At 39.5% G+C, this 72,089-nt stretch overlaps 2 protein-coding genes across 3 annotated transcripts; one reads left to right on the forward strand and one right to left on the reverse strand.

Annotated features, from left to right (window-relative positions):
- The first annotated feature begins 1,043 nt into the window (after positions 1-1,043).
- TMUB2 (transmembrane and ubiquitin like domain containing 2) lies at positions 1,044-7,897 on the forward strand. 2 transcript variants are annotated; one of them, XM_032238153.1, is made up of 4 exons: positions 1,046-1,120; positions 2,757-2,884; positions 4,041-4,598; positions 5,648-7,897. In XM_032238153.1, exons 3-4 carry the CDS (start codon positions 4,054-4,056, stop codon positions 5,997-5,999), a joined length of 897 nt encoding a protein of 298 aa, XP_032094044.1. In that variant the 5' UTR covers positions 1,046-1,120; positions 2,757-2,884; positions 4,041-4,053; the 3' UTR covers positions 6,000-7,897. The 2 variants fall into 2 exon arrangements, with proteins under 2 accessions (XP_032094045.1, XP_032094044.1); XM_032238154.1 differs by lacking the exon at positions 2,757-2,884 and having other exon boundaries at positions 1,044-1,120.
- A 4,286-nt stretch (positions 7,898-12,183) lies between these two features.
- Positions 12,184-48,503, reverse strand: LOC116520704 (ataxin-7-like protein 3). The gene is made up of 13 exons (XM_032235006.1): positions 48,192-48,503; positions 40,580-40,703; positions 40,136-40,268; positions 38,799-38,970; positions 36,572-36,669; positions 34,960-34,982; positions 33,750-33,795; positions 27,107-27,138; positions 26,206-26,274; positions 22,564-22,607; positions 18,143-18,214; positions 16,761-16,894; positions 12,184-15,496 (listed from the first exon to the last, which is right to left on the reverse strand). Exons 2-13 carry the CDS (start codon positions 40,628-40,630, stop codon positions 15,345-15,347), a joined length of 1,026 nt encoding a protein of 341 aa, XP_032090897.1. The 5' UTR covers positions 40,631-40,703; positions 48,192-48,503; the 3' UTR covers positions 12,184-15,344.
- Between the last annotated feature and the right edge of the window lie 23,586 nt (positions 48,504-72,089).

A 72,089-nucleotide genomic window follows, 5' to 3' on the forward strand; every position in this document is an offset into this window, starting at 1 on the left:
ATAAAACTTTAATTGTATAAGTCTATTTCCATTTATTTTGAGGTATTACCTTATTTAACATAGTTACCTAAATTGTCAGGAAACGTGGTGTCCTATGACAAAATGGAGGTTATTTTCGGATTCAGTGCACCAAAAAACAAAGATTACGTGGAATAACCAAAACAGCTCTCAAAATTTTTTTTTGTAGACCTGTGTAATATTTCAATTGTATTGAAATACACAACACACACACACACCCTTCCTATGAGTGTCAATAGACAGAGAAAGCATTTTTTTTATTTTGAGTTGTAAGATAAACATTTCATGGAGAAAATAAAACATCAATCTTTTATCAAGTTGAGATATTTCCTTTCTTCTGAAATAAAAGTATATTTTTCTCTTTTTGAGATGAGAGAGATTATATCCCAGCATATAATCATATTGTCACAGTTGCTAATTAGCTTCCTTTCCTACAGTTGATGGATTTTGGGAGGAAATAGTTTTTCGATGCAGTTTCTAAAGAATTTGAAGAAAGATGCAAACACGTATTAAGAAAACATAGATACAATTATCAAAAAGAAAACACAATCTTGGTATCTATAAGTGAAGAACTTTAAGAAGTCAAAACAAAATGAAACCTGAATAAGAATTTCCACCGCTTTATGGACTCTTTTCAATATTCCTCTTTATGGGCTCTTTTCTAGTAGAAGAAAAATAGCACCAACGCTTTCAGAATTTATTAGCTGATCTGGTTGCAAAAGCCGCTTTGCTGCCCTCTAATGATCAAGCCTGGTCTTCGCAGCCTTAAAATGATAAAAGTCGCTCTGTTCTGCGATATTGGGGAAAAAAGGAATTAAATGGTATTAAAACACCCACCCCACCCCTATTTAGCTAGCAAGCCATTTATGTTGGCGTCTCATTCTCTTCGAAGAATAAATCTATAAATAGAAAACGTGACCAGTAAAGAATATTAAGCGATCCCGTCGCGTGCTTATCGCCTCATAGGCCTAATTCTGTAGCTGCTGCTATAGCAACCAGTTTTGCAGCCGAACAATCCTGTGCGCCTCGCAACTACGTGTCAGCGGTCGTTAGTGACGTCTCCCCTGTGGGAAGCTGGAGGAAGAGACTCTAAGGAAGGAAGGTGAGTGACAGGTTCCTGCGCCCCCCCAAAGCCTCAGCCTTTCCTGCACCGCTTAAAAAAAATAAAATACAATCTTGTTTCCGCTAATGGAAAAGCCGCATAGTTTGGTCCTATTTCAGAGCCCCCCCTCAAAATCACTGAGCTCCCTCAGTGACCTTTTTATGGGTCTCCCCTTCTCCTCCTCCAAATAAAAATGGAGCTTTTCCTCCCTTTTGTTGTGTTTTCTGCCGTGCTACTTTTAAATTATGATACAGATCCTCCCTTCTCTTGTGTTATCAGGAGGCCTTTTCTTGCTTCCTGCCATACTGCCCCTCAGCCCAGGGCTTCATTGCCTCCCTTCACACGTATTGCGGAGCATTGAAAAGGCGTGGGGTGGGGGGAGGCTGACACATGGGGAACTGTGTTTTTAATAGGAGGAGAGACTTCTGCCCTTAGAATTTGGCAGTCAAATGAATGGAAAGGCAGATCTTCAATGGGAGAAATAATGGATAAATTTAGAAAAATGCTTAAAAGGGCAGGGTAAGCCATATCAAACAATAACCTTTTATTCTTTCTAGTTTTCTTTTTAGTTTGTATTTTTTTCTTATTATACACAACTGTTAATAATAATATTTAAAAACAACCGCCCAATGAAGAAAAGCATATAGGCACAAAAAATCCACTTAAAATTAGCTTCTTAATAGTCTCTCTTTTGGATTGTTGCAGTCAATAGCTGCCTATATCACAAATGTGATTCTGGGTGGCATAAAATAAAAAGAACAATAAAACATAAATAAACTTTAAAAACAATAGAATACGTACCATGGAGAGTGTTAAAGTTGATATGTAGTAAGTCACCTTGCAAGTTCTCTAATTTCCCAAGGATTCTCAGGCCTGCTACAAAACCGTAAATTCATAAGATGAATAGGGTCAGTGCTAGCCTTATTTTAAAAGTAGAGGCATGATGTTGAAGATAGAGGTTTTAAAAAGCATGAATATTGATTATCAGTCCAGATATTTAGTTAAATTTCCGTTCAGATGTGGACAAAATGCATGACTCAGTTTTCTATTCACTGTGGCCCCAGGGCATAGCAATTAATGGCTTTTTCTTTATGTACTGTAGTTACTGTAGTTTGGGAGAGGAGGAGGAGAAATCTATAATTTTCCAGATGTTGAACCATTCCCCTTTATTCCTAACTATTGGCATGTTGTGTTGGACTTGAGAATTAGATTTTAACAATATGTTAAAGTCCGAGGTCCTCAGTCTACGCATATGCTGATTTTTTTTTTAATGTTAGAAAATACCCTAAGATGGTTTTAGGATTTCCTATAAGTAGTGCTGTCTTCTGCCTTTAAGACTGTAGGCAAAAAGCATATCTTATAATATTTTAGACAGAATGTGAATACTGCAAGTTAATAGTTGCATAAATACTAAAATAACTTCTATAATTAAAATGATAAGGGGAAATAGTTATCTTGGTTGTGTTGGTTTTCAAATGTCAAGTATGCCATATTGAAATCCCAGGTAGCGGGTATTGAGGGTGGATGCACACTGCTGAGTGCAGGCGGGGTGGGTGGGTGAGGGGGTACTTAGAAGAATGATTTGCAATCCATCCTCCCAGCTTCCCCATTGACTTTGCTTATGGGAAATCAACAGGGAGGTCCCAAATGGCAATCACAGGACCACTCTCATTGCGATGTTATAATGCAAGCCAGGCACTGAGCGCCTGGATTGTGATAACTTGACTATGAGGATCCTGCAACAATCACAACTACGGATCAGTGGTAAGTTCCCACATTCAGCACCATTATAATTTTGAACAGTCATAGAAAACATGATTATAACTTTTCTAACTTGGGGGCCACCTGTATCAATTCGGAAGTAGCGATATATTTTCTATCATATCAACCTCAAATACTTCCATTAAAAATGTATGTTGTTGCAATGTTTATCTCTAAATAAAGGTTTCTTTGTAAAGGGAAAATAATTATATATACACAATTTAATACATTAGAAGAGCTTCATTTATTACATAAATCAAGCCTATATCTTCCTTGATAAGTAAACAAGAAGCTATAGGTAGACATAGGAAAACAGTTTAGGCAATTTAAGTGATTTTGTCAGATTATCTAGAGTCCCAGGCCTGTGAAACTGGTGGCCCATAGACCGGATATGTTACACACAGGCCATGCCCACCCTTGTTCCGCAAAGGCAAAAAACATCGCAATATACTATGATCCGGCCTGTGATACGATCAAGTTTGACATCCATGATCTAGACAAAAAATATCACATTGTTAGAAAATCTGTTTCTGAGTGATTGAATTATTCATAATAATTATGCTAATTAATTATGCTACTTAATTTTGACAATTGTAGATGTAGCTCTTTGTAGATGTAGCTCTTTGTAGATGCTATTTGTAGATGTAGCTCTCACATAATTTCCAAGTTCCTTATTTTGCAGTAAAAAGATGGATTTTTTTTATAAAGACAGACATTATTTAGCATTTCAGATTTTGTTATTTATTCTTCTCTTCAATTTATTCATTAAATTTTTATCTCACCTTTACTACATATAAGTAACTCAAAGCTGCAAACCTACATACTATTATTGCATGTTATTGTAAGAATTTTAAAGATTTTTGTAACTTGTTTAATAATTGCATGAATAAGGCATCTAGGACCAATCAGCAACTTGATTAGCCTTAGTGAATCAGTTAATTAATAACTATTTCTACTGTTTTCAGCTTTACAGAAGAAAAAGTATGGTAAATTCAGCATGGTAGATACATTTTTATAGGTAAAAATAGTTAAATTCTCACAAATTCTCTTTTTTGTGATTTAACTGTAAAGATATAGCACCAAAATCTGAATGCAGTATTGTCTGAAATTATTCCTAGTCTTTGATCCAAAACTGAATTCTATTTTTTTCCTCTTTTAGCTGACGCCAAAAGATGGAGCCTCCTGAGATTACCATAATTGAAGGTGTGGGAGATGAAGTGACTGTGGTGGCTGGTATAGTGGTCCTTATTATGGCCTTGGTCTTGGCCTGGCTCTCTACGTATGTTGCAGATGGTAGCAACCATCTTCTAGGAACTGTTGTGGCCAATGGAGATTCATCAGTGATCCATCTAAACCCTATTGAAAATTATGTGGGAAATTCTGTTTCTGAACAATCTGAGCCACAGAATGCTACAGAAAATACTGAAGAAAAGGCAGATGAAGGTTCAGCTTCTGGCACCGGTCCAACAGTAGAGCAAGTTGACAACGGCAGTGGCTCTGATACTTTAGACTGTCTATTGGACATTCAGGGTCTGCCACAAAGGACCTTGTCAATAGATGGTGTTTCTCAGGAAAGTCAGGGAGTTCCACAAACAGTAGCCAATATGGAGGAAAGTGAGCCAAACACAGGATTCATCAAAGTGCGTCTCAAATTCCTCAATGATACAGAAGAAGTGGCTATTGTAAAGCCAGAAGACACCATAGGCATACTGAAGAGGTACAGTTGAATATGAACATTCATTTGTTTGATGTGCTGTCCTTATTTGTTTGAAAAAAATTAATTATATAGGTTTTAAAAAAATAATCCCAGAATAGATTTGAACAATATAGTATAATTTATACAGACTTGTCATTATACAGTAGATCATCTCTTTCAAAAAGATTTGATTTTGGAACTCTTGGTATAGTATATAGACTTTTCTCACTTTATCCTACAAATTTAAAAGAATCTTTAAAAGTATTCCAGCTGTTGCAACATGGGAGGGAATCAAGCCCAGCCGGCAAGCAGATAGAGATCAGTTCAGCTGTCACCATTTTAGAATCATAGGGGATGTCTAAACTCCTTGAACTTGTTGAGAATAACTGATTATTCTAACATATAATACTGATACTTCTTGACTTAAGGACCACAATTGAGCCCAAAATGTATTGTGCTTAGTGAGAAAAGTGCTGGTAAATTTTGCCCCATTTTACAATGCTACACTTAAGTGAATCATTGCAATGGTTAAGTTTGCAATCTGGTTGTTAGTGAATCTGACTTCCCTACTGATTGTGCTTGTCAGAAAGTCACAAAAGAGGATCACATGACCTGGGACAATGCAACTATCATAAGTTGTCAAGCATCCGAATTTTAATCACATGACATGGGATACTGCAACAGTTGTATGAAAAATGATTCTAAGTCACTTTTTTGAGTGCCGTGGTAACTGAATAGTCACTAAATGAACTGTTATAAGTTGAAGACTACCAATATTTATACAACCATGGTCACAATAGGAAAGCAGCTTAGAAATTGCATTGTTATTGGTAGATGATAATTATTTACAAAATGAATATTGAGCATGATACAAACATTATTGTAGGAGTGGATTAAAATGTGTAAAAAAGTATATTGATTTAAAGTGTTAGAAAAACACTTAATTAATAAATTATATCTTCACTACGTTGTCATGAAATAACATGTTGATTCCATTATAAAGGCTCATCAGTTTATTAGAATATGAGATATCACATTTTTACTTTTATTTATCTATGTTCTTTCTAAAGCAAATATTTCCCAGGCCAGGAAAGTCAGATGAAATTTATCTACCAGGGTCAACTGCTACAAGATCAGGCACGGTCTCTGCAGTCCCTCAATATACTGGACAATTGTGTAATCCACTGTCATCTCTCCCAGACCGTTTCTGCCATTCCTGACACTGTGGTAGCACCATCAGAAGCTGGGGGGATTACTTTGAGCATGAGTGACTTGATGATTCCCATTTTTATGCTGATGCTGGCAGTGATCTGGTATTTCCGCATCAACTACCGCCAGTTATTCACAGCACCTGCCACCATTTCCTTGGTTGGAGTGACTGTATTTTTTAGTTTTCTTGTTTTTGGGATGTATGGACGGTGAGCAGCTACGGAACAAGAAAAAATTCAGCTACCTTTTCAATCAAAATCCTTTTTATCTGATATAACCTACAGCACCAAGCAATGTTCTTACCCAGAATTCTACAAATTGAAAAAAGGCTCTACAGTTGAAAAAGAAAACAAAATCTTAACTTAATTTCTACAATTTCTGTGGCTATGTCTGGATATTTTTGAAACCATTAGTAAAAGATGAAAATATGACACATGAAGAAGAATAAGGCATCATTAGTTCCTCTGCTTTCCATTACTTGGTTTTCACTTAAAACATAATTCTCTTCCATCATCTATGTCTCTAAGAACAATTTGACTGATCACACCAGAGTTTTCTTCATACATCTAATTCTACAATGATTAGAAAGTTATTCATGATTGGCCTGAAATCCAATTCCTGTCTTATATGCCCTTGGACATCTTCCGAATCCCCCAATAGTGGAGGATTTTTAGCTTAAATGTTTGCCTAATTAATTTGTTGCTTCTTGGACAAGCATAGAAGGAATGATCTTGATGCACATTTCTTTTATTAATTCCACTGTGTCCAATTATCTAGTGGTAAAGCAATGACCCAGTGCACTCTATGAATGCCAGTGAGTGGAACAAATGGATTATATACTGCAGTTCACATAGATTAATATCTCAAATTCAGGTATTTTTGAACTGTGTTCTGAAGAGAGGCTGAGGCTGTACATTTGCTGGGGACTACACATTTAGTCAGTCCCTGGCAGAAATATGCATGCATGTTGATGGGTAAAGCAGTGAGATTGCAAGCTGTATGCCAATTTGGTGCACCTTGCGCTTGCTTGGAAAAAGATAACAGCTGCATTTAGAGCTTCCTATCAACTGTTTAGGCAGTTTACCTTTTGTAGGTAAGATATATGTTGACATGTGCCTGCCCAGTCACACAGAAGAAAAGTCTGTCTGCTGTCATCAATATTTTTGAATGCTATTCATATGTAGGTTAATCTAGTTATAGTTTTAAACTCCATTGATTCTATTCTTTGAAGCATGATTACTTCAAATAAATTTTCTTGTAGATAGGAATTAATCAAAGTGTTAAAGTTAGGTTACTGCCATGGAATTCACTGCTACAATTCCCAGTATCTGAGCTAGAACAGATAATTATTACTGAGAGCTGGGTTTTTCATTGCAAAGAAATGTTAAAGATAGGATTAGATATTAAATTAGACCCAAAGTTGTAAAAATTGCAGACTTAAATATCCAATTTAATTACCGGTGCCAAGCAAAAATGTTTTAACTGCTCCTCAAAGCTACCCTGTAATGCTTTCAGCTGCTGTAGTTTCTAAAATCAAGGCATTAAGAATAGATTAACAGAAAATGGTTTTTGACCTGAGGCTTGTTAGATGCTTTGGAATGTATAAGAGTGTACTAAGTTCTTGTTAAGAAATCTTTTTTTAACCTTTCTGGCTACTTCAAAACTGTATTTGTGGGCATGCATACAGAATAGCAGTGATTATGCATGTACATGAATAGGGACACAACTGGCTGCCTCCAAAGAAGTTGTCTAAATCAAGAAAAATGGCATTGCTGTTGGAAAAAAAGTGCTCCATATGTATTTCGGTACACTAAAAAGCACTCTTGGGGAATTTGTACAGCTCTAATTTTAAGTACATCTTTGCTTGATATGTTGTCTGAAATGTATAACTTGTAAAAAAAGAAAAATGTATAAATATTGCTGGAAATTGTCTTTTCTGTGCATTCACTCTAAATTGGAGACTAGAAAGTAAAAGCAAACCTGTAAATAACTAAATAATTTGAATGGTTAGATGGGGCCATTTTGCTAATGCTTATTCATAGGCAACCAGGTAAAATATTTCTAAGTGACTTGTTTGAATATACTTGCAAGTCTGTTATAGCAAATAAAGACTTCCATAGCGAAGTATACTTATTATACAAAAGAGTTTTTCTCATGTTTTTGAAATCTTTGAAAAACAATCATGAAGATCTGCAATAACCACCACAGAAAAATTGGATGTTTTTGTAAAATGTCTGTATTTTTATAAATAAGGTACTCTGTTGAAATCCAAGTTCTATATTAAAAGATAAAGGTTCCCCTCGTACATATGTGCTAGTTGTTCCCGACTCTAGGGGACGGTGCTCATTTTTGTTTCAAAGCTGAACAGCCAGCACTGTCTGGAGACGTCTCTGGCCATGTGGCTGGAATGATTATATGCCGAAGCTCACGGAACGCTGTTACCTTCCCATCAAAGGTGGTTCCTATTTTTCTACTTGCATTTTTACATGCTTTTGAACTGTTAGGTTGGCAGAAGCTGGGACAAATAACGGGAGCTCCGTTACATGGCACTAGGGATTTAAACTGCCAAACTGCCAATCTTTCTGATTGACAAGCTCAGCATCTTAGCCACCTCCAGTTCTATATTAGGTAAAGTTAAATTTTTATCAACTGAATGATTAGTTTAGGTAAGCCAATCTTTGTTTAGAGAAGGGTATTGACAGAATTCTAAAATCCATATTTTGTACAGCACTATTTTGTTTAACTTATTTTGTCCACTTGTTAAATGTACGAAGTGCAATCCAAACATATTGGCTGGATTCACAAGCCAAGATTAAGATTTTTTTAGATTTTTTTTAGATTTTATTAAGAATTTATATGCCGCCCTTTTCCCTGGAGGGACTCAGGGCGGCTTACAATAGTGAGGGGAAGGGGGTGCAAGACAAGACTTAAAGGAAAAAAAAATCGTGAATAAAAGAAAATTATCCATAAAAACACAACATTCATTCAACATTCGGGCGGGGTGAGAGTAATCCTATCCCCAGGCCTGACGGGATAGCCAGGTCTTCAGGGCTGTGCGGAAGGCCTGGACTGTGGTGAGGGTACGGATCTCCACGGGGAGGGTGTTCCATAATGTCGGAGCTGCAACTGAGAAGGCTCTCCTCCGCGTAGTCGCCAGTCGGCACTGACTGGCGGATGGAATTCGGAGGAGGCCTACTCTGTGCGATCTGATGGGACGCAGGGAGCTAATTGGCAGGAGGCGGTCTCTCAAATAGTCAGATCCACTACCATGGAGCGCTTTATAGGTGGTAAGTAGGACCTTGAAGTGCACCCGACGATCAACAGGTAGCCAGCGCAGCTCACGGAGGATTGGTGTTATATGGGCGAACCGTGGTGCGCCCATAATCACTCGCGCGGCCGCGTTCTGAACTAGCTGAAGTCGTCGGATGCTCTTCAAGGGCAGCCCCATGTAGAGCACATTGCAGTATTCCAGCCTAGAGGTCACAAGGGCTCGAGTGACTGTTGTGAGAGCCTCCCGGTTCAGGTAGGGCCGCAACTGGCGTACCAGGCGAACCTGGGCAAATGCCCCCCTGGTCACAGCCGACAAGTGATGCTCAAAACTCAGCTGTGAATCCAGGAGGACTCCCAAGTTGCGGACCCTGTCTGAGGGGTGTAAATTTTGCCCCCCCAGCCTGATTGTTGGAACATTAGCCAAATTTTTGGGAGGAAAACACAACAGCCACTCGGTCTTTTCCGGGTTGAGTACCAGTTTGTTAGCTCTCATCCAGTCTTTAACAGCCTCAAGGCCCCGGTTCATCACGTCCACCGCTTCATTGAGTTGGCACGGGGCGGACAGATACAACTGCGTATCGTCCGCATATTGATGGTACTTAATCCCGTGCCTCCGAATAATCTCGCCCAGCGGTTTCATGTATATGTTGAATAGTAGGGGGGACAGAACCGAGCCCTGCGGCACCCCATAGGTTAGGGGCCTCGGGGACGATCTCTCCCTCCCCACCAACACCGACTGCGACCTGTCCGAGAGGTAGGAGGAGAACCACTGTAGAACAGTGCCGCCCACCCCCACCTCCCGCAGTCGTCGCAGAAGGATACCATGGTCGATGGTATCGAAAGCCGCTGAGAGGTCGAGGAGAACCAGGATGGACGCGTGGCCTCCATCTCTGGCTCTCCAGAGATCATCGGTCAATGCGACCAAAGCGGTTTCAGTGCTGTAACCGGGCCTGAAGCCAGACTGGAAGGGGTCAAGATAGTTAGCTTCCTCCAAGGTACGCTGAAGCTGTAAGGCCACCACCTTCTCAACAACCTTCCCCAGAAAGGGGAGGTTGGAGACTGGACGATAGTTGTTAAGAACTGCTGGATCCAAAGACGGTTTCTTCAGGAGGGGCCTCACCACCGCCGCCTTAAGCGCGGTGGGGAGGTGTCCCTCCCGAAGAGAGGCGGTAACAACCGCCTGGATCCAGCCTCGTGTCACCTCTCTGCTGTTGGTAGTCAGCCAAGAGGGACACGGGTCCAGTATGCAGGTGGAGGAACTCACAGCTCGCATAGCCTTGTCCACATCCCCAGAGGCAACATCCTGAAACTCAACCCAGAGATGGTCTACCAAGTTATTCCCCTGTGTCCCGGCTGGATCTGCGGGGGTGGAGTCCAGTTCCGATCGAAACCGAGCAACTTTGTCCGCCAAGAACTGACTATATTCCTCAGCCTTACCCTGCAGGGGGTTCCCCGTCTCCCTCCTATTTAGGAGGGAGCGGGTTATCCTAAACAGGGCGGCTGGGCGAGACTCGGCGGACGCTACCAAGGAGGCAATGTGTGATCTTTTGGCGGTTCTCAATGCCCAAATATACTCCTTGGTGCAAGCTGTCAACAGTGCTCGGTTCGATACGGACCTGTCGGACCTCCACTGGTGCTCTAGGCGTCTCCTCCGGCGCTTTATCTCGCGGAGCTCCTCGGTGAACCAAGGGGGTCTCCGCGAGCCGCTGACCCGGAGGGGCCGTAGTGGCGCAATTCGGTCCAGAGACTCCGATGCCGCCGAGTGCCAGGCCGCAGCAATAGTCTCCGCCGAACTGTGGGCGAGAGCGTCTGGAATGACCCCAAGCTCCGTCTGGAACCTAACAGGGTCCATCAGTCGCCTGGGGCGGAACCACCTGGTCGGTTCCTCCTCCCCACGGTGGGGGTTTGGCCTCCGGAAGTCTAACCTCAGTAGGTAGTGGTCTGACCACGACAGGGGAATGGTCTCATTTCCCCTCAGACCAAGATCATAACTCCACTGCTCCGAGAGGAATACGAGGTCGAGTGTATGTCCCGCCAAGTGGGTAGGGCCTCGAATTACCTGGGTCAGGCCCATGGCTGTCATGGAGGCCATGAACTCCTGCGCTCCGTCAGAAAGAAACCGCAGTAGTTGTTTTCAAATAACATATGTGATGAGCAAGCAAACAATTTAATGGGATGAGTTGCATCATACATTATGTTCTGACTCCCCCTCCGACTTGCAAATCACCCAAACACAGGTCTGGCTGTTTGCCACTCTTTAATCATGGCTTTATCAACTCCTTTGGCTGAAGGCCCACACGACTCACTTGCAAGACTAGTTGAAAATCCAACAGGCACAGATACACAACAGACAGAGTATTCCAATACAGTTTCAAACGGTTGTGTCTTGAAAATGACTCCTCCCCACTTCTTTACTTATATACTCTCTTGGGAGGGACCAAGCCACAACCACCTGGGCTTAATTATTGTCTCTGTGTCTGCTTCTGCAGCTGCTGCTTCCGTTTCTCCGGTCTTCTCTGTCTGGCGTCAGGAACAAACTGCCTTGAGTCCTCCCCACTGCTCCATGCCATAGGCACCTCCTAGTGCCAACCAGCCTCTCTGATCCCTGCTCTGAGTCTGAATCCTGCCCAGGGTCCACCACATCTTCCCTGGCAGACTCATGGTTCCTCGCTATCAGAGTCCATCAGCAGCTCAACCGGATCTGGGCCACAACACAATAGGGCAATGAAAGTGAACTCACAACAGAGTGAACCAAAAATCACCTTCAGCTCTCCTAGTATACCCTAGCATGTTTTTTAAATTCAGACAGTCTTCAAATTATTCATACTGTTCTATTCATTTTACACTTCTGCTTTAGCAGCCAATATAAAGTCTAAAAGGTTCTTCAATCTTTAAAAGAATATATACAGTGATCCGGAGAAGGGAAAAATGGGTGTTTCCGAGTATCTAGGAACTGCATGTCATAGTAGAATAATTAGGGTTTTCTTTCAAAAACAACTCGGGACTCTAGTTTATTTGAAAGACCTGATCCCACAGTGCATTTTAAGTAAACTATGTGCATCATTGTAACGTATTACAAAACATTTTTAAAATTCCCTTTCTCTAAAAACATGTAAAGACACAAATAACCAGTACCAAGCAGAGTTACCGTTTATTTACACAAGCATTTCACAATCCATGAATGGGAAGAAAAAAATACAGATTTGACAGTGTTTTTTTTAACATCTAGCTACCTTTACAGGCTGAGATTATAGAGATATAACTTTTTAAAAAAAATCAAAGACCACAGTACAGTACTTTCTTCAGTGATTTCTGCACATGTTCAAAAATATCACATAGGTGCAGTTTATACATCATCAACAAATTAAAAAACTCTCATTAATCCATGATAGAATACAGGGTTTTTTTTCTTCAAGTGAAACAGGCCTACCTTAAAAAATAATAGGTGCAGGTGCAGAGCCATATATAAAATGACCTCTGTCCTCTCTCTTGCTAAATTAATAATATTCAAAAGTCCCCAAAGTTTATACTTCCAAAGTTGCCTGAAACATGATCCCAAAAACTTGAGTTGCAGTTATGGAAAACAAACAAGGATCTATTCTTATTCTTTCACACTGGCTATCTTTACATTGCTGCAATAGTGTAAAGTTAGTCAGCATTTTGATGATACATAATTTAACTATGTAGCTACTTGTTATCAGGCAGTGAACAGCAGCAACTTCCTGCTTTTCCCACCTCCCTTGGAAAGATTCATTTCACATCAAATAGCTACATTACAAGGAGGTGTGAAGCAATTGTCTGATCCATACATACACAGCTCTCATAGAATACTGAGTCATGTATTTAAAAGTATTAGCTAAATATGAAATCTAGGCAAGTGGCCCCCAAACATTTGGGCACCAGGGACCAGTTCCATGGAGAAAGGAAAAGAGGGAGTGTGGTTTTCCATGCTGCCTGCATTCTGCGGATGGGATTTAGCTTGCTTGCATGGCCCGGTTGGTGGCATGCCACAGACTGGTGCCGGTCCACGGACTGAGGGTTGGGGATCCCCAGTCTAGGCAATACAGGAGTAATGCTTTGTAGATTGTGATCAGATGACGGGAAAAGATCAAGATTCCTGCAAACAGGTTTTCCTTGTTTAACATAAAGCACCACAAAACTAGGTTTTCTGCCACTGTCCAGCAAGATCTTTCAAGAAGGCCCATCTTGGTCCCAGGATACTCCCTAGGCAACATACTTTTTGCCCAAGTATATAATGGCAAGTAAAGAAGACCAACCTCAGTAATGTTGACTTCCTATGTCTGCTATTTCTACACTTGAAGCAATCTGGAACATTCATATATCCTCCAGCCAGGAACAGAAGCAGCAACTGATCTAGCATCTATGCCTTAACACAAGCACTATGGTAAACAAAATTTGCCCCCATAAGTAACAGCACCGGAAAAGTATGTGGAACTCTGGGAAGGAAGAAAGAACTTGGCAGTCCCTTCGAGATTCTTCTCGTAAACAGTACTGCATGTCCTGAAAGCTTTTCACTTCAGGACAATTGGTGGGGATTTTTCAGAGAGCATTCCTTGATGCAATTGAGCTATGGATTTTAACAGTGGAAAACATGGAGTTTCTCTCTGCCATATTTTGAACAAGGACTTTTTTTAGTTGCTAGGATTAGAGAGGGGGAAATGAAGCAAAAGAAAGTTGTCAGCCACCTCAATCCAGGCAACGGTCTCAAGCAATTATTAGCAATTTGGATCCTTTACTACTGTCGAAATTAGCTACAAACATTCTCACATTAGGAAAAAAACAGCTAAGCTTCAGTAAATTAGACTCATTGGTAGATACAACAAAAGATCTTTTTTGTATGTGCACTTTTGGAATAAGAGAGAGCACACATTTTGAATTGGTTACATGGCTTCTGTGTACTTGTTGTCCACATTGTAAAGTTTCAGGAAGAGGAGGCAAAAAGCAGAGGCAATATTCCCTAGAAGTAGTACTACAATTTCTAGCATCTATCTATACAATCATCAGACCATCATGATTTATGGCACTAGATTTAAAACAACAGTTGTCTGTAAAAAGACTAAAACGGAGCAGGAATGGAGGGAAAATATATTTTGGGGGGTGAAGGGGAAAAAACCATAAATCTAAAAAAAGAGCATATATTCTCCCTCCCATCACATTATCACTTTCTTGATTTTGCCCCTAATATTCCAGCACAGTTTTAGTATTTTAAACATATGAAGTTAAAGAGAAATTAATCATAGCTAGCAGGTCAGAGCACAATTTCCTTGCCTGGATTCAATGAGATGTTAAAGAGGGCTGTTTCAAAATTCAGTAACTCAGATTTACAGCCAATTGTCAGAGATGTTTTAAAATGTGTATTAACGTGTATAAAGTAATGCATCTCTTGGAGTATTGGCTTATCAAGATTCGATAGATATTTTATCCAAGCACAAGTAAGGAAGTTAACTGTTTCACCAGCTTCCTGATATCCATCTATCAGGAAGAATGCAGCCCCAGGTTCTTAATGTTGTTTTGTACAAGATTTTAGGGATGCTACTGGTGAAGAAGCATAGTGTCAGGAAAGAAACAATAGTGACAACAGCAACATCTGTTCAACCCTCTCTGCCTATTTCAGCATGTTAGGATAGCTGAACAAGGCAAAAACCTCAGAGAGGAAGAGGCTGATCTTGTGCTACTTCTCAAAGAGGCCACTAGAGTAGACACTTAAGTAGACAAAAGAGTAGGCACTGATTCCGCTTCTTTCTGCTGTACCCTTTAAAATCAACAAAAGAGCATAGGCAGGTTTATACACATATATGCCTCTCAGACCTGCCAATTCAATCTTTAGCAATGCTAAGCAAATATGATGCCACCATATATATAGTCATGATTGAACAACCACTAACATCACAATAAATAGACAAATTGAATTGGGAAGAAGGAGAGATACCAATTCCTCCCTGATTGATGGAGGTGCATCCCGCCTTGAAGGCCTTCCTCAAATCACCACCATCCCCTTTTCCCAGAAGTGGAGCTCACTCGCCCCAAAGCAGTCCTAGTATTTCATTATATATCTGGTGGGCATATGGCTATGCCATGTGTGTAGGAGGCTTGAGAGGAGGGCAATGGACACATGCAGCCATCTATCTTCACAGTTAATTCATGTAAAGGGTATCCACAAGGGACCACTTGAGAGGATACCAGCCAGACCTGTCTCCTGATCTGGGTCAGAAAGAAACTAGAACAGATCTCTGGATGCCCTCCTTGTTTTTCTCATTCCAGTATTATTCAATTTATGTCATCATAGAGGCTGGGAGTAGGAGGGGCAAGTGGTTTAGACTTCAGTTTCTTTTTACTGGAGCTCATTCCTGGAGCACCTCCTACCAAGCTCATGTGTGGTTTCTTCTTTTTGGTTTTTCGAGATTCAGAGTTGTTTGTACCTATTGTGGGGAGAAAAAGAATGCATGTTTAAGTATTGTGCCTGCCTGTTTTCAATCCTGCTTTTCAAATAACTTCTTTGTCCTTCAATAAGTATATGCCAATTTTGCCTGGGCAGCAATTTGTAATGCTTTGAAAAACTTCTCATTGTCCATTCCCAAGCTGAAAGGCTAAATCACTTCCATTGAAAAGCATGAAAGGATGAATTCTGCTGTCAAATCTGTGTGTGTGCAAATCCCATTTGCACACACAAGTCATCAAGTAACACAAATCTGTGTGGCCCATTTGCACATCACAAGTCATTCAGGAAAATTTCAACACTGGACTGTAATTTCTTTTGCCAATTTGATTTGCCATACTTGCACTTGCTGTAAGCATGAATAAATAAGAGTAAGTTTCATACACTTTTACATCAACTTCAGTTTATTACTTAGAAGAATTTGTCTACTGGGCTTATGTCAACTTCTTAACAAATGGAGCAGTGATAAAAAAAACACTTGTGGCTTCTAGATGTTGCAGACCAAGAATGCTCACGGGAGTCAGCTAGCAGAGCAACTGAATAGGATGATAGATTAACATTTTAACAAAATCTTCAATGCCCCCCCTCCCTCCCCCTTTCATTTAGAGAACTATTAGTTCTGTCAGGGTTTTCCTTTCTTATTGTGCCTATATGTAGTCTGCAATAATCTGAAATAACAGGGAAGTTGTTTACACTGAGGTAATCAGCAACAAAGTCTCTGTGTACCTCTTTTTGGTAGAGATTATCTTTAATAACTGATTGTAGCTGAAAAGAAGCTAAGAATTTTTTTTCAAATAGTCTGCCCATCAGTTTTTATGAAGGAACCGTTACATTCTTTGGCAACCTGTAGAAACCCCTCAATCATATTCCTAAAGGTTGGAGTTGTCTGCATTCAACAATCATGTTATGCCAGTATTGTAAATAGAATGGTGGAATCCAACAACTCAAACCTCACAAAATGAGCTACTGCAACACATTCTGATGTTAAGAATTAAAGGAAAGGTTGACCAGCATCTAGTGCTGACAATAGTTAGCATGCCATGTGCATAGATATGAACAAGATAACCCAGATAACCTGTTATAGCGCTCCTTCTATGTTCATCAGTACAATGCGCTATGACAAAAAAGGTAAAGAAGCAAATACTCCTAACAGTCTCACAATTAAAAGTTATCTTGAGACCCAGAATTTAAGATGCAAGCCATTATCACCTCAGCTTGCTCTCTCAGGCAGCTATACACATTCTTACTTGCTTTTGACGAAGCTGAATCAGAGGGAGAGATATCTGAAGACCCATCCCACTGAAGCCGACTCATGAGAGCTTGACTCTCTCCCACATCAAAGTTATCATTTTCTACACTGCTTTCTGTTTCAGGAAGTGAGCTAAAGGGAAAATATATGAAAAGGGGAAAAGATTAAGGATAATTATCTTAACTGCAGCAACAGCTAATCTGTACAAATCCAACCTGTACTGGTAGAGATAGAGGCAGTCTCAACAATGTTTTGGAAGCAGGTTTTACAGCACCTCCAAATGTGACAGTGTCATGTAAAAGATAGAAGACAATGATTGTCAATGTTAATCAACTATGTTAATATTCTAATTTTATCTACACTTAAAAGTTTATTATTTTGTCCTAGCCCCAGCTGCTTTTTCTGGCAATCCCACTATTATAATTACAAAGACAATATGCATTTCTAGGACAGAAAGAGGCTGTGCTTGCCTGTCATATACTGTCAGAAAGAAAAAGCAGAAAAGACGCTACCCTCAACTGTCCATCCACATTCAATGTTGTTGTCTCTCAAAGAAAGCACTTAGTTATACTTTACTAAATGCTCAGCATTTCAACCCACACACTAAGGTCATTTTTTTCAAGAGATTCTCCTCCTCTGGTAATTTACTTCAACTGTATACCAGCAATCAATCTCATTTAATGGCCTGGATACTCCAAAATAAAATAAAAAAAATTAAATGGTTCAAGTCACATGAGATTTCAACAATCTCCAAGATTTTCATGAAAAATGGCTGATCTTGCAAGATTTTGACATTTAATTATGATCAAATATATACTTGGCTTCACTGTGCTATCTTGGATCCTTGCAGAAGATATACTGCAGGTTGCAATTCCCTGAGAGTTCACTTACAACCTAACGAAGTAAAATCCTACAAAGGTAGTTTCTGTCAATGCAGAGTTTATGTTAAGTCAATGAACAAGGAAACAATTTTTTTTGAAAGGTTCTATTAGAGCAGAAAAATCACTTCTTAAAACAACAGCCAGGCATTCTTGAAGTTCCAAGAGGATGCACTATTTCCTCATCCCCTCCATTTTCCACTACTTTTAAATTTTTTACTTTTTTTAGAGTGGATTTCTTACCCAGAAAGATATGCTTGAAAACCTCTGGATGAGATATTCCTAACTCTGAAAAAACTAAGAGCATCAATGTAAGGTTTTCTGGGGATCACAAAGAAACCAAGAAAATGGTAGGTTGAAAAGCAGTAAATTAGTGAAAGATATTCTGCTTCATTTATGCAGTTAAACAATATCAACAACGTTCATACAGTTAAACAGTATGAAATATATTTTGGAGTAAAAGAGTTTATCTTCTGCATTCCTTTCATCCTAATATACTTACCCAGAGGATCCTAGGAGGTAGATCCTGACTGACCTCCGCTGTTCATCAGTGTGCTGGGGGCAGCGAAGAGATCTTCAGGCAAAGAACAAGATTACAAAACAGTCACAGGTTGTGAAATACACCCATAATACTAACCCATCAATATTCCAGAAGTAGGGGATTAATATTGTCAGAAAATCTAAGGGAACAACCAAATACCCAAACCTGGAAAATATATTGTGAGCATTCCGGAAACAACGGTTTATTGTTTCCATACACCTATCTACTAGCAAAGCAAAATCTAGTAACCCATACAAATTCTCAAGAATTGAGCTGTTTTTTTACATTTTTTCTTTGAAAACAAGTCATTCTTTTTTGTAATTGGGACCTGAAGACTTTAAAACCAGGAAGCAAATTCAAACCAAGTCTTAGACAACTGGAAGTTGAACAGTTTTTACCTCCCAGGGTAGAGTCATGGCACAATCTTGTGAGAAAATTAAATATACTAAGTTACCATATATGAAATACAGATTTCTAAACTTAAGTTACTGTATTTTGTGGACTATAAGATGCATCAGACCATAAAACGTACCTAAATTTACAGGAGGAAAACAATAAAAAAAAATTTTGGCTTCCATGCGTCATGTTTTCTCACTCCCCCAGAAGTGCTCTGTATGGTCTGTTTTTACCAAAATCTCACCTATTTTTGGCCTTCAAAGTGTTTCTGGGGGCTTGGGAGGGCAAAAACGTGATGCCTGGAGGGCTCGGGAGGCCAAAAATGCCCGTATTCTCTCTATAAGATACACCTAAATTTCCACCCATTTTTAGGGGGGATGTGCGTCTTATAATCTGAAAAATACAGCATATGTTTATGCAATCTACTTAAAAAAAACTTTTTCTGGAAACAGAATTTGAATTTGTTTTTAAATACAGGGGAATTAGAATTACAGTACCTCAATAGAGGGCAGCCATTGGCTAAACATTTTTTGGGCTGGTCTACAGGGAGCATTAAACCCCCAACCACTGTCTTGCAAGGTTGAACTGGAGCTGATTCCTCCCCTTCCAAACCCTCATAACCCTTCAGCAATGTCCCCTCTAATTTTTTTTCAGTGTGTGAGGAAAAGTATAGTATTTGAGCAGCATATTTTCATGCCTGAGCACCTGAATTTTTTTCACAGATGTTTCACAGAGCAATTGATTTATAGGATCCGAATTGGAATGGAGAAAAAATGGTTTTGTGCATGCGTGTGTGTGTGTGTGTGTGTGTTTGAGTGAGTGAGGGATTCAGTAAGGGAACTGTGCCTATTTAGGAAAGAAGGTAAATTATTGCAAACATGATCAATCAAAGATAAGTATGAGGACAGGTTGGGCGGTGGAGAGAAAGTGATAAAAGAGTGGGAGAGAGGAACAAAAAAAGAAGGAAGAGAGACAGAAAGAGACAAAGGACAGAGAAAGTGACAGAAGAGTGGGAAAGAAGGAGAGAGAAAGAGAGACAAAGAGAAAGAGGGTGAAAGAGACAGAAAGAGACAAAGAGGAGAGAGAATGGAGAAGGAGAGAGAAAGTGAAGGAAGAATGAAAAAGAAGGAGAGAGAAAGAGAAGAGAGACAAAGAGAAAGAGGGTGAGAGAGACAGAAAGAGACAAAGAGGAGAGAGAAGGGAGAAGGAGAGAGAAAGTGACAGAAGAATGGAAAAGGAGAAAGAGAAGAGAAACAACGAGAAAGAGTGTGAGAGAGACAGAAAGAGACAAAGAGGAGAGAGAAGGGAGGAGAGAGAAAGTGACAGAAGAATAGAAAAGGAGAAAGAGAAGAGAAACAACGAGAAAGAGGGTGAGAGAGACAGAAAGAGACAAAGAGGAGAGAGAAGGGAGAAGGAGAGAGAAAGTGACAGAAGAATGGAAAAGAGGGAGAGAGAAAGAGAAGAGAGACAAAGAGGAAGGATGAGAGAGACAGAGAGAGAAGAGAGGAAGAGGAAAGAATAACAGAGAACATCTCATTTCAACCCTGAGGTGCAAATATTATCTTTGATTGGTAATTTTATTTGTCCATTTACTATCCAATACTCTCATTTCTCCTTAAGTTCATCAAGAATTCCCTTCTTTTTATTGAATTTATCACAATACCGTGAGAACAACTTTTTCAGCATAGCTTTACAGCTATTTAAAATATATAGTAATTTAGGTCAGGTTTTCAGAACATTAGTCTATTTATAAGTCACTAAGTGCAAAGAAACAGAATTCAGAAAGTTGGCTTCCCTTTTTGTAATTGCCTATTACCTGCTTATTTTCTACCTACATTTTTGATAACTGATATTCACTGAAGCCCATCGTAGAAAGAAACCCTCCCTATGACCTTTGTTGGGTTTCCATGGAATGAAGTTTGATCTTTTTCTCAACCATACAGTAGCATATTCTTTCTAAGGAGGATATAATCAAGATGTCCATAATTGCCTGTCAATCTAACAGTATGGCGATTGATAATCTCTTTATATTTCAACTCTAACTCTTTCAGTCTTAAAGGTTTGGTGAGGAGAAATCCAAAAATTCTTTTAAAGAGGAAAAAAATGCTTGCACAATTGTACCCATGGAGACATGTATATATACACAACACACAGAGAAACAAACTTAACAAAGTGCTAACTCTGCCCACAAACTAACTAATTCTCTCTCCCTCCCTCTCCCTCTGAGAGAGAGCGAGAGAGAGAGAGAGAGCAAGAGCGAGAGAGAATCCCTCCTTCCTTCAGCCCAACACTCTCGCTGGCATCCCGGATGGATGAGAGGGACTGCAGTCTGCAGAGGGTCTAGGGCAGCAAATCATTCAATGGGAAACTTGCCTCTTGGAAGGAATGACCCGGCTTGGCTCCCACTTTCAATCTGCCGCCCAACGACTGAACGGAGAAGCAAAGAGACAGGAGAGACGAAGCGGGAGCCAAGCCAGGTCATTCCTTCCAAGAGGCACATTTCCCATCGAATGACTCGCTGCCCTAGACTCGAGGAGACCCTCTGCAGTCCTTCTCGTCTGGCCAGGATGCCAGCGAGAGTGTTGGGCTGAAGGAAGGAGGGATACACAGACTCGCGCTCTCCCTCTCCCTCCCTCCCTCCCTCCCCCGCTCCTCCTCCCTCCCTCCCTCTCTCTCTCTCAAATGGCAAATCCGAGCAGCTGCTGCTGGGAGCCCGTCCCATGCCTTCTCCCAACCCTCACACCCCTTCTCTCAGCTACTTTCTGCCTTGTGATTGCTGTCTCCAGGCTGACTCTCCTCTCCTATTATTGTGGAAGGTGTCTCACAAAAACCACTGGGCGGCAGTTGGAAACTGCTGCGCGGTGTTTTGTTGCCACGTGCGTGGCTGCACATCCATGCAGCTTAGAGGGAACATTGCCCTTCAGGTGTTGGATTAACACAAAAATGGAATCACCTGCTCAGCCAAGGATCAAAGTGTGTAACTAGGTATCATCAACATACTGATGCTGCACCCTGTGCATGAAATGACCTCATCTAGCATATTCATGTACATGAGTGATTTTCAAACTTAGCAACTTTAAGATATGTGTACTTTAACTCCCAAAATTCTCCAGCCAACATGCAACTCTATTTGCATCTGAAGAAATTCTCCCAATGAAACAGAAGAAAGACAACATGAAAAACAGATGGTGCAACAGACAAAGTATCAATTTCATAGGTATCTTCATATGCTGTTCCTCTAATGCCATGTATGCCATCAACTGCCAGCAAGTCCCCTTTGGACTTTCAGACAGGACTAATAGACTGGACTTTGTACATAAGAACTAACTGGGCCAAGTCTGACATCAGGACTTGAATCAAGGACAAAGCATTTTGATCTCCCACGACAATCCATTATAAATCTTAATAATGTTGTTTTGGAACAAAAATACTTTTCCAGAGCAACTGAATGGGAGACAGCTGAACTTACACACATCAGTGATTTGCAACTTATCTCAGAAAGACTCAACAAGCATTGTTTTTAACACAGAATAATGGTTAATTGATAGCTAGTTAAAGCCAATTTCTTATTCATCTGTACACAATTAAGAATCTTTGAAAATGCATTTAAAATAATTTTAATTTTATTTTAATGTTTGAAATATCAGAATTATCAAATTTTATTGTAGGGAAAGTATCCCTCCTCAAATTACAAGGTTAAATTAAAATGGAAAGAATTCCTTTCCCACCCCTTTCTTCAACATTTTTCTACAATGTAATTTCCAATAACGGGGCTTCATTCAGGGGGCAAATTCTGCCAAAGTAAAAAAAATGTTTTTTATTCTCAATTTTCAATGCATATTTTCTCCCCAAGTATGAATTCTGTTTTGAGTGGACACTAGTGAAAAGATCACTTTCTATAATCACATTGTAACCTAGAATGTTTTGCACTAGCATCAAAATCAAATCAAAAGGATACCCAAAAATTAAAAGAGGGTAGTTCTCACCGTGTACACATCTTCTTGGTATGTTCAGAGATCACCCCACATTGCTAGAGAAAAAGGACCATACATAAAGTTAGTTGGTAGGTCGATGAGTGCATCAGAATATGGGTAGTTCTCATTCTTAAACATTCAAAAAAGCAACTATTATAGAACATAAATATTTTTATTCTCAGAGAGGACTATAAATGCAGTCATGCATTTTCAACAACAGGATGGCTAAGAAGGGAAATAATCTAATAGTAATAACACAGCCAGGTAAAAACATGGAAAATGGGAATAAAAAAAAGAGAAGCTAGGGAAGTAAGTGAGGCAGAATACTGTAAGCCTCATGGGTGCATCTTGGAAGATCTAAAAGGAGCAATGCCTAGTCTCAAAAAGTTGCATAGGACTCTACTTGGGAAAGGCAAGAATGCAATCCAGAAGAAAATCCACTTCTAAAGCAACTCAACTGAGATGGGAATTAAAAAAAAGAACTATGCTTGTTTTCTCCTTCCAAATGTATTGGGATTCCAGCCCCCAGATCCACAGACAAGGAGCATATTCCAGCTGGGGAAGAACAACCACCTTCTGCAAGTTTGTTGCTTTTTCCAGGATAAAATATGATAAAAATCAGCTTAAGTAGTTACGTACTTTAATTAGGCCAGCAGATCATATCTCCACAATAATAGACATCAGTATTTGCGCACCATCCTTTATTTCTGTCTTGCTCCTGATTAGGTACATTAATCCTTATACTACCTGCCTTCTCCTTACCATCATATGACTTTCATTTCAATAAAATCTTGCTTGAGTTCCTTCCCATTTTCATATTCAATAAAGCAACTGTACATTGCTGTAGTTAACATGAATATCAAGTCCATAATAAAAAATACCTATCCACTTTAAATATTATTTAGCACTTTAAACAATACAATAGCAGAGTTGGAAGGGACCTTGGAGTCTTCTAGTTCAACCCCTATACCATTTCAGACAATGGCTATCCAATATCAACATACTTCCCTCCATGTAGATGCAGTTCCATTGAGGACTACACGTTGAGTGCGGTTGGTCAGCCAGTTACAAATCCATCTGGTGATGATGCTATCCAACCCACATTCTTCTACTTTATCTAGTAGTAGGTTATGGTCTACCTTATCAAATAGATGCATTCTGGATTAGTGCGCTTGAGATTGTGATTTTATTTTATTTCAAAATGACCGGCTTAATTCAATGTAATAGCTGTTTTGCACCTGTCTTTCACAGTACTCTTCAATTTTGGATACTGTCTTCTTTGTAAACAAATTACTAATCTACATAGATAGATTACCTATCTAGAATCTCTAATCTGTGCTCCCTAAGCTCCCCAAATTGGCCCAATTCAGCCATTCCACATTATGGAGATGCACGCTATCAGCCCCCTCTATTGCAAAGATCCTGCAGGAAAAGAGCAGTCTGGACAACAGTGGGATCTGGCAGGGTGAGAGCAGTGAACCATAAACACAAAGCTTTTGCTGTGACCCAGCATAACGGATATAGTGCCCTTGCTGATCTTAATGGGGACACTAAAGAGACAAGTCAAGGTAGTTGTGATAATGATGACTCAAATAAGCAGGGAATCATGGTCTAAAATGAAGAACAAAATGAAGAAGTGTTGGCTATTCCTGCCAGCTTGGTGTCATCTGCAAATTTAATGAGTTCCCCATTTATTCCCTCATCCAAATCACTGATGAAGATATTGAAGAGTACTGGGCCTAAAAGAGAGCCTTGGGGTACTCCACTGCATACTTCCTTCCATGTAGATGCAGTTCCATTGAGGACTGCACGTTGAGTCCAGTTGGTCAGCGAGTTACAAATCCATCTGGTGGTGATGCTGTCCAACCCACATTCTTCTACTTTATCTAGTAGTAGATTATGGTCTACCTTATCAAATGCCTTACTGAAGTCCAAGTAAACTATATCGATGGCATTCCTCTAGTCCACTAATTTTGTCACTTTGTCAAAGAATGCAATAAGATTAATCTGGCATGATCTGTTTTTGACAAACCCATGTTGGCTTTTGGCTATTACTTTGTTTGCTTCTAAGTGTTCGATAATTCGTTGCTTGATTATCTTTTCCAGAATCTTTCCTGGTATTGAGGTCAGGCTGATAGGTCTGAGGTTTCCTGGAGCTATTTTTTTTTTCTTTTTTGAAGATGGGAACCATATCAGCCCTTTTCCAGTCCTCTGGCAGTTCCCCGGTGCTCCAGGATCTCTGAAAGATATAGTTCAGTGGTTCTGAGATCTCGTCTGCCAGTTCCTTCAGAACCCTGGGGTGTAATCCATCCGGTCCTGAACTCGTCTAGGATAGACAGGTGCTCACTTACCATTTTCTTCCCTATTTCAATTTGTGTTCCTAATCTGATTTTTGTGGCACTGTTTTTGGGTTGGACTGTTTTATCCCTTTGTGTAAAGACAGATGCAAAAAATGAGTTAAATAGTTCTGCTTTCTCCCTGTTGCTTGTCACCTGCTTGCCACTCCCAGCAATGGAGCAATTGTTCCCTTAACCCTTTTCTTGTTTTTAACATGTTGGAAGAAGCTTTTTTTAGAATTATTTTTTATTTTTATGGCAAGCCTTTATTCATTGTGAGGCTTAGCTTTCCTCACTTCATCTTTACAAGCTCAGGCTATTTGCTGATATGTCCCCCTCTTTCCACTTTTTATACTTATCTTTTTGTCTTAAAATTTGTCAGAGTTCTTTCTGCAGCCATGCTGGTTTCTTTTGGGAGCTGTTATTTTTCTTCTTCATTGGTATTGTGCTAGACTGGGCTTTTGTAATCTCATTTTTCAAAATTTCCCAAGCTTCTTGAGTTGTTTTCCTCTTGAGGATTCTCATCCATGGAATTCTTCCCAAGCTCTCTCTAAGTTTATTGAAATTAGCTCTCTTAAAGTCCAAGACTCTAGTTTGACTTTGTTCTACTACTTGTTTGTATAATGTTGAATTCCAATATTGCACGGCCACTTGCCCTCAGGTGGCTTCAACACCTATCATTTCCTCTCTGTTAGTGAGAATTAAGTCCAATATGGCTGATCCCCTTGTTCCCTTCTTGGGAAACAAAGTTGTTTGCTAGGTTTGTTAGGAACCTGTTGGATCTTCCACTTGGTGCAGAGTTTGTTTCCCAGTTGATGTCAAGGTAGTTAAAATCTCCTATTACTATTGTGGTGTGCTTTCTACATACCTTAGTTAGCTGACTAGCAAAAAGTTCATCTACTTCCTCTGCTTGGTTGGGTAGACTGTAGTATAGACATATGGCAATGTCGTTTCTCTCCCAATCTTTACTATTGACCCAAATGTATTCAAGATAGTTTTCATCGTTGTTGTGCTCTATTTCTGTAGAGATGTAGTTATTTCTTATATATAGTGCAACTCCACCTCCACCTCCAATCTTCAAGTGATTGAAGAGTCCTCAATCACTTCAAAGGGCCAAAAGGGGATGTGTCTTCCTTTTGCAAAGTCTCTTTCAAATAAAATTTTAGGCACTGCATAGACTGGAATGATCAGTTATGCAGCATTCCTAAGAACAAGCATTTACTTTCAAACAAATAAGCATCAGTTTCTTTCTATTAACTGAAAATAAGCCACAGCATACAGAATCACTAGACAGAAGGCAATAGAGCTAGGTACTCACTGTAGTTAGCAAACTACGGAGCTCCTCAGGGCCCAGAGTTTCATAGTTGATTCCAGCAGAATTGTTATACTAAGGAAGAGAATACACCACACTCATTTTAGGTATTATATAAATCATGGCAACCTTTCCTTCACATTTTCACCATGAAATGAAATGTTATGAAAATGAAATCATGCAACACAAAAGTAAAACGAGTAAGAATCAATTTGATCCAAGTGTTAAAATACCAATCTAGAAAATAAGTGAATACGAGTTAAAGTCCTGCCTTAGCCATAAAAGCCAGCTATATGACTAGTCACTCTCTCTCAGCCCAATCCATCTCACAAGGTTGATCTTGTGAGGAATATAAGAGGAGGAAGGTATGTTGATATGTTCACCACATTATTTGTAAAAGTAATAAGGGCGAGATACAAACAAATAAATGAGATGAGATAAAATACTAGCATAACAACGATAAACTAGCGAATAGAAATATAATACATGCCCCTTTGTAATCCTATTCTATTCTGGAGTTGTTAACCTTAGGAGCCCTTTTAACTTTAAGACATGTTGACAACCACAAGGGCTAGGGCAATGATGCAGAATGGATGGGACTTTGGCATATAGCAATAAAATATTTTTAGGGTGCATTCACTGTTTTTTGTTAAAAATGGTGAAAAGTCTCTTTGAGGCTGATATTAACATTTTCTCACATTCCTTTTTTAAGTGTAGGAATTTATGCCATCAAATTCAGGCATACTGTGGGAATGGGCTCCAGAACCACTGCTGTATTTAGACAAACTGACTCAGGTATCAATACAACCTCAAAACAGGTTTTGTAGAAGATCTAATACTTTCTAAAATCCTTAGTAGCAACACTGAATGATAGGACAACAGCATTGCTGTGCTGAACTAAACTCACCTTAAATGGGTCTGAGCTACCACTCAGCTCCCCTATAGGAAGATAAAAGAGAATACACATAAGTAACAATACATATGATTTCCCTGTCTACTATGATGCTCATCAATTCGCATGTCAGAGAACTAGTATTTGTTTTTAAAGGCCAATTCATAGATTCCATATGGCCATTTGCATATCAAGGAAACACAAATGTTCAATTTAGCATTAAAAAAATGTAATAGCATTCTGAAATATTCAAAACATTCTGTGCGGCGTTGTTCGCCACACTGGTGGGCTGCTCATGTGTCCTTGCCTAATCAAAAGGAAAACACCAGACGAAATTCCTTGGGATGAGCAAAAGCCTAGAAGGATCCTCGAAGGGCTCTTTTATTAGAAAAAGTTAGTTACAGCGTCATAATCACACATGGCACAAGTAAGCTAATGAAAAGTTCACAGCATTCCAGAAATAAACCAATAGAAAGTCACATCATGGCAAAGGGTGGGCAAAGGGGGGCAAAAGGGGGAACAGAAGATTTCAAGCTGCATGGCAATGGGAGGGGGAGAGAGGAAACAGAAAGCTATAGCACAGCATAGGGGGGGAGGAAGGGCATGTGTGGGAGTAGGCTCACACAGTTCTTGTTACAAAAGGCTGCATAGTGAGTTATGACCGTTAGGCAATGTTTTTGCATCCCTGTGTATGTGTGTTTCAGACAGCCGAAGCTGTCCTGCACGCAAACATCCAGAATGAATTCCAACATCTCCTCTGTTTTTGTTTTAAAAAGCAGCGTCTCCCTCTTCATCGCTGGGCATGCGGAAGGGATCTTTCCCCATGAAAGGGGTTGCCTGTTCATGTAACTCCATGTGGTTGACAATGTGAATTTTCTTCTGTGGAGCCAAGCTAGAGAGTATATTCTTGCACATTGCAAATAAAGAGGGTACACATTGAATACAGCAGCACAACAGTATCAGCAAAGCAACAAGGGTTATAATGGTCTTGACAGTATTTCCCAACCAGCTAAAATTAGGTAGCCAAGAGGTCAGCCAATCCCACAAGGAGTCCGAGGCCTTATATGTCTGTCTAACTGTTTGAACAATATCATGTAATTTTTCCACACTGGTTTCAATTTCTCCGGACTGGTTCAAATAATGACAACAGGTAGCATTCAACCAAACACATAGGCCTCCTTCCTTGCTTAACAAGTAATCCAAAGCTAATCTATGTTGAGTTAAAATTCCAGCTAAAGAGTCAACTTCTGCCTGCAGGGCTTGTAGCCCAAATATCGTGGTGTTAGCTAGGGTTTCCATTTGAGCAGATAAGATACGCAGTTGTTTAATGTTCCATGCGACACCCAAGAGTGGTAGGGCTATAGCAATAAATCTTTCACCTTCTGTCAGATAGGTATTGTCAGGATCATAACCTAAAGCTGGATTGATTGCTTTCTTTTGTCTGGCCCACCCAAATTGTTTCTCCCAGGCACTATCGGGTTGAGACATGGGATGTGCTGAGATTCCGGCAGGTGCCAGAGTTCCAATAGTGCAAGTACCATTCCATACAGGGGGCAACACCTTCCCAGCCCAATGACCACAAAGCCAGTACAGGCCAGGTGGTAACCCATACAAATAATACCCATGATGGCCCCAGATTTGTTCCTGTACTCTGTTAAAGGCAACCATCCCTCTCCTGTTAGAGAATAAATCTATGACTATACTATCTTCTTTTCTACACTTAAAATGCTCAGGTAATGATAAGTGTGAACAATCGTAGCCAGTTTCTGTAATTTTGAAAGTAGCATTGCAGTGGGGATAATCCCCAACAGAAAAGCGGGGCAAAGGGATTTGCTTGGTGATACCACCAATAGTTACTGCTTCATAACCTTCATGCGAGACATTCCACCATGTAATGCAGATGGGGGCAAGAGGGGGTAAAACCCGATGTGTCAAAATATACTGGGCAGAATCGTAGATAGTATGTGCACGATTACTTTTTGTGGAATATAGTACAGTAACATTCCAGCCTGTGAGGTTTAAAGTTCCAGAGGCTAGAATGGGCCAGCCCTGCATGTTAGAGGCAGGGCCATGCGTACAAACCCAGCAATCAGACAGATTGTTAATACGGGTAAGGTTATGTATAAGAAGATGAAACTCATTTACATGCCAATCCATTGTGCGTTTGGGCCGATGATGTGGGGTGGAGACATCCTTTGCCCCAGCAGGAACTGCCTGACATTCCCCAACCCAGATAAGCAAAAACAAAATGACCATCAATAAAGCAAAGATAATCATGTGATGTGAAAATGGTCTGCAGTCCAAAGGCTTGGAAACTTCCTCCGGGGGAGTGGAAGGTGGAGGGTGCTCTGCCCTGTTCTCCAGGTCAGAGACAGAGACAGCCTCAAGCTGTGGTTCCTGCTGGTTGGTCATGGTCAGGCGGCTTCTGTGTTTGTGTAGGTGGTTGTGTAGGTGGTTTTGGCAAATATGGTCTTACGTGCCGTCCTGGGATCCAAAGAACCTTGTCTTTCAGTTGGATGGCAGCATAGCCCCTTCCCCAGGTAATCAGGTCAGCAGGTCCTCGCCACGTCAGGTCAGGCAAGCAGCGATAGTAGACAGGTGGTCGAAGAGTGTCAGCAGAAGGTGGAGCTGCGAAATGACGAGTTGCTGCTGAGGAAGGCGGCTGACCGGTGAGATTTAAAAAGTTTAATGTATAGAGACAAAGATTAAGAATGTTTTGCAAAGCTGGGAGGCTAGGGGGTGCTTTCCCCTGTGTTTCAATGTAGCGATCAAGGGCATGCTTAAGAGTCTGATTAGCGCGCTCAACCATTGCCTGTCCTTGGCTGTTATATGGAATGCCGAATTTGTGCACAATGTCCCATTGGTTGCAAAAAGCAGCAAATGCTGCACTAGTATAAGCGGGCCCATTGTCTGTTTTTATCTCTTTTGGGCGTCCCAGCGATGCGAAGGTTCGAATGCAGTGGTTGATAACATGTTTTGTGGCTTCTCCCCTTTGTGGGGTAGCAAACAAGAAGCCAGAGAATGTATCTATGATTACATGTAGATACTTCCAAGGAGCAAAGGATGCATATTGAGTTACATCCATTTGCCAAATTTGGCAACATTCTGTCCCTCTGGGATTAACTCCCATAGGGAGGGAATGAGATTGCCGACTACAATTTGGGCATTGTTGAATGATTGCAGATGCCCCCGCTGACGTAAGGCCAAATTGTTTTATGAGCGCTTTTTTGTTCTGATGAAAGTAAGAGTGGCTATCCCAAGGTGTGATAGCAGAAATTAACTTTTGCAAAAATAAGAAAAGTGAGAGTAATTGTAGTTCCAATCAGGGAGAAAGATAGGCCTCATAGATTGATTTCACAATCTGAGTTACATAGAGGCTATCCAAAATCAAGTTAAAGGGTTTATTTGGAAAAGTGGAAAAAGCCAAAATAGAGGCAGCAAGCTCCGCACGCTGAGCGGAAGTCTGCGGGGGAGTAATTTTTGTACACCACCGACCATTCTCCTGCCAGGCACAAGCACCATAGGTTTTGCTTCCATCAGCAAAAATAGTCATGGCCTGAGGAAGTGGGAGGGGGGAATATGGAGTGTGCCATTGCAGGGGAACAGTTTTCAAAAGAGCCAATCTAAGGTCGGGAGGTGCATGGGCTGGAGAATATTATTAACAGCCCTCAAATCATGCAAAAAACGCCATTTACCAGATTTCTTTTTTATAACAAACACAGGAGTGTTATAGGGACTCAGGGAGGGCTCAATGTGTCCTTTTTGTAATTGTTCCTGCACTTTTTGTTCTGATAGCAAACACTGGGGTATTGTAAGGGCTGTGGGATATCTCTTTCCTCTTCCTCTCTTCTCTCTCTGTCTCTCTCATCCTCTATCTCTTTGTCTCTGTTCACTTTCTCTTTCTCTCTCTTCCATTCTTCTGTCACTTTCTCCTTCTATTCTTCTGTCCTTCTCCCCTCTCTCTCTTCTTTGTCTCTTTCTGTCTCTTTCACTCTTTTTCTTTCTTCCTCTCTCCCACTCTTTTATCACTTTCTCTTTACTCTCTACTGCCCAACCTGTCCCCATACTTATCTTCGATTAATCATGTTTGCAATAATTTACCTACTTTCCTAATCTCCTTACTGGAGCCCTCGCTCCCTCAAACACACACACACACACACACACACACACACACACACACACACACGCATGCACAAAACCATTTTTCTCCATTCCAATTCAGATCCTATGAATCAATTGCTCTGTGAAACATCTGTGAAAAAGATTCAGGTGCTTCAGGCAGGAAAATGTCATCAAAGCAACAGAAAAGAAATCAGAAGAGTCAGTAAGAAAGGGAGTAGCAAGAACTCCTTGAGACATGAAATCACGATGAGGAAAGACTAATAGAGGCATCATAGGGGGTAATGAAAGAGAGATAGCCGGGATCACTGGAAGAAAATAGGAAGAGCCAGGCAGATTCACTTGCCAAGAGATTGAAATAAGAAGGAAGATAAGAAACAGCCTTTTGTGTGGGGGTCAGGTTGGAAAGCAGGCAAAAGCGTCCTTTAAAGGAATGTAATGCTGAGGAGCTTCAAAGGCTGAGGGTGACAAAGGCATGCATACAAGGGAAGAGAAAGCTTTGGATTCAGAGTGTGAATTTAGTGAAAAGGTTTCCAAATATGGCGGGGGGGGTGTCTGGTCCCCCTATCACGGCTTGTTCATGAACTTTTAAACATTCCATGACGATCCGCCAAGTGGAAAGTATTTTCCCTGGTGCCCTTGGAGGGTCATGGAAATACTTCCCTAATTTTTCCCAAGTGGCTATCCGAATTGAGCCCTTATCAGGGTATGTGGGACAATTTTGATAAATATACCTGAGAAGGTCAGTAAGGTCTTTTTTCGAAGGGATGGGGAGAAAGTTCCCATTGTTTTTTAAGATTAATATTGAGGTTTTGGCCAATTCTCTAAGTTCTTGGAGGTGCGCAACCTGAGGCTTAGAGAATTCTGCCCCCATAACTCACGATTGGGAGGATGCTCCGTCTGCGACGGCCGGTCCTGGTATGCAAGGGGCGTTCCTTCGCCGGTAAGCAATGGGGGTGCCAAATGAGACGACGTGCTTGATCAGCAAGATCACGTCGGGGGTCACCAGTTGCGGCGTTGTTCGCCACACTGGTGGGCTGCTCATGTGTCCTTGCCTAATCAAAAGGAAAACACCAGACGAAATTCCTTGGGATGAGCAAAAGCCTAGAAGGATCCTCGAAGGGCTCTTTTATTAGAAAAAGTTAGTTACAGCGTCATAATCACACATGGCACAAGTAAGCTAATGAAAAGTTCACAGCATTCCAGAAATAAACCAATAGAAAGTCACATCATGGCAAAGGGTGGGCAAAGGGGGGCAAAAGGGGGAACAGAAGATTTCAAGCTGCATGGCAATGGGAGGGGGAGAGAGGAAACAGAAAGCTATAGCACAGCATAGGGGGGGAGGAAGGGCATGTGTGGGAGTAGGCTCACACAGTTCTTGTTACAAAAGGCTGCATAGTGAGTTATGACCGTTAGGCAATGTTTTTGCATCCCTGTGTATGTGTGTTTCAGACAGCCGAAGCTGTCCTGCACGCAAACATCCAGAATGAATTCCAACAATTCTGAAACATGTTTAACATAAATTATAGTAAGAAGGTTTAATTAGTGGAGAAAGTAATCTCAAACAGTGAAGCAACAGGTAGGCTGACTCCCATTCCTTACAGTTATTTTCATGGTGACCCAGGAAAGCTGTGATTCTGAAGGCTTTTTTTATATATATTTCCTTGTTGCCATTCATGAAAGACTCTTTTAAGCAAGCCCATCACCTAACTGCCATTACTACTTGCTCATGTACCACAACCCACCAAGCCTTCCGTAGGTTCCTCCAAATGTTCAGTATTTCCTCCTTACTTGATAGACCAGAATAGCAGTTTGTCTGTGGTAGGGCTGCAACATCTAATGTGCATTTTGGCAGCCTAAGTAGGATAACTCTAGTCCATGCTATGTACGTCCTACAAATGCCAATCCAATTGAAGGCTATGACAACCTTTGTTTCCTGAGCATAGTGCATGCCCATGCCTTTCCACTAAAAACTTTAAACCCAGCACACTTTGGCCTACTTAAGAACTACTGAGTTATTCAGCAGATTGACCAAAAATATTCTGATTGTACAACACATCAGTTGTCCTTGATTTTCTCTTTCTACATTTTCCCACAGCATTTTACAACAGTAATTGACAAACAATCCTGACACATGTTATAGTTCAATGAGAAATCTGCTACTACATTAAGTGGGATAAAAGCATCTGAAAGTTTGGCTGCATAAGAAGTGTTCTGATGGATCTCTACCAGCAAATCTATGTGTGGAGAACTCATGCTATTTAGTTTTCTGCTTTAGAAGCGCTAGTTACCCGGCAATTAATCTGGCATGCCCATATTCATCACTCATGCAGAAACACAAGAAAACTAGGCTTTCCAAAGGCAGGCACTTCTTGTAGTGCTGAAAGTATGTAGCCTCTCCACTCCAAATTTTAATTTTAATTAAAATACACAAAAAGTCTACAGGAGAATTGGAAAATTATTTACAAATGCATTATGCTATGTCATATGGAGATCAGATATGAGAACAATAAAAGATGACATTCCACAATATACTCACCATTTTTATGTTTCAGGGACTTGGATCGTCGGGGAGAATTGGGATTCTGAAAAAATTCAGGAAAAATAAAAGGTATAATTTGGCATGGGTGTGTGTGGAAACTCTGAATTTAATAGATCCTATAACCAGATGTGGGATTCAACTAGTTCGGACTGGTTTAGGCGAATCAGTAGCTCTGATGATCAGCTGTGTAGCAAACCGATTCACTTTGATGATCAGATTGCCCTGTCCTCCACTCTTGTGCTTTACTTTCTGCTGATTCGCACAACAGAGAGGATTGCTGCGCCTCAGCTATGCTACTCCCCAGAAGTAACGTGGAAGGTAAGTTTTGTTAAAGCTGGTGACACATGCGGTGCGTGCATACGAACCATGCAATCACCAAACTGGTTGTTAAACCTGCAGGATCCCACCACTGCCTACAACTAAATTCCTTCCCAAACTTGAAGGCCAGACTTTCAACATTGTTTCATTTCAGTGACAAAAATCAGGCTACTCATTCAAGGTTTTGAACATCAGTAATAGCAATGCAGATGGTTAGGTTTTAAAAAATGTTTGGTTATCTGGTACCCAAATAATATTTGAAACAGACAAAGCACAGAAATTATTGTAAAATGAATAGTTTTAAAGAATGTTGTTGATATACAGATACAGAACATTAATTACTAGAGTATCTGGGAAGGAAAAATTACATTCCCAGTGTATTTTGAGTTTTACCTTGAATTAATGGATTAGAGAGTTGTAAAAAGGGTGAAATATTTAAAATTTTATAAATTTTTCTATGCCTGTTAGAGGCTCTTTCTCTTTTTTCTGTATTTGGTGCCTTTCTTTTTTCTTCCTCTTAGTTTAGAACTATCTGAGGATATAACCTCTTACAATTCAAAGAAGCCATATGATGGAAAGGATAAAAGATGTAGACTCACAGAATAAACTGAGAAAAAACATCCTAAAGGATCCAAATTGAGGCATAATCTTGCTTCTCAAGGCCTTTATAATAGCACAATTTCTCAGTTCTCAATCCAATGCACAAGAGATTTCAAAATCCAGGTTTCACAAATAGTATAAGATCATGAAAACTGAGAGTAATCAGTGAGACTGTTCACATACAGAAGAAATACACCTTCAATTTTTTCTAATACTAACTTTGGAAAAAAAAATATAGAAATGCTTATTTTAATAACAAAATCAATATTAAAGGAAGGCATGAGCTTACCTTATCTGATTTCCTCTTCTTTGCTAATTAGGAGACAAAAAGGAGATATTTTATTATACCAACCCCTTAAAACATTTTTGAGTTTAATGTTTGATCCAAGAATTACATGGGCCCATGTGATCTGCATGTTAGAAAAAATGCCTTGAAGTAATACAGACCAAAGTTCTGAGTCTATATTTGTAGTAGCCCAGAGAGTTCATTCTTGTCTTAAGTTAGAAACAGAGATATGTAAAATTGAAATTAGGGTATGGAGGCTGATGTTAAAGTATGATTAATTTATTAAATTATTTCCCCTCAGGTTTATTTCAACTAACAAAGACTGGTAATTTTCCATCAAGATGGCATATCATAGAACAAAAACTAATGACATATGGGTTATCAATAGAGTACATGTGATCTATGGGATATAACAATGCTGAGCATACATTTCTGCAAAGATTAAATAATACAAAGTTTCAAGTGGAAAAAAGGCCTAACCCAAAAGTGTGGTTTCATTGGCCAAGCATTTAAGCTTATTTGGGAGCCTATCTGGCATTGGAACACAATCAGAGCTAGATCTTAATCTAGCTGGAATCATTTTGGCTTTGCAAAGCTTTTTGCTGCTTATCTGCCTTCTTTATGGACTCAGCTGGGTGATAGGCCTCTTCCACCTATGATGCATGCTTAACGACACATGCATTTACCTAACAATGACATCAGGGAAAGCAGGGGTGACAGTCATTAAGCAAGGCTGTCTCACATAAGTCATCACTATCTGTGACCATAATAAGCAGTCTCCATTATAGTAGCAGGTTGATTATCATAATTAATTGTTAATAATTAATTACATCCTCTACAACATATCTCCATCAGAGGAAACTAAAGTTTTTTCGTCCTCTTGTCTTTAAATCCAGAGTAATACAAAACTGGCCAATGATAATTCGCTGTGACATTGGTAGTCTGTCTCTCTCTCTCTCTCTCTCTCCTGCCCTCAAAGTTGAGAACTTTATCTTAATCCAGGGTGGATAAAAATAGATATTTTTTAAAAAAATAAATTTTACAACAGATTTTTTTATTTAAATCAGATTTTTAAAAATCAAATTTATTTTAATAAAGTGCTTTTGGAGTAAAAATCTATCTAAAGACGATTTTCTATTTAAGATACATAAATAATTTAGTCTATTCAGCATGAAATGGAGCTTAGTTATGTAGCATGAGGTTGTATATTCTGCAACATTGGGACTGTTGGTGAGTCAACAGCGAGTCAGAAGAGGAGCAGAGATGACAGATGCTCTTTAAAATGTTTGATTTAAATCGAGTTGATTTAAATCAAGCCTTTTCATTAGTGATTTAAATCATAATTTAAATTGTGATTTAAATAATGTTTATTTAAATCAAATCGACTCTGTCTTAATCCATATCTTTTGCATTAGACTCCATATAGCAAAATGCTCAAGATGCAAGATTGCCCCTTTCAACCCACCAAATAATAGCAGAAGAGCCTTCTAGCAAAACTAACTTGTCAGAATTTCTGATTGAACTGGCAGCCAAATTCAATATCAATTCCTCATTCTAGAAAGAGACTATCTTTACAAAAGAGCATACACACAAACACATCATTGCTTCAGCATACCTTTCTTCTCAGATCCATATGACCAGTCATTATCATTTATGTCATCATTGTCCTCTTGATCACTCTCAGATTTATTCATGTTATTACTACTTGCTATCCTGCAACGGGGAAAACAAGAAAAGGGGAAAATAGTTCTTTTCTTTTTCTTTCAGGAGGAAAGATTGTAATTAGACTGACACTTTCTGTTCCAAGCTACTAACTCATGCAAAGGGTGATTGCAGGAAATGTAGCACTGCTCCATGGTATTGCTAGGCAGTAAGGAAGCTCAAAGATTGGCAAGTGTGTTATATGAAATGGGTATAAATCCTAGGAAAAGGATGAGCAGAGTTCAGGTTTCCAAGATTGATGTTGTGTCTTTTTTAAACTTAGAAACTCAGTCCCGCCAACACAATATTCTCAACTGAGAAATTGGTCCCAAGTAATATCACCGGAGCTTGCCATCCTTCCATACAACAATTCCAAATTACCCATTAATTGTAGTAATATAATAGGGAGTTGGTAGAAAGTTGGAAACTCTATTAGCATTAAAGGAATTTTGTCCAGCACAAAATAAGCAAGTGTCTTAATTACCAATTATCACTATATTTCTTAGCATGTATAGCAAACTTCCTCAACCTAGTGCTACCTATGTATGGCTTCTAATTTCAAGAATTCAGCAGCTGCTATGATACCAATATTAGGGAAAACTGGTTTATAGACTGGGTAGCATTTCTGATGAAACTTACCTGCAACCCTGTGAAGCAGGTCAATATAGACTCAAACTGCAATGGAAGCAAGAAGCTAAGAAACCTAAATAGTTTTTTTGTTCCTGGAATTGAGAGTTTGATGCAAAGGTAAAACTTGTACCAGGTGCTTTCTGACTTGCAGCTCAATCCCTTAAGTGGAATACCACAGGAAATCAAACTCTCACACAGTGCTGAGTGCATTCTTTCATCGTAATGTATAAGCAGAGAATTCGCTTTAGGGCAACATTCTGCAATTACAGATCATCCCATGCCATATTTTAGCAGCTGTCGGAGCAAAGACACCATATAGAAAATAGGGAATTGATTGCCCATTTCGTTGTTTAGTTGCTAAGTCATATCCAACTCTTTGTGACCATAGCACAGACTCCCCCATCTTCCACTGTCTCCCATATTCATATTCATTGCATCGATGACATTATCTAACCATCTCAACCTCTGTCATATCTTTCTCCTTTTGCCTTCAATCTTTCCCAACATCAGTGTCTCCTCCAATTAGTCCTTTCTTCTCATTTGGTGGCCAAAACATTTGAGTTTCATTATCTGTTCTTCCAAAGAACAGTGAGGGTTAATTTATTTTAGGATTGGCTGATCTGATCTTCTTGCAGTCCAAGGGACTCTCAAGAGTCTTCTCTGAAACCATAATTCAAAGGCATCAATTCTTTGGTGCTCAGCCTTCCTTATGGTCCAAATTTCACACCCATGCATTGCTATTGGGAAAACCATAGTTTGGACTATACAAACCTTTGTCAGCAAAATGATGTCTCTGCTTTTCATTATGCTGTCTTGGTTTGCCATAGCTTTCCTCTCAAAAAGCAAGATATTTTAATTTCATGGCTTCAGTCACTTCTGCAATGATCTTGAAGCTCAAGAAAACAAAATTTATTGCCGCTTCCATTTCTTCCACTTTTATTTGCCAGGAAGTGATGAGACCAGATGCCATGATCTTAGTTTTTTTAATGTTGATTTTCAAACCAAATGAGCCAATAAATTGTTCCATGTCTGATTCTAATTGTTATTTCTTGAAATAATTTTTAGGACACAGGTAGGGTGATCTGGTTCTCCAATCTCTTTAAGAATTTGTCAGTTTTTGTGATCCCCACAATCAAATGTTTTAGCATAATCAATGAAATAATTATATATGTTTTTCTAGCACTCCCTTGCTTTCTTCATAATCCTTTGAATGATTGACTGTACTGCCTTTCATATCTCCACATTCTTTGCGGTGGCAAACAAATGTAAAATGATGCAAAAATGCATCAGTTCAACTTTTTCAGTGGTGCATAATTTAGGCAAGCATGACAATGAATAATGCATTACTTTAAGCATAGAATAAACATAAAGCATACAATCATAGGAATCCCAAAGTTGGATTTTCTTTCCTTCTTCTGTTACTTCTGATTTCCAAGCATGTGATCCTTTGGTCTCACCTCTTTTCCTCCTAGGAAAAGCTTATAATGTTCAGAGCTTTCTCATATCCTCACCTCCTATTGGCAATGCGGCTGCTGTTCCGACCCATACCAAGGCACTTCTCCAAGTGTGGGGCGAAGCGGGAGGCAGCAATGCTTCGGCTACAGTTTGGGCACACACACTCCTTAGTCTTCCACTGGTTATATACCTGACCAAAAATATCCAGTCCTGGTTGATCCACAATTTCTATAACCAAAAGAGAAAGAAGGATGTCTCTCAGTTGAATATATAGGCAGGAAAAGAGCTACATACATAAGCATCTCAAGAATATCACCAAAGCATAGCAGCTTAGATTGACAGAGATTTTAAAACAGTTCAGTTTTCCCTTCTTTTAAGATAAGCATTACAAGAAGAATAGTGACCTACAATGTAGTAATCACTGTTGCTACCAGAACAATTTTCAGTCACATAGGAGGACACAAGAACCTCCAGACACTAGAATGGTTCTGACCAGCAGACACATATGCAACACTCTTTCAATTCTCACAAAACTCCTTGGATAATTGTAGAATAATCTCCCCGTACACACACACACACACACACACACATATACACACACACACACACACACTCCCCTGCCTAGCTTGCCATTATTGAGCAACAAAAGTTAAAATAATGGCTGATGAGTAGGGAACAATATAGGATATTCTGAACTACTTTAAGAAGAGACAGAATAAAAATACAATATAAAAAGATGAAATTTTGAGCTAAGCCAGCATTGTTCAGTTCATCAAAACAGTTTTCCTTCTTGTTTTAAACTTCTCTTACAAAAAGAAAATCTCCTTTTGAGATGAGGTGTGTTCCTGGTAACTTCATGGATAGTATAAATTTCTTTAAAAAAATACAAAAGCAATTCTCCATTGTCTTCTTCCAGGATATTCATTCTCTTTGCAGGACAAGTTACAAATCCAGCATTCTTGATCATCTTCCACCAAAGTACAAGTCAGGCATGACTCTATTTAACTTCTGAGCCAAAAAATGGTCAGTCAGGTGCTGTAATCAGCTCAACTACCGCAAAGAGACAGAGCATAACACTGTGTGCACATGTGAGCCAGGTTAAGTGGCAGCAAGCATGTCTGATTTTAAACAAAAAAATAGCAGCCCAACTGGCAGTTGTGTATGCTTAGTTAAAGATATGTTTATAGCTGGGTTTGCATAAATGTATCCCAGACATAACAAAACAAATACATTTTGTAGCTAAGCTTTAGGGAAGCATGTTTAATGTCTTGTATGAATCCAATGTATGTATAATCTTGAAATAATATGTCCTACCATGTAGCAAGGTTTTACACCTAAGCAAGATTCCTAGTAAGCAAATATAAGAAGGGCACTGGCTAAAACATGCACTTACCGAAGTCCTTCATACTATCAGGATCTGTATCATCCAGAAAGAAGTATCCACATTTGACAGCACGGTGTACCTCAAAGCACAAGCCCAGACAAGCATCATCAATCAAGTCAGTATAAATATCATGAGCCAAAGCCTGCAAGAAAACAAGATCAAAAATGGCTTAACTGCAAGAACAAGGGACATCAGGAGACCTGCCTATTATTATATATTATATTTCCCAATATAAAGAAAATGTATTCACTTTCAGGAAATGCTGGCATTTTAAAAAATCTTCTTAATATTTATATACAAATATCAAAGATAGATCACGCATAGCACACATATCAAAGCTAAGTCCTGACTACAGTGGGCTCTTCACGCTATTCAAAAGAACTGCAAGATTTTTTTCTATTCATGTATTCATTTCACCATAGTCTTTTTGGCTCTACTCTATCAAAAGCTTACCTCTAACTTGCTGTTATCCAGGCCCGACAAAGTCATTTCCTCCATTTTCATTTGCAACAGCTATCAGAAAAGATGCTGAAAATGCAACATAGTAGAGGCGAGGCTGAAATGGAAAGGGGTGCCCCTAAATGAAGACAGCCAAAAAGATTCAATTATTACTTCAAGAAAATCTTACTTTCATAATGGAAAACAAAAGCAAGTTATCCAGGACAGAAATATTAATAATAGTTTTAATTGATAATGTATATAAATTATCAATAATTTTGAAAAGTGCATTTTGGGGTGGGGGATTGGCTGTTTTTGAAAAACCATTCTTGAAAGAGGTAAAAGTTTATAAAACCTATTTTATAAATAGCTCTTTTCCCCCAGCAGTTTTTGCAAGTATTTCTCAATTTTTAATATAGGTTCTACTAAATTTATTGAAAATTTGATGGAAACCATATTCATCTGCCTCCCTAGCTGACAGAACTACTGCTATGGTGTGATAATGAATTAATGAGAAGGAATTATGGTCTCCGGCACAGGACTCATCTCTCCCTTCTCTCTCCCTTCAGTTGATAGCTTCACTTAACAGTTGCACTGGAATGCAGCAGATACAAGCTAAATCAAGTCAATAAACAACAGAAATTGACAGGATTAGGGCAGGGAAACCATCAATCACCCATCTAGGGATGGGATTAACCTCTTCCCTTTAGGAAGAAGGACAAGGTTATAAACATTTTCATTATAAAGAGTATTAAGTAACACTTCTGTGATCAGCTGATACTCCCTGGTGTTTCCCAAGACCTTTTATAACTGCTGCAGTGTTGGCTACTTCTTGTTTCTTCCTGTGGGAAAAGATACAGGAGGGGACAATGATGCAGCTTGATAATACAGGCCATGAATTTAGTGTATGTGCGGTCCAGCCTGCTGCATTATTTCTGCTGTGAAGCACCCAGTTTAGAACATAGAGAACATACAATAATAGAGTTGGAAGGGTTAATGGCTTTTGGCAGCATACACAGGCTTTCTATTAGCTTGAGCAGCTGCTCTTAGTTTCCCTCTCAACTGCTGTGTTTGCTTTGGGATTGACTCTTTTTTAAAAAGTGGAATGGCTGTTTTAAGTTTTCTGTATTGTTTTAGTGGTGCCTGGCACTGCCTCATTTGACAACAGAAATTTGGGGCTCAACTGTGGCTGTAAGTCAAGGATACCTATATCGTGGTTTCATTCCAAGGGGGAAAAAAATCTAAAAGTTGTAAATGCTCCAACCCTGGAAGTTTTTAAGAAGAGATTGGACAACCATTTGTCTGAAGTGGTGTGGGGTTGACAACAGTGCAACATAGATATTCCCTCTGGCATTGCTTTGTATGGAAAGATGGGCTATGAATCGTATTAGAGATTTATAATATAAATATAACAAGCTTCTTTCTATACCCTCCCTCTTAGAGATTTTAACTACCTTGACATCAACTGGGAAACAAACTCTGCACCAAGTGGAAGATCCAACAGGTTCCTAACAAACCTAGCAAACAACTTTGTTTCCCAAGAAGGGAACAAGGGGATCAGCCATATTGGACTTAATTCTCGCTAACAGAGAGGAAATTATAGAAGGTGTTGAAGCCATAGAAACCCTGGGGGCAAGTGACCATGCAATATTGGAATTCAACATTATACAAACAAGTAGTAGAACAAAGTCAAACTAGAGTCTTGGACTTTAAGAGAGCTAATTTCAATAAACTTTTTGAAATTTTGAAAAATGAGATTACAAAAGCCCAGTCTAGCACAGTACCAATGAAGAAGAAAAATAACAGCTCCCAAAAGAAACCAACATGGCTGCATAAAGAACTCTCTGACAAATTGTAAGACAAAAAAGATAAGTATAAAAAGTGGAAAGAGGGGACATAACTAAGGCAGAATATCAGCAAATAGCCCGAGCCTGTAAAGATGAAGTAAGGAAAGCTAAGTTTCACAATGAAGAAAGGCTTGCCACAAAAGTAAAAAAATAATTAAAAAAAAAGCTTCTCCCAACATGTCAAAAACAAGAAAAGGGTTAAGGAAACAATTGCTCCATTGCTGGGATAAAGTGGCAAGAAGGTGACAAGCAACAGGGAGAAAGCAGAACTATTTAACTCATTTTTTGCATCTGTCTTTACACAAAGGGATAAAACAGTCCAACCTATCAAAAACAGTACCACAAAAATCAGATTAGGAACACAAATTGAAATAGGGAAGAAAATGGTAAGTGAGCACCTGTCTATCCTAGACGAGTTCAAATCACAGGACCGGACCGATTACACCCCAGGGTTCTGAAGGAACTGGCAGACGAGATCTCAAACCACTGAACTATATCTTTCAGAGATCATGGAGCACCGAGGAACTGCCAGAGGACTGGAAAAGAGCTGATATGGTTCCCATCTTCAAAAAAGGAAAAAAAATAGCTCCAGGAAACAGACCTATCAGCCTGACCTCAATACCAGGAAAGATTCTGGAAAAGATAATCAAGCAACGAATTATCGAACACCTAGAAGCAAACAAAGTAATAGCCAAAAGCCAACATGGGTTTGTCAAAAACAGATCATGCCAGACTAATCTTATTGCATTTTTTGACAAAGTGACAAAATTAGTGGACTAGAGGAATGCTGTCAATATAGTTTACTTGGACTTCAGTAAGGCATTTGATAAGGTAGACCATAACCTATTACTAGATAAAATAGAAGAATGTGTGTTGGACAGCATCACTACCAGATGGATCCGTAACTGGCTGACCATCTGCATTCAACGTGTAGTCCTCAATGGAACTGCATCTACATAGAGGGAAGTATGCAGTGGAGTACCCCAAGGCTCTGTTTTAGGCCCAGTACTCTTCAATATCTTCATCAATGATTTGGATGAGGGAATAAATGGGGAACTCATCAAATTTGTAGATGACACCAAGCTGGCAGGCGTAGCCAACACTCCAGATGATAGGCTTAAGATACAGAAGGATCTTGACAAACTTAAACTTTGAGTACTATCTAATAAATTGAAATTCAATTGTGAAAAGAGTAAGGTTCTACATTTAGGCAACAAAAACAAAATGCACAGGTACAGTATAGGTGGTACCTTGCTCAATAGTAGTAACTGTGAGAGGGATCTTGGAGTCCTAGTGGACAACCATTTAAATATGAGCCAGCAGTGTGCAGCAGCTGCCAAAAAAGCCAACACAGTTCTAGGCTACATAAACAGAGGGATAGAATCAAGATCACGTGAAGTGTTAATACCACTTTATAATGCCTTGGTAAGGCCACACTTGGAATACTACATTCAGTTTTGGTTGCCAAGATGTAGAAACAATGTGGAGACTAGAAAGAGTGCAGAGAAGAGCAACAAAGATGATTAGGGACTGGAGACTAAAACATATGAAGAACGGTTGCAGGAACCGGGTATGTCTAATTTAATGAAAAGAAGGACTAGGGGAGACATGATAGCAATGTTCCAATATCTCAGGTTTGCCACAAAGAAGAGGGAGTCAAACTATTCTCCAAGGGACCTGAGGGTAGAACTAGAAGCAATGGGTGGAAACTAATCAAGGAAAGAAGCAACTTAGAACTGAGGAGAAATTTCCTGACAATTAGAACAATTAATCAGTAGAATAGCTTGCCTTCAGAAGTTGTGAATGCCCCAACACTGGAAGTCTTTAAGAAGATGTTGGATAGCTATTTATCTGGAACGGTATAGGGTTTCCTGCCTAGGCAGAGGGTTGGACTAGAAGACCTCCAAAGTCCCTTCAAACTCTGCTATTGTATTGTATTATTGTATTGTATTGTATTGTATTAAACTAACAAAACAAACCAATCCTATCCAAAGATACACCTCATCTCTAGAAACATTAAAATTGCATTCAATGATGGTATTGGCTGATTGCACAGGTGTTAGATATGCATTCCAAACAGCCTAAGGTGTAGCTGACATATTGAGGTGAGGCCACTTGTCAAATGCAGTAAACACCAAGGAAGAAAAAGCAGAAATCTGAAAAGAATCTGTTTAAGGGCTTTTCCAGATCAACACCCTCATCCACCATCTTCTGCCTTACTCCTTTCTAGCTTCCCAGCACAGAAATCTGGATTTCTCCACAAAAATCAAGGCCCACAAACCAACAACTTTTTCTTTTTAAAGATACCAGGTTAGATAAAACTGAATTGTAACCTGGCTATTTCCGGGATTCAAAAGTTTCTGCTGGGTACCCCCACCCCCACCCTCCAGGCAATCTACATTTCAATGGTTTTGAAAGGGAGGGATGAGAAGAGACAGAGAGGCCAAAGCATCTATATTAATCAGCTCTTATCTACTTTTGAAAAGAGAGAATGACCATGAAAAAACCTAGTTTGTGATTGTAGATCAACAATGGATGTGGAGCCCACAAATCAGCTATGCATTGTGTTAATAAAAGAATTGGGGTAGGTGTGGTATGTATGTATATGCATATATTTGAGATAAATGGGATTTTAAAAAATCTAACATTAACATACATGATTGACAGAACAATGGCATCACTGATATTGATCAGTGCTACTCAAAACTTCTCTTTTCTTCTAAGAACTACATGTTTCAAAAATGCATGTTAAAAAAATCTGTATTTATATTTTCAGGCAGAGGTTTTACATATGTATACCTAGTGGTTTTTTTAAACAATGTGGGCTTGCAAAGCTTGGTAGTAATTTCAAGATCTCTTTGGCACCCTATTGTTGGGGAAAATACTCCTTTAACACCAGATGCAGCCTTCATTAGCTTAACAAAGACAAAACAAAAACTAGACATTATAGGATACCCCAGATTGAATGCTTCTCTGCAGCCAGCCATCTGGAATCACCATCCCTTCATCCTGGACACTGTATCCATACCTAAACTCAGCTGCCAAATAGGAAGTTGTCCATTTGGAACACTACAAGACTCTCATAACCAAGACTACACAATGATGGCCAGTTTTACCACCCTTTTGGGCCACTTGTAAAACTTGAAAATAGGGAAGAATTAATCAAGTTCTTATTTAAATTGGCTATTTATTGTACAGCATCTCTCAAAGTTTTCACTTGCAACTGCCCCCTATTTCTCAAAATATTCTTTACCATCATCAACTCTCTCCTAGGTTCCTATGCCACGAAATCTTGCAAAAGTTAAGCTATCCTCTTTAAATTTGGTATGTTTTTTAAAAAACTGTATTAGTGTCTCTCTTCAGTTGGTTTGATTTTTTTTTCCAAGCCACAGATTCAATTTAGGTCAACAGAAGCTGACATGTCCACTAGGTACTTAAATACCCTATAGAATTAATTTGATGCCCGCCCTTCTCCTGCACAGATTTATATCTTCTTCGGTGAAGAAAATGAACTGATGCTCAAATATACAGCCTTTATACTGGTTACACAGGATGCTGCACAAGCGCCCTGCCTGGAACAAAACTGAACTTCCCCAGATGGCTTTATTCTCAATCCAAGGTGGGATACAAGCCACTCATCAGAAGAAAATGCGTTCCTTCTCTACTCTGAGGAAATTTTATCTTTTCAACTATTACACCCCACATTCTAGAAAGAAATAACACTGGAAATAAATGTTGGAGCTAAGTCCTACTTTGAATTACAAAGGACTTGGAAAACAAAGATGAAATAACTATAGGAGGAACATTTTCAGTGCTCTGGTAGAAGTCTAAAAACAAAACCAGATAATAATGCTGAATAATGCAGAAGAGAAACCAAATAAAAGGAACTGATGACCTTAAATTTTCTGGACTATAATTGCTTGACTATGTTGGCTGCTGGAATCAAGTCGGGAAACAATTTATTCTTAGCTATTATGTGCCTTCCATGATGCCTTGTCTGAGCTCCAAGCAACTCCTCCCTTAATCCAATTCAGCCTTCCTCCATTGCATCCATCAATTTCCAGACCTTTCTGAACATCTACTATCAGTTCTTCCTACTTTTATTAATTCATCTTCTTCAGCTGAATCTTCTACATTCTACCATTATTTTCCTTTAATTAAGCAAAAAAGAAGAAATAAAAAAGAATACATACACATGAATCTGACAGTCCCTGTAAGATAAGTTCAAGTACTGGATTTGAAATGATGGAGATTCCAGGTCCTAGTTTAGGCATGGAAAATATCTGGATAATTGGATTAGTGATCATTTTCAGTAGCAACTTGGGAAGTATAAAAAAGCTTATTCATTTCCCTCTCCCTTGCCAATGACTTTCACAAAATAATCAAATACATCTGTTTATTTTGACTATCTTATACTTTTCTTCACAAATTAGGTGAAGTTAGGTTTATTAATTGAAATCTCTGTGAATTTAGATATCTTCACTATAATCACAACAATGATATTGCACCAATTACATCCACAGTGAGCAAAAAAAAGATTATATTTTAATTTTGTTGGGGAGCAAAAAGGGAACAATCTATATAGGGCTGGGATTTCATATTTGTAAATAACATTTTTAACATGTTTCAAAAAAAGCATAACCTTATTTGATTATAAGGTCTGTATAACGTCCATGATTGAAAGTGAATCACAAATAACATATTTTCCATTCTAATTACTCAAACTAATGCAGCTAAAGTACAAGTGTAGTATATCTAGAGAGTGCCACTTTGAGAAAGGTAGTTTTCATCTATGCTCTTATCATGCTCGTTTTTTACCACCACTTATCCTGCCTTCACACTCATCCTTTGGGAAATATTTCACTTGGTAAAAGGAGTTGCCAGTCACATTTTGCCCTCATCCAGACTTAGTTGGTTACTTTCCCTCACTAGTTTAGCAACTGCATTCTCAGAGAATTGAAGGGTTGCTCAAATTAGCATCTGGTTTACCCCAAAAGTTGAGTACTTGCTTTGGAAACTTTCAGATGTATATTCCCAACATTCCACATTCTGAGATAAACAGTCTAATAAGTTCAGTAAATATTATATGTTTGTTACATTTATGTCCAATTGCTCTTTTAGGAAAAACAGGGCAGGGCACATGTTCTTTCTTCTCATTTTATATTGAACACAACCTAGAGAAGTAGACTAAACTATGTGTGTGAGCCAGGCCCAAGGTTATTTATGAAGCTTTGTAACTAGAGATTTTTCTCCTACACAGACATCTAACTGGTATCTCTGCTAATTCTTGTTAAGCCTATCTGCCAAAAATTTACTCAATCCTATACAAAAAAGAGAGTTGCTCTATTATATCAGGTCAAAGGTCCCTTTAGCCCAGCTTTCAGTGTCCAGCAGTGAATAGTGCAGTGTCCCTGAAACATTGCAAGCAAGGGTAAATTCAATAGCTCTCTCTATTTCTTTCCTATATTCAGAAACGCAGTACTCCTGATCAGAGGCTTTATTGAACAATGCTGCTTAGTAGCTGCTCCTTCAAAAATGTAATTATCTTTTAATCAGCTCTCTGAGCAAACCATTATTTTCCTCCCCAATCCCCTTGCCTCTTTAATCCCCAGGCGTGATTTTGCATCCCACATTTTGCATCTCACATCTTTAGGGTTTATCTACCCTATTTCCTACTTCACCCCCCCCCGCCTATTTGCATGCCCCTGACCCTCTCATAGCAACCCCTGCCCTATTTTACCTTCCCCAAATTATTGCCTTCCCCCACCTCATTTACTTACCTCCACACATGGGGCAGGAAAAGGAAGAGAAGTCTCACAACCGACCACCTTCCCGTTGATGGTCCGTGGCTGCTCCCCAGGCGGCCTGCCGAGCCCCAGGCGAAGCAGCCATGCCCGCTCCTCACCGGGTCCCAGCTCAGCGCAAGGTCCCTGGCAGGAGAAAGAAAAGACGGACGGACGGATAAGTCAGTCCGGCCTAGCGCATCCACCTCCTTTTCTTTTACAGCGGTTCCAACACTGGCGGTAGCAATAGGAAGGGAAAGGAAGAAGGAGGGGGGGTAGAGAGAGAGAGAGAGAGAGAGAGAGAGAGAGAGAGACCTTTTGCAATACACACTCAACCGAACTTGCTGGTAATGGGGCGGGCACTGGAGGAGGGCAGGAAAAAAAAGAAATGGGTAGAAGGGCACCCAATGGAGTAGCTGTTAGGAGGAGGGGAAGGAAGCGACCAATCGACGTGGTTTCTGTCTCTTCTCCTCCCAGTCTCGCTGCCATTTAAGGTTGTTCGCGAGGAGTCGCTGTTTACTGGTACATTGTTACATTTAATGTAGAATGTCAGAATTTTCCGCGGCTGTGGGGAAGGGAAGGCTGGAGTTGGGGAAAGGGACAAAAAAACCGCCCCGCGCATACACTTCAAACGCAAAGCTGGCGGATATACCTAGTCGCGCTCGCGTCCTTGTGCTGATGAACTTGCTCCTGAGCCCTAGACTCTAACTTTGAAAAACAAAATGCAGAACATGCCACTGAGTCAGGGAGAAGGAGTTGCCTACAGTCCACCACTCCGGCCAGTTCTTTCCCAGTTATTCAGGTGTGGAATCCATGTAGTTTAAACAGGTGATAAATAATGTATTCTAAATAATCCAGCAGCCTCTTTCCGATCTGATGCGACGCAGAATTCTCAGGCTTGTGGAATTTTTTCACACTTCTGGAAAGCTCCAGGAACAAAACACACCAAAATAGAATTTCCAGATTTGAACTCTCATTGTTTTTCCCACCACGAAAATTAAGCACTGTTTGTCCTCTCAAAATCTGTTTGCAGAGTTCAATTTGCACCCCAAGATCCAGTGATTCAATTACAATATAAATTCAGAGATGAAAAATGCAGGTCCCGAGTTAAACTTGGGGAGTGGGGATGCACATGATATATGTGATTTCAACAGATCTATCTGATTTCAGGCAACAGATCACTTCTTGAAGAATTCTTAGTTAAAAGGGAAAAAAGCTTGCTTTTAATGTATGCTAAAATAGTTTAGTATATCAACATATGTAATCTTTAGTTATGAGCTGATGTTTTATTTTCCTTCCTCTGTTTTATTTCTAACTTCTATTTATTTAGGCCAAACAACATAGAGTTGAAGAATTTTAAAATACTTGTACACATTCAAATTAGTTCTATTTCTTACAACTTTCATGTTTAAAAATGTCTTTCTGTTCCTGTACAGAGATTAAAGGTTTATTTTAAATGAGAATTATATTTACTATATTTATTCCTTTCTGCCAATTTTTCATCTCTGTCATGTGGAAAAAGGAGTCTCTAGCTTTCTACTAGGTAATGTTCAAAACTGCTTACAAATAATTTGTTTAAGCATTAATCTGCCGTAGCAAACTCATAAATCCCATTATTAAAGATTTAGTTGCAAGTAACAGTGTTGAATGTTATGAAACACAAAAATATGAACCTTATGGTATGATAGATGTGATAAATGAAGGATACAGCAATCCAAAACTCCAGTCTACATTCACATGAATATGTGCAACACATGTGTTTATTCACATACATATTTAAACAAAATATGTATGCATATCTGCAAAATATCTTTGTCCTTGCTCACTAACATGCAATCAGGAAGAGTACAGAAAGAAAGGGAGTCTGAAATGAGTGGGATCAAGTACTGCATGTGGAATTCTACTTCAATCCTCATGATCTGCCTAAATGATTAGATGGTATAAAGGGACTTTCTTTTCAATAAAATATTTACTTGAGTAAACTTGAGTAAAACTTGAGTTATATTTCATGCAGTTATAAATGGACAATCAGTGTATAATGTGAAAGATGATTATTACATCAGTGCAGCTAACTTACTACCAGTTTTGCCAATTTATCTAATGATATTTGCAGAAGATAATAAAGGTGTATTTGAAGGACCCTTAACTTAAAATCACAATCTGTATCCTCAAAACAAACTTACTAATAATAGAACCTAAGATCTAACGTTATAAAACCTTTTCCCAACCTGGGTACCCTCCAGATTTTTTCTTCTGTTCAATTGTGCCTTATTCTTGGAGGTTGTATGGACAAATCCCTGCAATTTTCTTGGCAAGATTTTTCAGTATTGATTTGCTTTCGCTCCCCTCCCAGGCTTATAGAAAGTGATTGGGCCAGGGCAACTCAGCTGGATATGCAAATGCTGTTTCTAATTTTTTCAGGTGGCTATGCTAAAGGGGAAATTTTGAGTTGAAATCAATTCATCTGATGAACTCCCAGGTTGAAAGATTAGGAAAAAGCAGCAGAAACACCTATTAGATTTCCGAATGAAATGTAATATACAAAAATGTGTAATGCAATAAAGGCAGTTGTTTTTACTGAGCTATAAAATCTTCTGGTTTTTTGCCCGATACTTCTTTTGAAGGGGTAGCAAGGTAGAATTTGCAATCAAAGATTGCACATTACACCCAGTTAAACTTTTACATCTATTGACATGGTATCTGGAACGATACCATGTCAACAAGCTCCCCGTGGAGATTCGAACCCTCACCACCCTCCAGGCCTTCTGCAAAGCCCTTAAAACCTGGATGTTCCGACAGGCCTGGGGCTAATGAGCTTTGTCCCCCCTCGAATGGTATGGTTGTTGTGTGTTTTTAAACTGTGGTATTGTTTTGTTCGTCTTTTTTTCCCTTATTTGTATCCCCCCCCCCTTGACTTGGGTTGTGAGCCGCCCTGAGTCCCCTTCGGGGAAAAGGGCGGCATAGAAATACAATAAATTCAATTCAATTCAATCTGATTTCACTTTTGCGCGTTAGGCCTTCCTACACAGCCAGGGCATCCATCTATACCAGTGAGAGTGAACCTTTTTGTAAATGTGTGACAAAATTGTGTGTATGTGTGCGATAGCAGGCATATACATGCCCACACCCAAAATGCAATGGGCCCCGCCACCTGTGCATGCACGCATGACACTCCCCCGCATACACCCACGACCCTCCCCCATGCACTGGGGAAAGCTTTCACCCTCTCCAGGCTCTGGAAGCTTTCCTAAAGCCTGGGGAGAGTGAAAACTGCCTCCCCCCCCCCCCCGGAAGGCCCTCCAGAAGCTGGAAACTGATTGTTTCTGAACTTCCTGTTAGCCCATTGGGCCTGTTTTGGGCCCTCTCCAGCCTCCGGAGGCTTTCCGGGGAGGGCGAAAATGGCCTCCCCTGGGTCTCCAGAAAGCCAAAAATTAGCTAGCTGGTGTGTGCCAGCACACTAGCACTGACAACTTCCATGCTGGCAGATACGGCTCCACCTGTCACGTGTGGCACATGTGCCATAGGTTCGCCATCACAGATCTATACTGAGTTGGCAGAAAATTATGGCTACAGAAATTGGCCTCCCCACTCTCAATACACCTCTCCTGTGTCCTGTGTTCTAACTGGCCACTGGATACTGATCTATTTACTTAAATATGCAAGGCATGTTTCACAAAAGATTGGTTAAACCTTCTGGCATTGCTCCCTTCTGCCTTTTGGAATGACATCAGCCACCTGGAAACCAATGTATAATCATAATAGTGATGGGGAGGTGGTGAGTTTTGAAAATGGTTCCACCCTTCTCTCCTGCTTTATGTAAGTGACAAAGCAGGCCAATCAACGTGCCAAGTTCACAAATAGGATTGTGGAGGCTCCTGCTTTCAGGAGAATGAGTCTTTTTCAAAACCTGGCATCTTCAAAACTCTGCATTCTCCTGCTTTACTACACAAGCTTAGGTTTCAAAACACCTTCCCCTCCCCCTGGAAACAGGTGATAAACCACAAGCTGGACTATTATGGGCACTCACTGGTATTCCTAATGTCCCTAGGCTTTGGCCAAGCAAAGCAAATAGTAATCAATATAATGAAGGACATGGAATTAACAGAGTTGGAAGGGACGTTGAAGGTCTTCTAGTCCAACTCCCTATTCAAGCAGAAGATCCTATACCATTTCAGACAAATGGCTGTCCAAGTAGAACTAATAGGTTGCCTCTCCACAGTAAAGACAGAATCAAACAGGATGTGTGGGAATCAGCAAGTTATCTAAATGATCTGATCTTCCCAAAACAAAGAATAGAGCCAGATTTAGCATTCTCACCTCAGCATCCTCCAGGGCAGGTAAAAGAGAACACAAATAGCAGAACGGATAAGTATATGTGGTAAAGGAGAAGTTGAAGATATCTCACATGTTTCATTGTACTGTGAGTTATACAGAGGTCAGTGTATATTCTCCCCTTTATTGCCAGGGAGGGCAGACAATTTTTATGTAGGCTTTCTCCTCCAGGACTCAAACCTGGATACCACGCATGCAGTGGCAAAATTCTGTGTTGCTACAATGTCCATAAGAAAAAAATTGGCTACAGAATTATAGCCGTCAACTTGTGCTAATTTTTGGAGACATCTCTTAACAATTTTTGGAAAATTATATTTACTCACATAATTATCGGCTCTCCATTCACATAAACTAGGGAGTGACACTAATGGTTTGAGAACATGTATTTTCTTAACAGGGATGTTATTATCCACTATTAATGTCAGTACTATTTTTTAAATATATTGTAAACAGTGATGTTTATTCCTGGCCTATGACCGTAATAAAGTTATATTCTGTTTTAGGTTTCAAAACACCTCTCCAGCTTTGTTTGTGGGTAACAGAATAATTATAATAATAATAATGATGATGAGCAGGTTTGATACATCTTCAAACTGCTACTGGTTGCTGTTGGCTTAAGAGCAAAACATGAAGGCTAATTTGAGATTATCTTATACATAGACTGAGAACGATGGACATGTCAAAGTTGTTGCCAGGGGTTATTTGTATGGTGGTTAGAATTGTTAAATAACTTGTTAACATGTAGAAATATGACATAATAAACATGTACATTAATATTTTATATTTAAATTGGAGTTTCAGCTGACATTGCAATGTTATTGGACACAAGGAGTGAGGCTCTGCAAACCCGTGCTGAATCTCTTTGTTGGAGGGCCCCATAAGATGCTAAAGCCACCCTGTAAGGCTGACGAAGAGAAGAGGGAGGCAAAAAAAATATTGGAAAATGATTCAATCATGGTTAGAACAAATGGTGGGAGACCAAATCTTGTTTAAACCGGAAATTTTTCTCCTAGGTATAATACCAGAAGGGTTTAAGAAAGATACACTTTATTTAATTATACATGTACTAATGCAGCGTGCATAACTTATGCACAATATTGGAAAAAAGAAAATACACCATCAGAGCTAGATATAATCAGAAAAGTGTTGGCCTGTGTGGAAGCAGATAGGCTCACTCTTGAACTAAAAAATAAAGGGGAATCAGAATATTTTGAAGTCTAGAACAGATTTTATGATTGGTGTAAGACAAGGTGACAAGATTGGAACAAACTGTATATATAGTGATTGGACAGAAGGATAGACAATGTATTAAGTAGGCTAATTGTTAATGGTTGAGACTAGCTGTATATAAAGTGAATGTATGTTCACTTCGACTTTGCGGTACTGCATTGTTTTAAATGTAAAAATAATAAAAATATATTGAAAAAAAAAGAGAAGAGGGGTGCCCTGAAGGTCATGGAGAGTGGTTGATCCAGGGCTAATCCCCTGCTTGATCCAGGGTTAATTCCCTCTCATCCGACAATGGAGAGGCAGCCATAATGGCTGTCGTGAAGCTAGACAAAGAATGTGTTGGAGCTGTGTAGATGAACAATGACTGGAACTGGGTGAGGTGATTAATTTTTTTAAAGTAAAACCTACCCTAAACAAAATAAATTCTGGAAAAGAGATTATTTGAAAAATTTGTTTAAGGAGTGAACAATTACAGAGAGAAAAATCACAGACCTGAAAGAAAAGATTCTAAGAGGAAAGCATAAAACCTTTAAAAACATTGAAAGATTGGGTTTTTAATTTTTATTGGCAGTAAGGCATTTTAAAATGCTGGAATTACTTGTCTGTAGTTTGATTATTTGTTTGAATAAGTACCAACAGAATCTGTCAGATTTTGTGCAATGTTGAAAGTTAAGCTGAAAGCGCTACCTACTGGTGAATAGAATAGACATTATACTCAAATAAACAACACCTGGAGGACTGCTGTGCTGTCTACTGCTCTATACCTATCTATTTTATGATTACTGGCGCCCTTATGGCGAGAACACAGGAGATTTAAATAAAGTGGCTTTCAAATACCAAAAGTTATGAACTTACAGAGTGGACTTAAGGAGACATTTAGAAATCTTCCTGGATTTGACTTGGGCAGGCCCTCTGGAAGCTTGACTGCAAAAGATAGTAGAGATAGAAGAAATACTTAGGTTAAACTGGAAAGATAGACATAAAGACCCAAGGGAGGATTTTGGGAGACAAGTAAAAAAATGAATAATTATTGAAATATTAAAACGGGCAAGAGATGATGGATAGAGGAAATGTTTTGTAACACAAGATTGAGCTATAACAGAGGCAGAAACAAGAAATAGGGGGAATATTATTCTACATATTTCTATATAATAAAAATAATAGCATATTTCTAAAAATAATAGCTAGATGTAAAAATTAGATGTTGAAAGATGGTGATACTATGTATGTTTTAATAATATTGTTATTGTCATTAGAAGGGTGGACTAAAATACTGAACTAAATAATGAAGGCCTATATTTTAACATAAATATGTATAATAACATTACAATTACATAAGTATGATTTAAGTAACAAATTATTAATACTACCATTATTACTTGTATCCAAATGAATGATAACCAGATGCCTCACTATTCATGTATTGATATTGATGTATATTTAAAAATAAAATAAAATAAAAATATTTTGTTTAAATTAATATATCATGAAATTACTTAGCTAATGTGAAGATTGCTTTTCTTATGGGTTATTTAATTTCATGTAATTATAGAGGCAAACAAAGGTGTGTGTGCATATGTGTGTGTGTGTGTGTGTGTGTGTATAAATTGGTAAAATACTTGTCCATTTTATTTATAATGTTTAAATACGTAAGTATTCTTTGACACAGATACTGTCTCTGCACCAGTGTCATCTTTTAAAAGATTTTTTTTACTCATGGTATCATACTTGGTTTACAATTAGATACATTTCTCATGTAATTTTCTAATATATATATATATTAGACTATATATATATAGTCATCAGCAGGCAGATCCATATATATGTGTGTGTGTGTGTGTGTGTGTGTGTGTTTTATTTGTGCTGATAAATAAATAAAGGGAGACTTTATCAGCACAAATAAAAAAAACCACAAATATAACAAAGGCAACAGTAAAAAAATATTGGGTTTCTGTTGTGATGGACTCTTGTGACGAGCCGATTGACAGATGATGGAAGCAGTTAGCTTCCTCCCATAATTGGGGCTTATACATATACATATACATATACATATACATATACATATACATATACATATACATATACATATATATACATATACATATATATGTATATATATATGCACAAATAAAACACAAATATAACAAAGGCAACAGTAAAAATATTGGGTTTCTGTCATGATGGACTCTTGTGACGAGCCGATTGACAGATGATGGAAGCAGTTAGCTTCCTCCCATAATTGGGGCTTACCAGGGTTGTGACACTAAATAAATAAATATATATATACATACATACATATACATATATATATATATATATATATATATATATATATATATATATATATATATATATATATATATGTATGTATGTATATATATATATATATATATAAATATCATCAGCAGGCAGATCCATATATATATATATATGTTATTTGCAGTTGGAACTAATGGACTGAGTTCAAATGATATATTTAACTTGATTAATCTATTTCTGGGTTCCCATTATATATTCAATATTTATACAATATGATGTGCTTGATTAGTTGTGTAACCAGATTTCTAATTACCTGGGCAAGTATGTCATGTTGGAAGACACTTGATTGTTTCATATTTATATATAAATATAACAAGTTATATTTATTACAAGTAGTTCTCAACTTGCAACAGTACATTTAGTAACCATTCAAAGTTACAATGGCACTGAAAAAAGTTGACATGGTCATTTTTCAGTTTCCCATGTCATGTGACCCCCTTTTGCGACTTGAGAAATACAGTCAGTAGAGAAGCCAGATTCACTTAACAACCATGTTATTAACCTAACAAATACAATTATTCACACAACAATTATGGTAGGAAAGGTTGTAGAATGGGGTAAACTCCTTTAGAAAATGTTTCACTTAGCATTTGGGAGCTATTTTGGTCGTAACTCAAGGATATCTGTATTTTGGACAGAAACTTTATACAGAGCTCAAAAAAGGAGTAGCAACTATTAAGCCAAAGAAATGAAAGGCCTAGTTAAGAAAAAAACATAGGTAAACATATTGTATACCAATACCATTCACTATTACCTGCTCTCTAACTTTCCATCCTTGCAAATCAGATGTTTCTATTAATCTATCTCTATTCATTACATATAATACTTGACTTACAACAGTACATTAGAGACCATTCAAAGATACCACAGCCTTGAAAAAGTGACTTATAACCATTTTTCACATGATTGTTGTGATCACCTTTTGAGACCTTCTGACAAGCAAAGTCAGTGGGAAAGAAAGATTCATTTAATAACCCTCTTATTAAATAAGAACTGCAGTGATTCATTTAACAAATGTGGCAAGCAAGATCATAAAATAGATCAAAATTCACTTAACAAATATCTCAGCAACAGAAATTTTGGGCTCTGTTGTCATAAGTGAGGAGTTCTTTTCATTCTGTAAAATTAAATTACCATAAATTAGATTTTAATACAACCTTTCTCTTTTTTTAGTTTCTTACACATATCTGCCTCTTTTTCATTGTATCCTATCCTATTTATTGTATCCTATCCTATTCTCCTTTACCATTTAGTACTTGTAAATTCCAAGTTTTACTCTTCCAAATATACAACATATAGTCATCAGGAGGCAGATCCACAGATACCTTGCTTCCCACCCTTTCCATTTCAAAAATCAACATTTTGATAGTCTGTCCTTGAAAGTAAATCATTGTGGAAAGAAATCAGGAGTTAAACTGCAGCACAATTAAATACAGCAATGCTTACTTAAAAATAAATCTAATTTAACTAATTTAATAAAAGTCCCAGGTATATTAGTATGGAACTGCACTCTGATTGTTAAACGGTAAACATTAACAGAGTTGGAAATGACTTTGGAGGTCATCTAGTCCAACGCCCTGCTCATGCAGACCTGAACTAGAGATTTGAACTGCCAAACTGCTGACCTTTCTGATTGACAAGCTCAATGTCTTAGCCACTGAGCCACCGGTCAGTTCTCAGATGAAATGTTTTAGAATGTTTATTTTAGCAATAAAACTTGAGATTGAGACTTTATGATTTCTACAATAATAAATCCAAGACAATATGAAATGTGATTGAAACATTTCTCTAAAACTGATGTTTCTGATATTATTGTAGGCCCATTCTTATTCTTTTTATCTCAAATTATATTTTACCTGCCTAACCATTATTCTTCCTTGAATACACACCTTTTTCAGTATCAAAATTTCCCACGCACAGACACTTGTTTATTTCCAGTGTTGGCCTAATCACCAACGGTTGGATCCTGCTTTCAAAGTCGTGCTTCCTGGTAACGGTTGCTAGGCAGCCAAGTGAAGTTCTGTTATAAGGAGCATAATTTTAAATGATACTTCAGTTGATATGACTCTCAATTGGCTGTCTTTCCACTGGTTGCTATCCTAGTGCACATGACTTCCCCCTCCCCAACAGAACTAGTTCATATGAATCATCCCAAAACAGATTTATTCAAAAATCCAACAGTAAGACCATTGAAACAATGCTTGAAGAGATGGTGGGCAGCTCTTTATGTAAGGTGACCAGATTTTCAGATTGGTAAAGAGGGACATCATTGACTGGGGGGATCGGGGGGCTTGATTAAAAAATTTATATTTTGTCAAAAGCTCACAAAAGGCGATTAATGACCCCAGGACTGAAACCATCATAAATACGAATCTGTTGCCAAACAAAATTTAGATCACATGACCATGAGGATGCTGCAACAGTCGCTAAGTGTGCAAAAATGGTCGCAACGGTCGCTAAGGGTAAAAATGGTCATCAGTCACTTTTTCAATGCCAGTGTAACTTGGTCACTAAACGTTTTCCCCATCCTCGAGACCCCTCACTTCTTCCTTCCGTCATTCCTCTTGCTTATCTACCTTCACCTTATCCGTCCTTCTCTCGTTCCCTCTCTTCCTTCCTTCTCCTTCCATCCTCTCTTTCCTCACTCACTCCCTTTCCTCTTTTCTCTTCCTTCCTCCTTCCATCTTTCAGCTTCCTTTCTTTTGCCTATCTACTTCTCTGTCTTTCTGCTCTTTGTATCTCTCTCTTCCCCTTCGCTTCTGTTCCTTCGTCCTTCCAATCCTTCCTCCTATCCCTCCTTCCCTATTTCTTCCGCTTCCTTCCTTCTGCCTATTACCTTAGCCTTCTCTTGTCTTGTCTGCTCTATTTCCCTGTCGTCCCCTTTCCTCCCTCCCCTTCTTCCTTTCTAGTTCCATCCTTTTCTCTTTTCCTCTCTCTCACCTTTTCTTCCTTCTTCGCTCCTTCTCTTGCCTCTCTCTCCCTTTTTCTTTCTTCTTCCTTCTCCTTCCTCTTGCCTATCAACTTCATTCTCTATTACCTTTCTGCTCTTTCCCTCTTCCCCCTCTCTTCCTACCTCCTTCCCTCTTTTCTCTCTCCCCTTCTTCTTTTTCTTCCTTCCTTTCTTCTTCCATCTTCCTCCTTCTCCCTTCCTCCTTCTATTCTTTCTCTTTCCTTCCATCTTTTCTCCTTCCATCTTCTCCTCCCCTCCCTTCTTCTTTTCCTTCCCCCCTCCTTCCTTCCTTCCTCTCCTTCTCACTCTCTCCTTGGGAGGGGACAAAACCAAGGGCTAAGGGGGGGGCGGGTGGGGGGCAGCAGAGGACCAAATAAAGTCAGTAGATCCTTATTAAACTTTCCTATTTGTTGATTGCATTGCTGCGAACTTATAAACCAAATCAGGGGAACATTTTGCAACCGAGGGTGCTGCAAGGAAAGTGGGGAGGGAGGCAGCTCTGCCATTTTGCAAAGGAATGAGAAACGGTGCTTTAATCCGAAGGAACTGCAATCGGAACCCAGACAGAGAAAAGAAAGAAAGATCCTTGTAGCACAAAACCCACCTTTGCATAGTTGTGAGACACATAGGTAAAACAAAACAAAAAGCACCGCGCCCCTCCGCCCTCTGAATGGGACTCAGCATGACTCTGATTTGAATAGAAGGGACACCTTCATTTGCATTCTCTGCGACATGATGCTTTGCGAGGAACAATCCCAGGGGCTACCCGTGACTTTTTGCAGATTTTTCCTTTTGTGCTAAAAAAAAAACCAGGACTTTTAAAAACGCCACAGAATGAGCTGTCCTCCTCCTCCATCACTAACAGCTGGGGCTCAGAAATCAGAGCGAAAAGCCAGTCTTCCATCTCTTCCCTCTTCTTGGATTCATTCTGAAGTTTCTTAAATCCCCCCCCCTCTCTCTCTGTATCTGTTTCTCTCTGTGTGGCCTTTGTCTCTATCTCCCTCCGTCTCTCTCTCTGTGTCGTTCTCTCTGTGTATCTGTCTCTCGGTGTCTCTCTCTCTCTGTGTGTGTCTCTCCTCCCTCCCTCCCTGTGTGTGTGTGTGTGTTTCTCACTCTATATGTGTGTCGCGCCTGTCGTCCTGGATCAGGCTGAGCTGCCTGTCTTTCTTCAGCACCTCCCAGGGGTGCACATCCATCATAAATCCATCGGGTCATCCAAAGTTGCGGGGCTCAGCAGGACCTTGGCTGAATGCTGTGCAAATGCTCCAAGTCTGCTGCTCGCCACTCCTTAGCTAGTTGCAAAGTTCTCTCCAGAGATTCTGGCAAGCAGAGGCAAGCGCTTGCCTCTCGAGCTTTGGCGAAGGGGATTTTTTCTGCGGGATGGAGCCTGGGCAGCAGGGAATTTCCCCGCCAAAATAGAAGGCGAGGCTTTCAAACTAGTCTGATCCTGCTTGAAAAGGTTGCTGTGGCGGAACAAAGGGTACCCTGGCTGAAGATTCCCACTTTCAGTTGGTCTCTCGAATTCACTCCCCTCTTTTCTTTTTCTACAGAAGGAAAGGGTTTTTTTGACTGGGCAGCTCGACATGATTAAGGCCGTTCTGCTCCTCCTTTGCGCTGCCCTCCTCTCTCTGATAGCCACCTGGTTAAAAAGGAGGAGGAGCCCATCAAGGAAGATGAGGAATGCGAGGGGGATCCCTGCCCCCGCAGATGGGCTCTGGACTAGCGGAGCCTCCTCTTCCTCCTTTTTAACCAGATGATCTTTGGCTGCTGCATAAGCCCATGGGCACAAGCTGCCCTCTTCTCTCTGATAGCCGCCTGGTTAAAAAGGAGGAGGAGGCTCCGCTGGTCTGGAGCCATCTGCGGGGGGAGGGATTCCCCTTTGTGTTCCCTCGTCTTCCTGGATGGGCTCCGACCCAGCAGAGGTGCCTCCTCCTTTTTAACCAGGCGGCTATCAGAGAGAAGAGGATAGGGCGTGCCCGTGGCCTAGTGCAGCACCCGAATTCTAGCCTCCTGTTCTTCGGCTGTTGCACAATCCCAAGGGCACGTGCTGCCCGGTTTGCTGAATCCAGCGTGGCTTCAGAGAAAAGAAGGCATGCGAGAAAGCCCCCCCACTCCCCGCTCCTGAACATTTGAATGAAGGAGGCTGCAGGCTCCTTTGTTCTCGGCTATGCGATTTTCTTTCGTTTCTGCTGCCTGAAGAAGTGAATGAGCAGAGGGAGAATGAAAGGAGATTGCATCCCTTCTGTCTCCCCGTTGCTCAGAAAAGCAACTCTGGGAAGGTCCTTTGGTGGCTGCAGGCGTTCTAGAACCTGCCTGCTAGCAAAGGACCTTCCCGAAGTTGCTTTTCTGAGCAACGGGGAGACAGAAGGACAAAATACCAGCCGGCTGGGATGGGTATACAGGGCTGGGGGCGGGGCAGGCTACTTCCGGGTCCGGTCACAAAAATCGGGAGTTTTTAAGAATGTCCCGGGACGCGGGACAAATTGTGCAAAAGCGTGATTGTCCCGTGAAAATCGGGACGTCTGGTCACCTTAAATTAGCTGAATATGTGCACCATATGATGAACAAAATTTGACACTTAGAATAGTCCTATTGTGCAGTAGCAAAAATGAAGATAAAGGTTAGAGCTACATATTTTGTCTTGCATAGGAAGATGGTCTCAACTCAATTTAGCTACAAAGCATAAATAATTTAAACGCTTGTTTATTTTCCAAAAATAGGCAAATGACAAAATGGTTTTAATATCTGCTGGGAATTCAGTTCTTTTCAAATTGTTTGTAATCTAAGTTATAAAATAATGAAAAATAAACAATTATTTTAGAAACATTTGTAAAAGCTAGGTAAACAAGCATGAAAAAGTATACAGAATAACACAAAGAAATTGCTACTAGGAAGTCATGCAGATGTGCTAGATCAAATGCCGTTATACTACTACTAATAATAATGTATAATGATAATAATGCTAATAATGCTAATGTTACTTAATCCTAAATACTAATAGTACTACTATTGCTATTTCCTCTCTTATGACCGGTAAATTGCTAACTTCATCTTTAGCAAATATGACATCATTGCTCTTTCTGTGGGGAAGTCTTTCCAGAGTCTTTCAATGATGTAGAAGTTTTATTTTCTTCAGTTGGATTCAGTGTAGCTGTGCTCTTAAGCTGCTCTTGATAATCATTAGGGACATCCATATCCTCCACCACCAACTCATCTTCTTTTTTGTGGAGGCAGAAGGCACATATCTCAACTGCTCTTCCTCATCACCAATAAAGTCATCTAAAAAAGCCACGCATCTTCTTTTCTATGAGGAAAACGCTCCAACTGTTAGAGTCTGACCTTTCCCTTTTCATGAATAGTTCTGCACGGTTAGCTCTTGTCCAGGCTTTACCCCCAGTTGCAATTTCAGCTTCTTCTTCGTCTCCTTCACTACCATCTAAGAAAGCCACCCCATCTTGTTTCTGTCAGGAAAACGCTCCAATTGTTTAGAGTCTGACCTTTCCTTTTCATGAATAGTTCTGGCACGGTTAACTCCTGTCCAGGCCTTACCCCAATTGTAATTTCAGCTTCCTCGTCACCTTCATACTCATGCAAGACCACTACTCTTCTTTTTACAAGGTATGGGTAGGTCCTGGGTCATGGAGATTGAAGTTTGACTTTGAAACAGATGCTAATTCTGATTGTCCCCTCAGCTGTATCGTTCTCTTGATCCGGGAAAGCCTTCATATATTCCACAGTACCCATAGAGGTCCTAGGTTCTGACGTCATCTTAACAGATGTTGTATCTGACTTTAATATGCTTTTAAAGGATTTCATGCTGAATCCTTTGAATGGCCTGAGGTACTTGCTGCAGGAGATATCATAGATTTTGTGAATGAGGAAGTAACACTCTGTAACAAAAAATGTATTATGAAAGACAGTATTAATGATGGCAGTTCAACAGCATTCTTCCATTTCCTCTCGTAATCTGAATACACAATATGTATCTGAGATAAAGACAGTGTACATCTGATTTTAAAAGTCTTATCATCTATTATCATGATCACTTCATATTCCTTTTGAAATCTATAATTTAAATAATCTTTGGATCATTAGCTATAAACCATCCTTCCACATAGCCTTCAAACTCTGCTTTGGGACAATTTAAAATATATAGAGAGATTATTATAATTCCCAACATCCTAAATCAGCTTGTAAGAATTGTGATCCCAAACCAAAACTCAAGCCTTACTGTCTTGTAATCACTTCCTCTCTAAAGATTGTAAATATCTAAGCATCTGTTCATTTCCTCCTCCTAATTATTGCAGCATGAAGACAAGCATTCCAGAGGGCACTGGAGTGAGGGAAAGGGACTATAAGATCCAACCTTTTACCCAGCTTCCTCAAGTATCAAATTCGGGGACCTTCCCAACCATACACTGGAGTGTATTCTTCTGATACTGTAAGCAGGAAGGCTCAAGTAAAATCATATGCAAAAACCATCACATAATTCTCCATTTAGCAACTACGTCACTTAATGACTGAGTTGCTGGTCCTAACTGTGGTCACTAAACAAGAACTAAGTATACAGTTTTTGAGACAGATGGGGACTGAGGCCTCAATCTAGACATTCAGCTGCTATGGGTTCAACAGCTTTAGTACCGTATCCAATGAATTTCTGACAGAAAGAGTAATTTATATCAGGTCTCCTTTATGAACATCTGATATTTTTTAACAGCCTGTGTAATGCAGCCTTTTCCAGACGAAAGGGGTATAAGGTATTTCAGAGTGGGTTACTCCCTACTATTGGAATTATTAAAAGGGCCTTAAGTATCTTAAAGGCAAACGGCAATGAAACTGTACTTTTTATACTTTGCATTTGTCTAGGAACGAATGAAAATGAAGAAAATAACAGAATTGGGGGGGAATCTCCAGAGAAATTAGCCAAATATGTTGCTTGTGATGCATTTTTTTCTAAAAAATAGCTGGAACCACACAAAGGGCAGGGGGTTCATGCCAAAACCTCTAAACTCTGAGAGTTTTAAATGAAGTCTTCATGTAGCTGCACATCCTGTTGAGCAAATCACAACCGTGATGAAGATTCTATATTAATTTCTCTACCAAAGATCAGGTCTAGTACAAGAACACATACTACCAAGGAGGAGGAGGAGGAAGAAAAAGAAGACGAAAGAAATTTCTTGTTTAGAGAAAGAAATGTCATCAAATACTCCTTACCCCTAATGAAATACTTGGAGATTGCCAAGGCATGATGGTATTGGTTATTACACATACAGAAGCATTAATGTAGTTTTTGTTGCCTGGACTGATGATTTTTGCAACGAGGGTAATTAAAGCAAGTATGCCAGCTGCTACCAATATTGCAACCCCAGTTACTACAAAGCCAATGGTATCATTGCCATATGCATCATACATTACACCTGAAACAAAAATATGTTTTTTACTTTTGTGCTTCCTTTCCCAAAACAGAATTTTCTTTCAACTGATACCATACATTCCAGTATCAAAAAGATTTAAGTAATCACAGCATACACCTTCCTGATCCCAAAAGCTATCAGCTGGTCCTTGCTTAACTGCTAATTGGAATTGAAAATGCCATAATTTAGCAACATAGTTTAATATAAAAAATAGCGACCATACCACTTAGCTGCAACAGTTCTTGCAATCCCCAGTTACCAATGTTAAGTTGAGAACTGTGCAGTTCGTTAAGCGAGAACCTCTTATGAGCATAGCTTCTGACTTCCTGCTGGCTTCACCACTGACTTTGTGAGCAGCCAGCCAGAGAAATTCTTATCACATGACTGCAAGATGCTACAATGGTTTGTAGGTACGAAGTCCCCTTGTAACTACCCTTGTTCAGTGCTGTCATAAGTTCAAATGGTTGCTAAATGAGTAGTCATTAAACAAGGAGTACCTATCATAGGCATACATAGAAAGAAAAAGGAAAAAAGACCTAACTATGGTGGTAAGTATGGCAAAGCATCATTAAGTCTCTGTTCTTATTATGTGCAACCTTATTGTGTCCTGCCACTCTGTTCTGGGGGGCATGTGTCCTTCTGGGCTCCTGAGCAGCTAAGAGGGGTTAAGAGGGGCTCAGAGAACCAAGTGGACGCTGGCCTTGTTGCAGAACCAGTGGAAATACCTAGCAAGGAATACTGCCGTTATCTGAACAGGAATGGACCTGTCTGACCAGAGGAAACGGACAGGGTTTTTGGGGCTGTAAGCTCAGCCCCGTTCTTTAGATCCATGTCCCTCTTTGCTGATTAAACTGGTTCAGGGGATAGGAGTAGGTTTTAGCGATGGTCAGTTTGCCTCACCTGCTCCTCAAGAAGCCAGGCAAGCGTGAGATGGGGGTGAGGCATCCATCCTTGCCCTGTTTGACCTCTCTGCAGTTTTGATACCATTGACCATGGAGTCCTTCTGATTGAGTTTGATTGAGGGTGGGCGATAAGAGTGCTGCTCCACTTCACTTCCTTTCTCCAGGGCTGATTCCAGGTGAGAGTAGTTGGGGAAGAGAGATCTGAGGGACTGCTTCTTCCTCATTATATGTGCTTGTCCTACCAGAGAAAGCAGGCTGCATGTCCCAACTATTAGGGAATTAAACTTGGGTCTCAGAAGGCAGACTGTCTTTGGTGTGGCATCCCATTTTGAGATATTTTACCCCAGAAGGGAGCAAAGTCCATCCTGTTCAATATTCAAGTCCCTCAGGACCTGGCTGTACCATCAGACCTGGGGGTCTAGCAGACTGGGGAAATCCTGTGATGCTATTGTCAGGCCTGCAGCCGATTCCTTTTAGGATGTTTGGCCTGCCACACTAATATTCTTTTCTACTATGCAGTTTCATTAGTAGGGAATGGGGAGGGGGGAATAGTTAGAAGTAGAATGTATTGTTATCAAATAAAATTCCTTTCTAGGAAGCCAAGGTCATCTTTTGTTCTCTACCTCTCTGAGCCTGACCGGAACTGGATGGGTGAAACTGCCAGCATGGCAGTGGAATATTGGACCATGTGATGGACTTGTGGGTGTGGAGGCAAGATTGTGAACTTTCAACTGGGTGCGGAAACCCAGGAAGCTTTCAGATTCAGGTTTCTACATATGTGCCAACATGTCTCTCTTAATAAATTGGAACTTTGAGGAATATTCTGCCTTGGACTCTGATTTCATTTTGGATGATATTTGGAACGCTGACAGCTATTTTACTGTGGCTCATATCATTCCCCTTGCTTGGGTGCCATTTTATTGTTTTGAAACATGACTGTTTTTAAATATTTATTGGTTTTTCTTTTTAATTCACTGCTGTATGCCATATTTGTGAAGATTTGCAGGCATACAACTATAATAAGCAAATAAATACTCAGGCAGGCCTTGGGAAGAGTCAGTTCTTGGACACATTAGCAGTATAGTTTTCTCCAGGCTCAGTGTTTTTACAGACAAATCGCATTAACTGGTTTACCTGCAAAGGGTGGACCAAAACAGCTAATTGCATTGACAGCCATCATAAATCCCCATGCAACAGGCATTCTTTCTGCTCCCACCAAATCAAATGTAAGGATAGGTAGGAGAAACATAGTTTCCGCGTCGAAAAATCCCAAAAAGGATGCGAACGACTACAAGAGCGGGATAAAAGATGTGCAATGAGGAATAATAAAGTAGGCCACACCTGAAAATAAAACATGAAGGACACAGATTTCAATATAACCAAATGTATTTATTATTCTATAATGGTAAACTAAGATAAAACAGCACTCATCAGGCTTTGCCATGCTAATTTCCAATATTTTAGTTCTGCTTACCAAAAATTTGTTTCTCAAGTATGATAGTAATGCATCTTCTGTGCATCATATTAAGGAAACCTATGCATTGGCTCCAAGTGCCCAAGTGTCTTCCTCTAGAGTGCCATAAAGAATTACTGTATTTTTCAGAGTATAAGACGCACCAAGTATAAGACGCACCAAGGTTTTGAAGAGGCAAATTTAAAAAAAAAGTTTTGCCACTCTGCAAACCTCCCAAAAATGGCCCATTTTTTCACAAAAACGGGCTGTTTTTTAAAAAGGTCATGAATAGCCCTTAGGAGGCTTGTATGAGTGTTCCTGGGGAGTGGGTCAGGGGCAAAAATGAGGCAAAAAACAGCCCATTTCTTGTGAAAACAGGCCCCTTTTTTGTCAAAAAAAAGGGCATATTAGAAAGCTTAAGAGTGCTCCTGGGGGCTGGGAGGGCAAAATGAGCATAAAGTGGCTCATTTTTTGCTCATTTCTGCCCCTCCCCCAGCCCTCAGGCGCTCTCTGAAAGCTCCCTACAAGCTATGCACGACCATTTGGTGAAGGGGTGGGGTTCAGGAGGCAAAAAATGCTGTATTCAGTGTATAAGGACACACCCAGATTTTCGCCTCCTTTTTTGAGGAAAAGGGGCATCTTATACTCCAAAAATACAGTAGGTTCTCCATGAGAACCCACTCACTGTGTCAGATTCCCTTCTCCTAATTCCTAATTTCTACTCACATGTATTCCAGTGAGAACGGGAATTCAAGCCATCACACGAATGGACTCAAGAAATTTGGCAATTAACTTAAGGCACAGTGTTAACTTGTAGTTGGTGCTGATATAACTCATATGTGCAAGAAATGGACACTCTAGATGTTTTCTAGGTCTAAACCATAATTTCTCAGGCAAAAACATCACGAAGCTTACTGTGAAACTTACCAACAGATAATATGGATGCCTGGTTAAACATAAAGTCGGTCGACACTTTTCAATATCACAAATTTTCCAAACAGAAGACAACTAATCATGCTGCTTACTCCAAGTCCCACCATAATGTAGGATGCTTTTTCCACAGGAATACCCAAATCATCTGCAAGTTTCATCTGCAAAAAAGAAAATGAAGCACGATTTTTAACATGTCGGGTTTAAAGTATTCTGTTTAGTGAACACTAGTCATAATTAAGCTAACCTAGTAATTAAATATAGCCGCAAATTCAGTCATACTTGTTTAAAGATTTATGCAAATAGTTAGCAAAAAAAAAAAGATGTAACTGACTGACAATTCAAACATTTCATACTCCTCTCCTGATAAGTCTATCTTCATTGGATACATTAGTGTTCTCCAATTTGGTGCCTCCATAATGCATTGCCAAAAATCAAACTGACAGGGGACTATGGGATTTAATCCAATATATGAAGGCGGCACCAAATTTAGATCCTTTGGCAATGACACGATGTTTTCTTCAAAAATTATTCCTCAAAAGTAATTGACCAAGTATTATTCAAGTTTTGAAAGTTAGTACAGTCAAGACTGCAGTTGGTGTATCTGACACTATTGAAATAAATGTACACTTGTTCTCAGTGACCACTTACCTATTATGGACACAATCTTACAGCTACTAAAAATAAATCAACTTGGCCCAAATTGATGTAGCCCTTCTCCAAAATTGAGTTAAGGATTAAAACTGGTAAAAATTGAATGTTTAGCCACATGTCTTAAAATAGTTAGAATTAGCTGATAAATCGGGGTAGTCTGGGTATGTATTTATCCCAATCCTGTATTGGAGGGAGCCCCTTGTGGAGTACTGTGAAGCCGTTACCATGGCAACTCCACTGTGCTGTACAGTAGAAGCCATTTTAAGGCACAACATCTTTACAGAACTTGAATCCAAAAGGCATACATTCACTGTCAAAAGTACTGTGACTTGACACTATAGATATAATATAACACACTCCATTTGTGCAAGTACCATGCACACATACCTACGGCTCATTTAAATGGAGCGTGTGTATGTGCTTGGCTGGTGCTCATGCAAGTGAAGATATGCGTGGACACACACACACACGAGCCGGCCGTTACCATGGCCTGGTTGCAAACCCTCAAAGCCCACTATAACAGAAAAGCCAAAAAAAAAAAAAAGATAATGGCAACTTAACCATATGCACAAAAGGTATGTAGAATCCAAATTTTGCTAATCCAAGAGAACTGACCCATATCTCAAAACTATGATCTTTCCATAAAGCTAAATCGGCTATAAACCCTCTTAGAGGCGATGTGTTAAATTTTTCAACTACACTTGGATGAGTTCTATCTGTAAAATACAAAGTAAAAAAAAGAGAAATTATTACTGTGTACGCAATACTGATTAATTTCACCAGAAAGCAATAAATACAACAGTTATGTGCAACCCGGATAACATAAAAAGTGCATCACAAATGAGCACAGGACGGATTTGTGTGATGTTTAAGCAATTATTTTGAGGATGATTGCAAAAAATGATTTTATATACCACAAGAACCTCTGTTAACATGTCTTGCTGGACACAGCTGGAGCAGGTATAGGCATTAGAGAGAATGAGTTCCTTGTACACAAAAAGTTTACTTTTATCATGAATAGGAATCACACCGGGATTTTTTTTCTACCCTGGTGCCTACAATTTCCGAAATGCAGCCAGTATGTTCGGTGGGAAAGGCATAAGGGAATGGCCTAGAAAAACATGAGGAAAAGCCATTACCAAGGCAACCATCAAACAAGTGTGGCTTAAGTCCATTCCAAGAAACTAATTTCAGTAATCATCTCAGACACACCCCTCTCTACGTCACACAAAGATAAAATGAGAGCAGAACGAAGCACATTGGGAATTGCAAGAATTTTTTACTATAGCTCTTTGAATAAAAGTAATTTTAGACCTAACCTATGTGGCATTGATTTCTAAGTCTAGTCTACTTGGCAAGGTTGACTGGATAACAGGAGCTGCAATTTACTGTATTTTTCAAAGTATAAGACACACCGGAGTACAAGACACATCAGGTAAATTTAAAAAAAGTTTTGCACTCTGAAGACCTCCCAAACCTCCTGCATGCCTAAGGTGACCAGATTTTCAGATTGGTAAAGAGGGACACCTTTGACCGGGGGGGTAGAACAGTAGAACCTCTGGTCACGAACGCTTCTGAACAAAATATTCACATTCTCCCCATTTTTTTGTAAGCGCCAAATTTCCAAAATTAGGTTTGATTCATGACCAAATCAGTTTGCGACCAAAGTTATGGAATGAATTATGGTTGTGACCAGAGGTTCTACTGTATTCATGCCTTTACATACTCTATATCACCTCAAAATGTTGCACAGCCTTCATAAGTTTCTAATACACATAAAATTAAATACAACATCAAAACCATAAAAAAGTAAAATTAACCTGGCTGGAAAATCCTATGCCTGTCTTGCTATTATTACTGAACACTTGCTGCAGTATTTGATGGCTAAAAGAAAAAAAAATTGTTAAAGTGTGTATTATGTTCACTCCCATGTCTTGCCTGCTGCGTTGATTTTGAATTCATTAAAAGAGCTTATTTTACATCAAATCCCTCTCATATTATTCTCCTATGTTCAAAACCCTGAGAGACAGCATACTATACATGAATTCCTGTAATTGTATATTTAGTAAATTGTGGAGCTGAGTTTATCCAATTAACTCAGTTTTTGGACTTGAGTAATCACATACAATAAAGGAAATAAAACTATTTAGAATGAAGTGTAGTTGGCTATTTGTGATTAAGGGTGTCATGCAGAAACAATTATAGTTTTGATCAGGAAAATACCCTAAAAAAAACCTTTTGTTCTTTCAGGGTTTTTTTAATGATTTTTCCATGGCACATCAGAGTGTTACACTATTGTTTTGAATTAAAAAACAGCAGCTGCACATTTTTAAAAACCTACATTATTTTAAAATGCATTAAAAAATAAAAGAAAAAAACCCAGCACACTTACCAGAAAGTTTCTTTTTCCACCATTTTGAGCAGTCCTCCAACCTCCGTGCCCCTCCCCTCCGGAAAATCCAGGAAGTAACACTGGCGACCCCTCTCGCCATTTCCTGCAGCTCTATGGTACTAGATCATTTTTTTCTTATAAAATAAGGTAAACGCGGCGCGGGGGGGAGGTCTGTTTTGTTGTTTTAACGTTTTAATATCTTCAATGAAAGTACTGAGACACAGAGAGAGAGGTTAGTTAGACAGGGTGTCTTTTGTCTTCCCCCGGTTAGGATTTCTGAAGCAAATCCACTGGGCTTTCAACATGAAGCCAGAAAAAAATCAGGACTTTTTTAAAAGGCGGAGGGACGCGGGAAAAATTGTTTAAAATCGTGCTTGTCATGCTGAAATCGGTACGTCTGGTCACCCTATGCATGCCTCATTTGTGAAAAACGGGGCATGCAGAGAGCTTCAGAGGCCTGCAAAGTGCTCCTGGGGGCTGGGGGGGATGAGGAAAAAGTGGTCTGTATTTCGCCAAAAGAAAGGGCATGCATAGCCTTTAGGTACTCCTGGGGGCTGGTGGGGTGTAACAAGCAAAAAAGGCTGTTTTTTTGCCAAAACAGGCCCTTTTGCCACAAAAAGGGCACACATAGCCTTTAGGAGGCCTGCAAAGTGCTTTTGGGGGCTGGGGGGGGGACAGTCTGTTTTTTGCTCATTTTTGCCCACCCCAGCCTCCATTAGCACTTTGCAGGCCTCCCAAACCCTCTGCACGTCCATTTTTGTGAAGGGGCGGGATTTCAGAGGCCAAAAATGCTGTATTCAGTGTATAAGACACACCCAGATTTTCCCCTTTTTTGGGGGGGGGAAGGTGCATCTTATATTCTGAAAAATACGGTAACCCAATTTTCCCTAGGTTAAGGAAATTTGTTCTATATACTTGACACAACTACTTAGTTGCTTTCATTTGCAATTTGCATTCCTGGAAGCAAACAGAATGGGTGATTTAAGAAATGAATTGAGTTGCTTTAGTGCAGTCCTATGCCTCAGGTTCTGGGGTGTTAAACTGAAAACAGTCTTTTTTCCATTTCATTTACTGAAATGAAAAGATAAGAAACATGAATTTCAGGAATTAAACTACAATATTTCCCAAAAGAACGGATTTGTCTTTTACTATAAGGCATACTGATAGGGTCTTTCCTAATTAATATGTCCCAGCTTTTCTGTTCCCCAAAGCTGCCCTATAAATTTATTAAATAAAATAAGCAGTCAGTGACAGGTTCCTCTTTACTGACAATAAACTGAGCTAGCCCTTTCCTGAATTCTATCATCTGAAAACCCAAA

This window comes from Thamnophis elegans, chromosome Z (genome assembly GCF_009769535.1).
Source record: "Thamnophis elegans isolate rThaEle1 chromosome Z, rThaEle1.pri, whole genome shotgun sequence".
NCBI classification, from domain to species: Eukaryota; Metazoa; Chordata; class Lepidosauria; order Squamata; family Colubridae; genus Thamnophis; species Thamnophis elegans.

Bases quoted from the DNA above. Each gene is read 5' to 3' on its own strand.
- TMUB2 (XM_032238154.1), top strand. From the start codon at position 4,054: ATGGAGCCTCCTGAGATTACCATAATTGAAGGTGTGGGAGATGAAGTG. The intron at 4,599-5,647 runs GTACAGTTGAAT...TTCTTTCTAAAG, and splicing joins ACCATAGGCATACTGAAGAG to CAAATATTTCCCAGGCCAGG.
- LOC116520704 (XM_032235006.1), bottom strand. From the start codon at position 40,630: ATGAAAATGGAGGAAATGACTTTGTCGGGCCTGGATAACAGCAAGTTA. The intron at 33,796-34,959 runs GTAAGCTCATGC...GAATTTTTTCAG, and splicing joins AGAAGAGGAAATCAGATAAG to AATCCCAATTCTCCCCGACG. The intron at 16,895-18,142 runs GTAAGTATATTA...TTTTCCCTTTAG, and splicing joins TACCTCCTAGGATCCTCTGG to CTCACTTCCTGAAACAGAAA.